Consider the following 72,089-nt stretch of genomic DNA (forward strand, 5'->3'; position numbering starts at 1 on the left):
AACACAAAAGACTTATGACCCTCCAAAATCTCTTCAAAATTTCAGGCAATTCCCTCTTCATCTCCTCTCCCTGGAAATTAACTACAAGCAGCAGTAGCAAATTGCATTGCAAACATGTCATTTGTGTTAAAAACCTATAACTATAATTCTGCTTTTGACCACCAAACGGTTAAAGTTTAGCTGCCAAGGGAATTTCAACTGGGGGCCAAACATCTGTTGGTGGGGGACCGCCCCCCCCCCCCTTAGCGACGCCACAGGTCCTGACTACAAGACCCTTCCCCCAGGAGCATTCCTGACAACACCGGAAGTCTGAGATAGGACATGTTTCGTCTCTGTTATGGCTGTTCAGTATCTTTGTGGACGGAGTGATGAGAAAAGTCTCACAAAAGGATTTCTGGCACGGTAATAACTTGTGAAGACAATGTGCAATATACTGATGTTTGTAGGCGACACAATACTGAGTGACAAGAAACTTCAGAAACTAGAAGAGTTTGAAATTTGACAAAGTAATCAGTAAATGTGGGCAAGAGTAAGGTTATGAGAGCGAATGGAGGAATGAGTGTTAATATGGACTGTGGACGAATAGAAACCCTCGATTCGAATATGTATTTGATAGTTGGCATGGCAGTTGATGGTATGATAAGAGCTGTCACAGAATAGGTACGGAAATTAAGTATAAAATTGAACATGAATGAAAGGACAAGGTTTGAAATTGCTGAGACAAACTGCTTGCAATATACAGTAGGCCTATAGATTGGGGAGAACTGGCTAGGTAAGAAATGCGATGTAGAAATAGTTATAAAAATGTTGTGCATGTGAAATGTGGTTCATAGCATTTTGAGATAGTCTCTGCATGTGTAATGGAGGGATGATGATAGGTTAGTGGAAAGAATGTATAATTCAGAAGTGTTAAGGAAAGGACAGGAAGACCTCGGAAAGGTTAGATAGAAAGTGTGAAAAAAGTTATTGGAAACGAAGGTCCTGAAGTCGCTAATCCGGGAAGTACAAGAATCAGTTGGAGACAGGCGATTGGTGAAGTGAGTTAAGGATGTGTTCAACATGCTGCTTATGTACCTTCTGAGGTGTTTGAAGATAATATTGTAGACACTTTATTACGCAGGGCGTTCATCTATAATTCAGAAGTTAAAGTAAGAACGTGTTAGTGACCATTGTGTTTTGTTTTTTACCTGTAACACCCCTGTTGGTGATTATATATATATGATTATATATATATATATATATATATATATATATATATATATATATATATATATATACATACATACACATACATTGCTATTGTTTTTATCCAAGTGCAACGGCAACGGTAAAAGAAACCATTGTGTTGCGCACTAAATTATGAATGGAAGTCAGTCGTATTGAGTCCTACGCTTTTAATACCAATTCGAATTCAGACAAGTTGCTTTAGAACTAGGATGGGACTTGCGGAATGTCTAGTTTGTCGAACTTTCATTTTGGTGATGTACCGTCAGTTTATAAAAATTAAAATTTTCAAAGAAACTTAAAATTCAAGATTATTAGGCATGAGATCGCGTAAATGTTGAGTGAGGATTGTAACCAAAATATGCAAAATGCTTAGGTGCCAACAGATATATTTTGCACAGCACATTTACCCTGTGCCGTATACTAGTCTACTGTAATGCTTCTGGTAAGAGATCCGTATAATTACATCAATGAATGATTTGTGGATTTTTTTTTATTAATAAAGAGCATGAGTGTATAGCGTCATCGTGTCCAACTGTTTTCGGCTAGAAGAGAGTCATATTGAACGCAGCCCTGAATCATCTGGCTGTGATAGTGACGTAATAAAAAGTGACGTTCATTCCAGCTAACAATCAAAGTGTCAGTCTGTGCAAAGTAACCCAGATCACAGGAGCGTAAAGTCCCAAATCTTTGTGTTCTAACTAGGATCATGGCAAATTATGGTCGAAGTGGTGGATATGCCCTAAATCCAAGCAAACCAGCCTTTTCGATGCTCGACGACGACGATATGGCGTCAGGTGAGATGATTAACAGTTGTTAAACTCTTAATAGATGCATAGATTGTGAACCAAGGCCAATTTGTCTCAGCCTTGTGGGGTCCGAGATTGTTTACAAGACTGTGTAAAAGATTATTTTTTTTTTACAAATATCCTCTCATTTAGGGTTCTTTATTTAAGGTTGATATACGTATTTAGCCAATAGGTAGCCTATTTATTAATTTGGGCCATATGCCTTTCATAGGCTGTCAAGATTAGGATGGAAGAGCTTCTGAAACTTATCTCTTAAAATTGACTAGAGAGGCCCCATTGCAGCCTATGATCCTTCTCTGAGGTAGAAAGATCTAGATCCGTGAACTTGTGAAACCATATTTCAATGAACTCAGGCATGGTCCCTAACACCTAAGTGATATAGTCTAGCCTGTTACTGATGTATACCCACACACAAAGGGTGGATATGATTTTCAGACTGCTCAATCTGTTATGTGAGATTTGTTTTTTACTCTTGAATGGGGCAAACCATAGTAATTTCTGCCACTGGTATTTATGTGTCCATTGTAAAATTTTACAATTTGCCATAACTAAAGTCATTTAAATTGGTTATTTGTTAGTTTTTGATGTGTGTTTAACCATTTTTACATTCTTTTCCATCAGCTCATTTTTCATCCACCACTTACTGTATAATAGGTTAGTTGGGGCAAACCATAACATGGACATCCTAATTTAACTGCCACTAACTCAATAGCTACTAACTTAACATGATTTGGGATGCTGGGATCCCCCACTCTCTTCACCTGACCTGACTTGACCTAACCTAGAGCTTCATGAATCAGAGTGAAATAAAGGATGCAGCGTAACCTAACTTAATCTAGGATGCTAAATCCCTAACAGGCTGAACCCTTCCAATTTCTCATGTCTAGGGCACTGTAAAGCATATGGCAGCTGTGTAAACAAAGATAACTCCTTTTTACATAAAATTCTTTTACGTTACCAGACAATATCAGTATTTGTCACAGTTCTGTATGGCATTTGATGACGTATCTGTGAGGTGCAAGAGACCAGTGAGTTAGCCTAAAACATTTCTGCTAAAAATGAGTATAAAAATAATTAAAGACATCATAAACTCCCAGATCCACATTTCAGAACTGATTTCAATTATGATGTTGTGTTAAATGCTGCAATGGCTGGATTACTGGGAAGGGATAAAAGTGAGGATCAGGGAAAGTGAAAGTTTTCTCCCATTCCTGGATACTTATTTCTCAATTAGGAGGTGCACTATTTTCTTTGGATTGAGGTGGCAATTATGGTTGTCTGCACCATTTTACAATCCTTCATTCAGTGGCTGGATAGGAGCATTAGGTAGTCCATTTCATCAGCCTTTGAATGAAAAATATAATGAGAGACCTTGATGTGCTATTAATTTATTGAGCAGGAATATATAGAGTAATATGGAATAATCTTAATTTTCAGTGTTAAGAATACAGTAGTTATGATAGATAAGTGATATTCCAATTTATAATAATTTGAGATGGAAAGTAGCTTGTAGGTGTTAAGTATAAGAAGTATTTGATAAAACTTATAGGCGGTTTTCTTCATTGATGGATGGAACAATATAAAAGGTTCTTAGTGCTTCATTGTAAAGGAATGGTCCCATGGGCATCCAGAAATAACTAAATTCTGAATTGGCATTCAAGATGCATTGATTAGAACCTGATCAAAGCCATATGGGTAGCAATGGCCAAACAGCTTACTGGAAGCCTCGTTAAGAAAATACAAAATACATCATGCAAAATTGGTCTTGGGATTTTTGAGACTCTAGTAATTACTAAGTAACTATGGAATTTGTCTAGGTTTAGGCCTATGTTAATACTTAGCAGTATACTGTACAATATTTTGGCTATACCATATATGTGATTAGAGGAATTTTTTTAATTTTGTTGAAATTTTCCAGTTTGAAGATTGATTTATTTCAGAAATATTGTTAAAAATTAATTTAATAATTCAGTTTCATTGTGCTTTTTTGTTCAGTTTTAAAGTTTTTTCTTTAAAGTACATATACAGTATTTTCTGATTACTGTGGGATGTATCCAGTACAAGAGCTGTAGTTCTGTTGTGTTCTTCCCTCAGACTGTATAAATAGTAGTCTTAATGAAACAAGTTACAGTTTTATTAGAGAATTAATACCAGACTTTGAAGTGGTCACCATTATACAAACTGAGATTACAGTATCACTGAAGATGCTCTTGTAATAGTATGAAGAGTCAATACCAAAGTACAGTATTATCACATGATAATAAAAGTATGCTCTAATTTTGCTTTGCAGGCAATCATGAGAACTTACAGAAGAAATTTTATTAGGTGACTTAAGTAGTAATTATGTCATATTTAAAGTAAAATTTTGGTGTCAGTAGTTTGTGTATTTTAGACAGTAATTTTAAGCTGTTTGATTTACTAAAAGCATCTCCACTGATTATCATTGGCTGTCAATTGATGTATTTTTTATTAATCAGAGCAGTATCTTCTTTGGAGACTCAAGGAGAGTTGCCAATTACTACTACAGTAGTGCATTGAAATTATCTTAAAAACTGAGAGCCATGGTATGACTTAGTATCCACAAGTTTTTTCTTGTTTAATCATACACATTATTTTCTTTTACTTTACACTGGATGTGTGATAGACTTAGCATTAATTTCACTATGTTAATGGTTTACTGTATAGCTGTGTAAGGAGTTTGTATTAAATTTGAAACTCCATGTTAACTGGATTTTAATTTATTGTAGAGTTCCTGAACACATCAAGTGCAACTTATTTGGCAGCTGACAAGCTACCTCCAGGGCCTGAACAACGGGCTGCTCAGGAAGCTGAAATAAGACGGCAAGAGTTACTGCAGCAGATGAGACAGGTTAGTTATTAGTGACTGGCTTACTTGACACTCTTACTTTTAAGGTGCTGAAATGGTCTATAATGATCCCAGCAGACATGTTTGTTAATGTTCTTGTAATATCCTTTTTTACTCAAGTAGCAAAAGGAAAATCATGCAGTGTATAAATCTTTTAACCTGTACAAAAATGCCTTGCCAGTAGTCATTCTGTAGATATAAGAATTCTGGAATCCTTGTATCAGAAAGGGACCCTCTAGGAAGAGGCCCTCACTAAATCACAAAGTTCTCTTCATTATTCTAGTTCTTTTATGATAAAATGTTGTTGACACCTCGAGGGAGAGTTGCTCACTAAATAACAAAGTTTCCGTCACTTTCCTTCACTATTTCTAAACTGTGTTTTCCATAGGTAAACTGATTTTGTATTAATGAATATGTATCGTTATGATGTGCTGTTCATCAGTAGGTTTTGGAGGTCCGAAGCTTGTCCAGAGCCTCCCTAATGAGTCAGAACAGTAGGAAGGCATACATTAACAGGTTATCTTGAGACTGAATTAGTGTGCCTTATCTGCCAGGCTGCTGGGTCAAGCAACAGACTGACAGCTTGCATTTTAGATCCATTACAAACATGACCACTAAGGGCATACCCTTTTGTCACCAAAGAGGCCTGAAGGTCTTTGGGTACTGTGATTGTTCTGATGGGAGAACTATTTCTTTCTACTGAGGCTGTTTGCGAATATTGTGCCTTCTTGGTATGAACCTGAGTAAAATGTCAGTGTTGATGTCTTCTGCCTGAATGAATATTTCTATTTTGAGATGGCACAGCCTCCCCTATCAATTTTGATGGCTTCTGCCTAAGTGAATATTTCAACTGTTGAGATGGCACAGCCTCCTCTATCTTGTGCCCTGTCATTGAGTTGTCACTCCTCACACTACTGTTTTGCTTTTGATGAACCGAACAAAGGCTCAGGAATACAGCCTTTTACTGAAAGATGATGCGCTTCCTCTTATCTTATAGAAACTTGAGTTCCTGACACCTGTTATCCTAGTGATTGTCCTAAGTTTTGTTTGTGGTGTCTAAATAATAAATATTCAAATCTCTGGAGAGGGAGAGATGTTATTGGAATGCCAATAAAGTGGTCATTGAATCCTGCCATCATCAGAACTTTTCAAGGATGTCTGAATCAGCAGCTGATAAATCATCCAGCTGAGAAACTGATGACCAGGGGTTTCATTAGTCGCAGAGACTGCTCTTTGCAGTTATTGTGGAGAGTGAGTACCTCCTGAGAGAGATGAGGTGTGCAGTCAAAGATTGCCACATCTGGCATATGACAGTCTGAATCAAGGAACGCAATTAATGTATCCTGCCCTTGGTTGGGCAAACCAGAACTTTTACCATGTTGATGTTCATGCCCAGGTACATGGGTCTTGTTGATAGTGTTAGATCCAACTTCTCCCACTTGATAAGTAGACCTAACTGCTGGTAGAATGAGGTGGTTCAGGTGTTTACTGTACACATCTCTTGTGCCATCACTTCTATCACCAACCAATTATCCAAGCAGCTTTTAAGTCTTCTGCTAATCCTTGCTTATGTATGCTTATGCTGCTGCTGCTGGTGTGAGAGTTCTAGTAGAACTTGGGAAGCAGTGGATAGGCTGAAACAAAGGACTTTGAATTAAAGTACTTTCCTCACTCAGATAAATTAAAGGTATTTCAGCAGCAGCACCAATATGCAGTAAATGTGCTTCACTGTTGAACGTTTCAGTTCCAGAGGTCCTTTATTCCTCACACTGTTGGACTGAGGAACATCTCCCTGAGGATGTCGTATGATTGGAGCCTCCAAAGTTCAAGCAAAAATGAAATGCATTACTGTACTACCCTAATACAAATCTCTTTTATTTTAATGATTTCCTTACATTTTTATGTATTTATTTATTAATTTGTTAATTTATGTTTTTGTAAAGACTGATCTCCTCTTTCTGTATTTCCTATTACCTTCTGTTACTTCTTTCAAATGAACACCATATTCTTTGGAAGCTTGAACTTCAAGTCAGTGGCAGCTGTAGGTTTGTTTCATTTGAATAGGGTTCATCTTCTAAATAGTAATAATTTCCTGGACATTGGGAGTGAAGGATGCATCCTTGACATTTATGGATGCCAGGAGGTCCCTTTCAATTGTGGAACCATGATCCAGGGCCACACCCTGAGAGGAGTTTAAGAAAATTAATCAACAGGTGTAAATTGACAATCGTCACCATCCTTTTGTTTTCTTTAAAACTAACAAAGGTGACTGACTGTAAAACTTTGAGTTATCCAGAACCTCCTGTATTACCTGCTTCTCCAGCATTTACCTTGCCTCATTGTCCAAAGCCTGGAACCACACAGAGCACCAACTGTAGGCATCACATTCTATCGGAAGTAATGGAATGGGGGCTTTTGGCTCCAGAAAAGAGAGGTCTGCAGTCATTTCTGATGATTATTTCCCCTTCTAGGTGTATCCACTGTCACAAGGATTTTTTGAGATAAGCTGGTACAGTTAACCCCTGGTATTCATGGGGGATAGGGACCACAAACACCTGCAAATAGCTAAAATCTGCAAATATTCAACATCCCCTTCTAAAAATGCATATGACTGGCTATTTAAATAGTTCAAAAGCCAGACCCCCTCTAAAAATTTTTATAACTGCTTATTTTAATAGTTCAGACACCAAATGTATACCTAAAATATCATCCTACAAAGAATATATCTTAAACTATCATCTAAAACCATTTAATATCATTTCAAAGTCATATTACAACATTTCCGATAAAAATATATGGCTTACAGCTAAGTGTGAAAACTATCCATGTGACCCCTATTTGTACATCCATTATCTCTCATACAGTATTGAAGCTGTCCCATTTCCTTTGTACAGTACAAGGGGAGACCCTGGGAAGTTAATTACTGTATATTGTACTTTAATATTTAATAAGCATTAAAAAAAAAAACATTTTATTGATAGTTTGCTGTGTTTACATTACTATTAATTTTTGAAAATTAGCAAATCATTATTTATCACAAAAAATGTATTTAGTCACAAAAATAGCATGAAAATACAGTAATTGGTGAACATTTCTTGAAGAAAAATCCGTGAATTACCTAATTTTTCAAGAATGATCTGGTGATAAGTTCCACAGGAAAATCCACGAAGTCCTGAACTGCGAATAGGTGGTGGTCGACCAACTTGCAGGAAAGTCATAGGGAAATAGCATTTCTCTCCTTGCTGTAGTTTTCTTGGTTTGGGGTAGAAAGGAAAGATTTACCTGTTGTTCTGGGCATTGTCTGCTGCCTGTCCTGGTACTGAGATTGGACTGGCTGCTGGTTTTTCCATGAAGGATTGTGATGCGTATCCACCTTTGACGAAGCTCCCATCTAGATTTCACATAAGCCAACCTTTCATGGTCTAGTCATGTTTTCTATCAAGTTCCTAGAACAGCTTTTCTATAGTAGGAACAGGAATGGGTCCAAAAAGTCTGACACTTCAAAAATGGAGAATCAAACTATGTGTATAGTATATTGAATAAGATTTGTAGATCAAATATAATGAAACTATATATGAAAGATTGTACATACATTAGTCTAGTACAATCTGTATTGCTTAGCTGATGCATGAAATGGTATGACAGTGAAGCTACAGAATGTCAAAAAGATTTTTGGCAATTTGAGGAAAAGCTTTAAGAATATTTTGGATCAAATGTCTGAGTAGAGTGAAAAATGATACTGTAAAGGAGATTACGAAAGTTCCATATATAGATAAGATAATGATGAAGGGGACATGGATACTGCTTGGACATATCCTTTGCACCACCCGAAAGAAAATGCAGTAGTACATGATATATCAGCTGGTCCCCTCTGTGTAGTTGGAAGACTCAGACTTACTTGGATGAGAATAAGAAGATGGGAGCTGTAGTTAATTGGGGTTATGTGAAAGAGAAAACATAAAGACACGTTGATGGAAGAATTTCACAGTGGCTCTTTGCATCCCATGACATTATAGGTAATGGTGATGATTCATAGTGAGTGATGTGGATTATAACCTCTAAGACTTGGATATACTGGAAACATTCCAGTGGGTATACAAAGATGTGTACTCTATACAAACATTGCTTTAGAGTTTATACAGTTGCAGAAGAGCTGTAACATTACCTTCCACTAAGTAGCCATAAAAGACTAGTAAAATACAGGTTTTTCAAAAATGTATTGTATATACAAAATTATAGGGCTACCCTCCTTATAGTTTCTTCAATTGGTTTAATTCACATGTTTCAGTTCAGCAAGGCAGTGAAAGGGTAAGGTGATGTGGTTATCAAGGACCCCCAGTCACTGACTGGATATTTAGTCTGTCACACAGGACTGGATGAGCATTAAGTAAAATAAGTGGTTCATATTTTGAAACATGATTATTTTAAGAAACATGATTATTTTAATTCAGTTTTGTATTTTAGATCATATTTTATTTGCTGAAAACTAGCCATGTTATTGCATCTGCTGCAGATATTCTTCATATGAGTATTTCACATTTTATTTTGCTGTGAGATGTATCAGAAAGGAAGAATTTATAACCAAACAACTGACAAGAAATGTTTATTAGAGCTGACTGGAAAAGTAGAGAAAGACTGTACAGATTATTTCTTGTCATTCATGTTCTGATATACACCACTGAAAATTTTGATGCAATTTTATTACTATATATAAGTATAATTTCATTAGTCTTTGATCACTCTCTGGTTGAAGTTTACGAATATTTTAATACTTATTGCCATTTTGTACCGGAGTAATTATCTTTATCATTTCCAAATGTCTCTGATATCACTATCATGATCTTTACTAAATAAAGTTAGAAGTCAAATTGCAAGAAAATTCAGTTGTCATTCTGTAAATTCAGTGTACTGTAACTGAAACATAGAAAAACTACTTTCTATTGTATCTGTTACTGTAGTTAATTGTAATTTGTTTTGGCCAGTGTAATTCAGGCTAGGCTAAAAGTTATTTACAGTAGAAGAACTTGACTTCCAAGATGGAATATGGGATTAGTATAAGCTAGGACAAATAGAAGAAGAAGCCAGTAACAAAGATTTACCATATATTTCCACATATAAGATGACCTTTAAATCATAAAATTCACCCCTAAAAATTGGGGGTCATCTTATACTACCATTCTAAAGATCAAACCTTAAATTCTAAGTGATGTTTATCAGTAGGCTAGCCTCGGCCTTGGTGCAATAACCACCGACATACATGAAAAGATTCACATTGTGAAATAAGGTGATATTAAAGGTAGTAAAACCATTTTTACCTTATATATTATCGGCATTTCTTCATATTAAGTAGCCTATTCAAGGAATAATTTCATATTGATGAAATCAACTGTTATCTATGCGAGGCCAGCCAGCTGACAAAATGTAAATATCGAGTTATGGCTGCACTCACAGCAACCTTTAACTTTCGGTAACGTAGTGTAATTACAGTAGTAATAACATTTACGATAACATAATATTAATTTTTCATTAAAAATTCGGGCTGCTTGTAACTGTTTAGAACAGTTCAGTCATACGAACGATAATTGTTATACTATATATATTATCATATTCTTGTTAGGGGTTGCTTATGATTGGCGATGAAACGTAAACAAAACAATGGTTTCCCTGTTAAGCGATGTGTGTAGGAAAAACATGATATAGAATTGACTTTGTAGTGACACTGTCATTTTGTTTGCCATATATACTCGTTAATGCGCGATCTTAAGCATCGTGCGACCCCCAAATTTTCACCCATAAAAAATTATTTTATCATGTATCTCGTGTATCATGCGAGTTCCTTTTTTGAGAGACCAGATTACTATGGACTAACCTCTTTAACTCCATCTCTTTATCCCATCTTTTAGTTAAATAAGTAAAAAAAGTAAAAGCGAATGATACTTTTATCATTAGTTACGTTATACTTGTTGAGTAAATGAGTACAGCCATGAACAACCTAACAAGGCACAACTGTTTTGCTTTGAACACAGTCTAGGCCATAACTATGAACAACCAAATTGGATAACAACAGTTGTTTTACTTGCATTTCAACCATCGTACGATAGTAAACAATTACTTTAGTTTTGTTACAAATGACCTTAAGTAGAATGGGACTGATATACATTTTACATTACAGTATACCCTTATTCCCCATGCTGCTAAATGTATCTAGCTGAAGCTGAGAAAACAGTGTCCAAGTGCTAATGACTATAAATTATCGTGCATTGGCAACATGGATGAAACTCCTAAACTTAGATATGCCATCAAATTCGACCGTAAACAATATTGGAGAGAAAAGTGTTTTAATCAAAACTACGGGGCATGAAAGAACACATTTTAGAACACATTTTACTGTTGTTTTAACATGTATGGCAAATGGGACGAAACCTTCCCCCATGGTTATCTTTAAACGGAAATTGAATTGATGCCGAAACAAAAATTCCCAAAAACCTAAACAATGCAAATGCCGCATGATCGTTATGTTTGCATTTTATAATACAATTAGTAATATGCGAATATATACAGTATTACTGGATACAGTGAAGTAAAGCATAACTTGTCAAAAGATCCATGGAAAAGATATACAGGCAGTCCCCAGTTTATGACGGGGTGTTCCGTTCCTATGCTGGGTCATAAGCCGAAAATCGTTGTAAACCGAAAAAGCGTCAAAAATCATAAAAAATCCAAAGAAAACCTTACTTTTAATGCTCTGGGTGTATTGAAAATGATGTAAACTGCATTTTTATTGAGTTTTTCATAAAAAAAACCCTCCAAATTTTTATTATTCTGTCATTTTGGAGCCATGGTTCTTCTATCAGATCAGCGTACGACAGCGTCGTAACCCTGGAATATGCATCATAAACTTGGAAATAATTTCTGATGAATATATTTGAAAAGCGTTGTAACCTCGGAACGTCATAAGCCTGGAACCATCGTAACCAGGGGACTGTCTGTATATTCGTTTGTTTGTATTTTATAATACGATTCTAATAGGTGAATATTACACACGCTAATTTTATATTTAGTGTATGATGTGACCCCCTTAAAATTAGCTTCAAAATTAGGTCTTCAAAAGTCACATGATACGCGAATATATACTGTATTTTGAATTTCTAAGGATACAATAAGTAAAACAGCATTTGTAATAACATCATCTTTACATAACAGGATTTCATAAGATACCTGTTGTTGCAAATGCTGGCCTACTAGCCTATACACAGATGGTTTTGTAATTTAGCAGTTATCTTATACTACAGATATGAGATAAATTCATGAAAATTTGTCAATTTTATACCTCGTTTTATCTAAAGGTCGTCTTATACATGAAAATATGATATGTACAGTATAGTTATTTTTCATTAATAAAAGTAAAATTATTATTATGAATACATTTCAGATTGAAAATCGCACGCTAGAATCTTCAAAACGAAGTGTTGGGTTGCTGCACGAATCTGAAAAAATTGGCATCGAGACAGCAGAGGTATTGTAATATGTAACATTTAATATTGTTTCATCAAATCTTCCAGTATCTCTTGCATATGTTTCTGTTGGCTTTAGATTAAGTAACAAATTGAAAGCTACGTTAGTAGCAAATACATCTCATGTAAAGCAAAAAAATATTAGTGATGTGTTTTGTGATCAGTTGCACTTCATGAATCAGCAGTTTTGTATGAAAACTAAAAATAATATTAGGAGGTTAGCATTGCACACCTTTAACTTTAATGACAGATCAGGCAGAAGGTTATGAAGAGGATATGTACATGACAATTGAAAGACTGCTTCTCATGAAAAAGTAAAGTACAACTTCTCTCCACTTTGGTCAATTTTCTTTCTTGTCAATGTTTTTAATAGTGTATTTTAGATTGGCTGTTTCTGTTTGTGGGTCTTATTCCAACATTTGTGAAATGTTGTCTCATGTCTTTCTTGTTTTATTTTTCTTTCCCTCTGAGATTGCATATCATTACATTCTGGTTGCCAGATTTTATGAGTTTGCTAAGCTGCTCCCTTTCTTCTTCATTAATTATTTCTTTTTGTAGGTACTGTTATTGTTACAGTATTATGTAGGTTCTTTTGCATGAGTATTTTGCTATGAGTTTGGCCAGCTATTTAAGTAGTAGCAGAGATGTGTTTTGGTGGAGCATATGCTGACTTTGTTTCCTATATCTGATATAATTCATGTCTGAACTAAACTCTCCTGCTCTCTCTTCCTTATCCAGCCCTCAAGTTTTTTTTTCCTTAAATTTTTTCTTGCTCCTTCAGCTTCCTCTCCCAAGGCAGATATAGGTTTGAAAGTTATGTACTTCTCTCTTGAAGACCTTTTGGGAGTTGATGGATCACTTCTGTACTTTCTCATCACTGTACTATTACAGCTGTTTCTCTGCCTATTTCCCTGCTGTCAACTCGATTTCAGCCTCCTGCCTCTGCCTGCTTTTGTTTCTGTGTCAGCTGTGTTTAAGGCTTTCACATATGGTTGGTTTGGCAACATGATGCTCATCTTTTTACTTGTGTCTATTGGCCATACAGGAGGGCTTGTTAGTGTATTACATGGGCTTTCATTTGTTCAAACTATCCTCAACTGTGATGCTCATCTTTTTACTTGTGTCTATTGGCGATACAGGAGGCCTTGTTAGGGTATTACCTGGACCCTCATCTGTTCAGACTATTCTCAACTTTAAACCTCCAATTAACAGCACCAACTTACACCTTTATGATAGTGATAATCTGTCTCTATGTCATCCTGTGTATCTACTTGGGATTTCCAGGCATTGGTGCTACCTTGTTTTAACTTTTGCTGGTTGGTGACATGATGACTTGCATTCACCCAAAGCTTGCTTATGTCATTACCATTGCTTCCATTGCACACAAGTGAAATCCACAAGATAACCTGCAAGATTATAATTACACTTCATCTTCAGTATGGTGAAGCTTGTTTTTATCCAAGTTAATGTGTTATACTTTTTCCATCTCATAATTTTGTCAGGTTTTCATGAAATTTTACAGGAAGGTACCGTTTGGCCCCCAATTTTTTTAAGCAAATGATTATGACCTTGACCCTCTTTCAAGGTTATGGTTGCAAATATAAGTAAAATTGTCAAATTCCCTTACATGGATTTTGCCCTAAATGTGATTTAAAACAACATTGTAATAGTATGTTTTTGTCTGCCAATTTTCAGTGGTATGTGAATACAGGGTCATCTCCGAAATGGGAGTTTACTGTTAAATACCAATACCCTGCACATTTTTGGACAAATGGTAAAACTGGAAGGTATGCTGTTTGTGTCATACGATAATTGTTCACTCCTGTACTGAGCTGGAACGAATATAAGATTTGATTTGACATGGTTCTTCAAAGGGTTACCAGAATTGTAAAAGTGACATGTACCTTGGATGATTTAAGGCTGATTTTCTCTTATCTCTGATTGACTAACACAGATGATATGATATAGTAGAATAACTCAAATATTGACCCATTCTGCTAGATTCTACTATCATATTTGACTATTGATGTCATTTAAAGTTTATGGTGCACTTATCTTGAAAAAATTTTTTGAGAGTTCTTGAAAATTTGTATTGATAAGCTAATATCAGATGGATATCTATAATGTTACATGACAGTGTACTGCCTTGTAAAAAAAAATGCTGAATTCTCACCTACAGTATGGTTACTTTAAAAGCTATGTAGTAATTGTTTTGTTTCACAATGGTAAATATTAAGACAAAGTGATTGATACATGGTCGTTATATGTAATGAAAGTAATTTAACTGTCATCACCATTAGACGGGTTCACACCACAGCCACTTAGGCCAGTGCAACAGGGTGGCTCAGGTGAGCAGTGCGACATTATTAATATTATTTTTTTTCTTTTCTTTTTGTCTATCACAGTCATCCTATTCGACTGGGTGGTTTTTATAGTGTGGGGTTCTGGGTTGCATCCTGCCTCCTTAGGAGTCCATCACTTTTCTCACTATGTGTGCTGTTTCTAGTAGCACACACTTCTGCATGAGTCCTGGAGCTACTTTGACATCTAGTTTTTCCAGATTCCTTCTCAGGGATCTTGGGATCGTGCCTAGTGTTCTTATGATTATGGGTACAATATCCAGTGGCACATCCCATATCCTTCATATTTCGATTTTCAGGTCTGGATACTTAGCAGTTTTTTCTCTTTCTTTCTCATCTACTCTGGTGTCCCATGGTATTGCGACATCAATGAATGGTACTTTCTTCTTGATTTTGTCAATCAGCATCATGGCTGGTCTATTGGCACATATCACCTTATCTGTTCTGATACCATAGTCCCAGAGATCTTGATCTTTGCCTGTTCATTTTCTATCACTCCCTCAGGTTGGTGTTCGTACCACTTATTACTGCAAGCTAACTGGTGTTTCTTGTACAGGCTCCAGTGGAGGGCTTTTGCTGCTGAATCATGCCTCTTTTTGTAATGATTCTGTGCAAGCACCGGACACTAGCTTGCTATGTGGTTATGGTCTTGTCTTTCACATTGCACTTCCTGCATATGGGTGAGATGTTATTTCAATCTTTTGTTCTTTGAACACATCTGGTTCTTGGGGCCTGATCTTGTGCCGCTTTTAGCATTCCTTCTGTTTCCTTCTTGAGTTCTCCCCTCTGTAGCCATTACCATGTTTCATTGTTGGCCAGTTCTTTAGTCTGTCTCGTACTGTTCGTGCATTGGTTTGTTGTGCCATTCTTCTGTTCTGTTTTTCATTCTCCTGTCTCTGTATATTTCTGGGTCTTCGTCTACTTTTATCAGTCTCTCTTCCCATGCGCTCTTTAGCCACTCATCTTCACTGGTTTTCAGACATTGCCCCAGTGCTCTGCTCTTGATGTTGATGCAGTCCTCTATGCTTAGTAGTCCACCACTTCCTTTTGTGTTATATATAGTCTGTCTGTATTTGCTCTTGGGTGTAGTGCTTTGTGTATTGTCACGTGTTTCCTAGTTTTCGGGTCTACGCTGCGGAGTTCAGCCTTTGTTCACTCTACTACTCCTGGGCTGTATCTGATTACTGGTAATGCCATGTGTTTATGGCTTTCATCATGAGTTTTGACTTTAGTATCACCTTAAGTCTATGCATATATTCTTTCCTGACCGTGTCCATCTCTTGGTGTTTTATATCCTCTCCCATTAGTCCCAGGTATTTGTATCCTGTCTCATCTATGTGTTTGATGCTATTCCCGTCTGGTAGCTTTATTCCTTCAGTCCTTGTTACTTTGCCTTTTTGTATGTTGACCAAACTCTATCCTGGTGTCCCCAGATACAATCCGTACAGCCTGGATTAGGGCATCTATTTCCTTGATGCTCTTATCATACAGCTTGATGTTGCCCATGAACATCAAGCTGTATTATTATTATTATTATATTATTATTATTATTGTTATTATTATTATTATTATTGTTATTATTATTATTATTATTATTATTATTATTATTATTATTATTATTATTATTATTATTGAGTAATAAAAATCCACAATTATATAGTAAATATATTATTATTATTATTATTATTATTATTATTATTATTATTATTATTATTATTATTATTATTATTATTATTATTATAACTTGATTCCTATGGAACAAGGTTAAAAGTTAATGACTTGTAGATCAAGCTTCCACAGTACAGAATGCCCATGTGTGATAGATGAGAAAACATAGGAAAAAATATATGGCAAAGGAAAGTTTACAAGCAAATAAAAATTTTCATATAGAAACAGCAATTAAGGTAAGGCTGCAGTGCTTGTTCTCCTCTTAAACCTAAGATCATTTGCTAATGAGAACACATGAGCCAAGTCAGTCTCATGGTTTAGCATTGAAATTTTCATAGATAGCAAAAGATGCATTGGTGTTGAGGATAATGCAATGCATTTTATTAACAGACAATAAAATGTATATGTCACTATCTTTTTCAGTTGTGTCCTTTCTAAGATTAGTAGATATTTTTACAAGCTTACCAGACTAATTCAGGTACGCAGAACACAAATTATGAGCACTGCTAAGAACGTGAAGGACATTTTGAAAAGGTGTGACTTCAAAATGCTGGTGCTGTTTTGTAATGAAACCTCAACTTTAATTGCAAATGAGTATTCTGAACATCATTACACCATATTTTGATTATGAGTTGTATTCTATATTATTAACATAGTAGTTATTTTTAACTTGTCTCTGCAGGAACTGGTTAAACAACGAGAACAGCTGACAAACACAGAAACACGTTTAGATGATATAAATAGTTCATTGAAGGATACACAAAAGAATATTAATGGTATTAAGGTAATGTAGCATTTTTGTTCTTAGTTGCTGTGGCATTTTTATCTAAACTTAATATTTCTTTTTGAGTAATATAAAACTTTTTACTTTTGTTAGATGTAAGTGATAGGAATGATTACAATTTTGTGTCTTTTTGAGGCAAGGCAAACATTCTCAAGTTTTACATATCTAACTGGAAAGAGTACTTGTGTGAAATATAGTATTGTTTTTATATTAGTTACTTACCAAGTAATTACATAGCTATTAGTTTCTATTAACCGGCAGCTAGGATTTTGAAATTCGCGGTAGCGCTACTTTTGTTTTGGCCAGGTGAGTGACCCTGCCCACTTTTGGGGTAAGAGAGGAACGAGCTTAGCAAACGATCTCTGTATGTTTCTGTCAGCTGATGGCTGTGGTTACAGTGACTGGCAGCAGCAGTTTTTTTTAATTTCTCTTCTCTTTTCGTCTTGGAATCATTGGTGAAGTATTCCCTTTATGGTAGCCTTTTTTGGCACAATTAGGTAGTGTCAGGTTTTCACAGGAGACCAGTATTACCAATTTTGAGAATTTTTTGACTGGTGGCTTGTCAACAGTGTCCGATTCGGGCTCTCAAAGTTTTAGATATTGCAGTAAAGGCTGCAGTACGCGACTGACTAAAGCCTGCTATGAGCCTCATACTCTTTGTACATCTTGGAGGGGTCAAATATGTTCCCCTGATTTGACTTGTGAGGAATGTGTTTTCTGGGATCCTAAAATGTGGAAGACTTTGAGTAGTCATTTGACCAAATTAGACAGGGACAAAAAGAGGAAAGCAGCAGCTAGAGCTAGTAGCAAGAAGACTTTAGCTAGTCAGGTGTTTGCATAATCAGTTTCTGATAATTCTGATTCTTTGTCTATTGTTCCACCCGATCCCCCAACTCTGTCTGTACCAATCACTTCGTACCCTGGCTCCCTTACTCCTGATCCCAGCCTCATTACCAGCCTTGAACCTAGAATTAACCTTAAGTTTGGATTACTAGTTAATATAATGGAGGATATTGGTGTTCTGTTAAAGTCCTGATGGACAAGGTGAACGTGAAATGTGATGGTGAAGTGTTAGTAGAGGAGGTGGCTGTCTGTCCTGCCAGTTCTCCTAGGCCAAGGTCCCTAGCAAACTCCCCTAAACCTGAGAGGAGCCAAACTGGCAGCCCAAAGGAGGTTGGTGGGATCTGCCCACAGGCAGTTGCCCCTCAGTCGTGCCTGTTGCCAAGTCCCAGGTTACGATAGAGTGCTGCTGGAAAGGCTTCTCTATGGAAGTGGATCGTCTTTCATCTAGTGTTTCCAGTAGTGACTCTATTCCTAGGCACCAATGGCATTTTCAAGATGAATCTCGCCCCCTGAAGAGGCGTGCCCCAGGTATTTCTCAGCCTCTTGCAGTTCCTGTTAGGAAGGTTAAAGAAACTTCTCCAGGACATCTGCCTTCCTGTAGCTTTTGGGACAGTCCGGAACGTTTCTCCCAGGATCATCCAGAGTTAGTGGGACAAGTTCTGCCTACTAAGTGCGCTACTGCTCGTAAGCACTCTTCTGCACTGAGGACATCATCTTCTTCTAAGAGCCCATCTTTAGTTTCAGAGGATTTGCCTAGGCATATAGTGATATTGGAGCACTCACCAGTGCCCATGCTCCCAGCTCCTGTTCCTGTAGTTCCTGAACAATCAGCTTTACCTGAACCTTCTTTGGCATCTGAGAAGCAGTCTTTGGCACCAATGCACCCAGTGGCACCAGAACTTCTTTACCAGTAGAACATGCTGCTCCTTCTTGTGTGGCTCTTTCCAAGCGCCCTTTGTCTTCTGTGTGACCATCATCTCCTGAGCACCCCTTAGCCGAGTTCCCCTTGGCTCCTGAGTGGCCGCTGGTGCCCATGCGCCTGTCCGCTCCCAAGCGCTCATTGGCTCCCGAGCGCCCATTGGCGCCTGTTCACCATTTGCTGCAAGATATTCTGTTGCCGCTCAAGTCTTATTTCCGCTTCTGAGCGCCCGATTTTGTCTGTTTCTTCAGCAGCACCCATGTCTTCTTCCGTGCTGCCTACTCCTGCTCCAGCAGTTGCAGTTTTGCTCCCAGTTATGTCTTTTTCTTCATCTTCTGCAGCATGACAGGCTCCCTCTGTTGTGGATCTTTCTTGTCAGTCGATCCAACACAAATTGGATAACATCCTGGGTTTAATTCAGAAAGCACCATCAACCCCCCAGCCCATTGTGGAATTGTCGCCAATTTCTCCTGAGGAAGAGGAAGAAGTGGCTTTCAAAAAACAATCTCATTTTCCTTAAAGTATGCCTTATTCTCAGATTTTGCTGGTTTCTTTTCCAGACCTCTTTCTCCTGCAGCTCCAGCTATCTCAAAATGATTAAACTTAATGGACAATCAGACGACTTCTTTGGGGCTACCTAAAATTGTGCTGTCCTCCTCAGCTAAGAAAGCTCTCCGTGAAGTGGAATGCTGGCTCTCAAGCAAGAGGGAGCAGAGAAGAGCCTCTTTTAGTTGTCCTCTGTCTAGATTGTTGCAGAGAAGATACTTTTCTTATGTGACCGGAGAGGCCCCATCCATGGGAGCTTCTGTCTCCTCCCAGGGAGACTTCTCCAGGTTAACTGACTCCTCCAGACGGTCGGTGTTCAATTCAGCTAAGATTTTGTTCTCGTCCGCGGAATTGGACCACCTTATCAAAAACTTGTTTGAGGTCTTAGAAGTTCTGAGCTTTCTCGACTGGACAGTAGGATCTTTTGCCCACAAATTAAAGGATTGCCCTCATATTCTGGAAGGCTTCTCTTCTGATTTTTTGGGTGTCATCTCATGCCTAGGTAAAGGTATTAGTGACCTGTTGTGTTTGAATTGTTATTTTGGGAATTCTCAAGGAAAGGGAGTTTTGGTGTTGAGATACGAGGAACAAGGGAGTTACACCTTCCCAGAAGTCTGTCGTGGTTTCTCTTTCTCTCCTCTTGACAAGAAGCACCTATTTCCTCAGGCGACTGTGCTGCAGATTGCTTCAGGACCTTCTCCCACAATCAGTGAGGCAACCTAGAGAGTCTCTGGCCTTCAACTCTAGGACAGTTTCTCCAGTTCAACCTCAGCCCTTTCGGGGTAGAGGCAGACAAGGAGGCTTCCCCTGACCTTGCGGAAACGCCTGTTTCACCCCTCAGGCAATCAAGAAGTCCTCTGATAAACCACTTGCACATAAGTGAGGATCTAGTCCTCCTCACACCTGTAGAGGCAAGACTCTTCCACTTTTGGGAGCATTGGGAAGCGAGAAGAGCAGAGAGTTGGATTGTAGAAGTCCTGAGAGAGGGTTTTTTAAACATCTGACTTACCTGGTAGTTATATATATAGCTTAAGTCCCTGACGCGCGGCAGAATTTCAAAACTCGCGGCAATCGCCGATGGGTAGTCAGGTGTACCACTAGTGCGCCCTCTACCCAGGTACCTTGAACCATTCCAACTGTTCCTCAGATCTTCCCTGCCGTCATACCGGTTGCATCGTTAAGAATTTTGCTCGTTTGGCCCGTGATTTTCACAGAGTTTTGGTGAAGTACACTTTGGCTTTGGCTTTCGCTCGTTTTTGGATTTGATTTGGATTTTCTGGATTTGTTAGATATTGTTGATTTTGACCTTTTGTCTTTTGGATTTTTCTTTACGATTTTTTCACTTTCCAAGATGTCTGACTCTGCTTGAGTGTGAGAATGTGTGTGAGGGTGTAAAACCCGACTTGCTAAAGCCTCGTTGGATCCCCACTCATTTGTGTAAAATGCAGAGGGAAAAGGTGTAAGTTAAAGGATAGATGTGATGAATGTTTTGGTTTATCAGAAAGAGAGTGGATGGATTACTACCGATATGTTTCTAAGCTTGAAAGGGATAGGATCAGAAGAGCCGGGAGTAGTAAATCTCGCTCTTTTTAGAGATAGTCAGGAATTGAAGATTCTCCTCATATCAATCCTATTATTCATTCCCCAGTAGTGGTAGTCCCAGAACCCCCACTGATACTGATAAGGGAACCAACCCTCAAGGACATGATGACGGCCATTCAAACCCTTGGACAAAAGGTAGAATCCCTCGCAAGAGACAGAGAGGATTTATGGTCGAATGTCAGAGATCTGAAACATTCAAGTGCTAATGAGAAAAATAAGAGTGCAAGTGTTGTGGAGGGTGCGGTTGCTCGGTCCTGTCGTGCTCCTAGTCCTAGACCTCTTCCAAGCTCACCAACCCCTGTGAGAAGGAATGTCGACAGACGAAGGGAGGCGAGAGGCTTTAGCTACCGAGCAGTCGTCCCCTCGAGCGTACCTGTTGACGCTTCCCAGGACGCTCACCCTCGCCATAGGAAAGGCGAGGTTAAAGTGTTTTCATCCTCGTCGGAGGACGCTGTTACTAGAAGGGACTGGCGCCCATACGACTTTATCGAGACCCCTCAAAGGAAACTTCCCCCTGTGGAGGGCGTGGATTTGACACTTCCTACTCCGGGATGTAGTCACTGGAGCAGCCCAGAGCGTTCCCTCTTAGTTCTGACAATTGCTCTCCAGTGAAAAGCAGACGTATGTTGTCGAAGACGGCGGGCTTTTCCGTCTCTGCTTCCCGCTGATGACGAAATAAGACCGAGGCGCCGCCCGAAACTTCATTTCCAACAATCGCATTGATGAAAATGAATTAGTAGTTGATATTGCGGCTCCCCATGTCGATCCCCAGCAACAGGTAGCTCCGCAGATCAGTCTAATTCAGGACATGCAACGGAAACTCTCTTCCCTGATGCAAGTCTTTCAGCCTGCAGATAAGACGGATGCAGCGTTTGTCCACCGATGGCTACACGGGCCTGAGCCTGAAACTTTTTGACCGATGTCGCACAGGCGCCAGCTCTTGACTTCAAAGCTGCTGGGCGGGACAGCTAACGTGAAAATGTTTCGCCTATTCAAGAAACCTCAATCATTTTACGTCAGCCTGAGGAAGCTTTTGACAGATGTCGCACAGGGCCAGTTCTCAAGCGACCTTAAGGTTGGACGGAACAATGATTATCAGAAGTCTGGACGCCAGGACGCCGAGTAGCTCAAGAGGATGGGCGCCAGGGCGCCAGGCGTCAAGATCTTGGTCGCCAGGACGCCAGAGCGTCAAGAATCTGGACGCCAGGACGCCAGGCGTCACGCGAAGACACCAGCTCACGAGACTGGACACCAGGACGCCGGCGCCAAGGTGATACTTTGAAAGAAGTCGCTTCTTTGGTTTTGGCCAATCAGAAGAAGAGATTGATGATATCCTCAGTCTCCTGTGGATCTGATTGAACAAGTTTCGGAAGAAGAAGATAGTAAAGGCCTTCAACTTTCATCAGACTTCAAAAACTTATGAAACTTTTTTGCGGACTTTTTCCTGAAAACTTTATTCGGCTGCTCCTCGTTCCCCACCTTCAGAATTTACTCTTGGGAAGGCGCCTAAGGAGTCAGCTATCTTTATGAAGATGGTTTTGTCCCCGTTCCTCCCAAGAGAGCTTCTCAAAATGATGAATGAATGGATGCTTTCAAAGAAAGAACAAGGAAAGACAGCTTTTGCTTTTCCTCCAGCCAAACTAGCTTCAAGATCTAGCATTTGGTATCAAACTGGAGAATCGTTTGGCCTTATCTTCCCGAGGGGAGACTTTCGAATCTTGTTGATTCATCTCGCCGAGTGGCCATGGGGAAAACTAAAGTTTTGTTGGTCAACATCAGAGTTGGACCACCTCCTCAAAGGAATTTTTAGGGCCTTTGAGGTCTTTAACTTTCTGACTGGACCCTGGGAGCGTTAGGGAAGAAAGATGGGATTATTCAGCACGACCGGACAAAGAAGAATTTGTACATCTTATGTCATGTATGGATAAAGGAATCAGAGATGGTGCCAGCGAATTAGCGGCGCTTTTCTCAGCAGGAATCTTGAAGAAAAGGACCCATCTTTGCTCTTTCCTAGCTAATGGGGTCACATCCAGTCAAAAGTCGGAATTAATTTACGCCCTTTTTCTTCTCACCTCTTTCCTCAAGACTTGGTTAAAGAGATTTCTCCTCCTTAGCTCAGAAAACCACACAAGATCTTATATCACCAAGACAGCAAAGAAAGTCTTACCAACGACTTTCATGACTAAAAAAGAGTAAGGCTGAGGCTTCTGTGCTTCAGGGATCTCAGCCTTTTCGTGGTCGGCCCTCAGGTAGAGGTTCCTCGAGGGCTGGTAGAAGATATGCAGCAAGGAGTGCCTCTAGACAGGGAAGAAACAGGACTTGACGTTCCCCTCCTTCAGGCATCAGTAGGTGCCAGGCTGTTAAACTTCTGGCAGGTATGGGAGAGAAGAGGAGCGGATCCTTGGTCCATTCAACTACTCAAGGATGGATACAAAATCCCTTTCCTAAGAAAGCCCCTTTGGCAGACAAACCAATAGATCTGTCTCCCAGATACAGAGACGAGTCCAAGGCACAGGCGATTCGACAGCAGTTTTCTCTGTTATTGCAGAAAACAGGCAATAGAGAAAATACAAAATCTGGATTCCCCAGGATTCTACAACCGTTTTTCCTGGTTCCCAAGAGCTCGGGGTTGGAGACCAGTACTAGATGTGAGTGCCCTCAACGTGTTTGTACAAAAGACGAAGTTTTCCATGGAAACAACAAAATCAGTGTTAGCAGCAGTCAGACAACACGACTGGATGGTTTCCTTGGACCTTCAGGACGATATCTCCACATTCCTATCCACCCGGCTTCAAGAAATACCTGAGATTCGTTCTTCAGGGAACAGGTATTCCAGTTTCGGCCTCTTTGTTTCGGCCTAAACACGGCTCCCCAAATATTCACCAGACTGATGTCGAATGTAGCGGGAATGCTGCACACGAGAGGCATCAGGGCCTCTCTGTATCTGGACGACTGGCTTCTCAGAGCTCCTTCCTTCAATCGCTGTCTGGAGGATCTTCAAACGACAGTCTGTTTATCAGAGGAACTAGGACTTCTGGTAAACAGGCAGAAGTCACATCTGACCCCATCTCAAGAGATCCTGTATCTAGGGATGAGGATTCAGTCAGGATTTTCGGGTTTTTTCCGTCACCATCAAGGATGGAACAGACCTTAGTAAAATTAAAGGACTTTCTGGGGAAACGGATGTGCTCGGTGAGGAATGGATGAGCCTGCTGGGGACCCTTTCCTCGCTAGAACAGTTTGTTTCCTTAGGAAGACTAAACCTTCGCCCACTCCAATTCCACCTCAATCGGTATTGGGCAGAGAAGACAGGAACTAGAGAAAGAGTGTATCCCCATTTCAGAGGCGATGAAACAGTGCCTTCAGTGGTGGAACGACCCAGTCAAGCTTCAGGAGGGCCTTTCATTAAAACAGAAGAACCCAGACCTAGTGTTGTTCTCCGACGCGTCGGACTCGGGGTGGGGAGCAACATTGGGAAAGTTGGAAGTATCAGGATTCTGGACCAGAGAGCAAGAGAAGCTCCACATAAATCAAAAGGAGCTGACTGCAATATTTTTAGCCTCAAAGAGTTACAACACTCAGTCCAAGACAAGAGTGGTGCAGGTCAACTCCGACAACACGACAGCGTTGGCCTACATCAACAAACAAGGAGGAACTCACTCCAGGTCACTGTACGAAACGTCGAGGCAACTCCTTATCTGGGGCAAGGAGAAAAATGTGACATTGTAACACGTTTTCATTCAGGGGGAAAGAAATGTGAGGGCAGACAGTCTGAGCAGGAAAGGTCAAGTCCTGGCAACAGAATGGACTCTTCACCAAGATGTCTGCAGAGAATTGTGGCGGATTTGGGGTCGTCCATGCATAGACCTCTTCGCCACAGCTCAAACGAAGAGGATGGAGACGTACTGCTCTCCTGTGCCAGATCCCAAGGCAATGCACATAGATGGGTTCCTTTTAAATTGGTCCAACCTGGACGTGTACGCCGTTTCCCCCTTCAAGATCATAAACAGAGTCATTCAGAAGTTCGTGTCCCACGAGAGGGACCAGGATGACTCTAGTGGTCCCCCTTTGGCCAACAAGAGAATGGTTCACAGAGGTACTGGAATGGATGGTGGACACGCCGAGAAGTCTGCCCCTAAGGCCAGATCTACTCAAACAACCCCACTTGGAAAGGTATCACCAAAACCTCCAAGCTCTACAGCTAACTGCCTTCAGACTATCGAAAAACTCACAAGAGCTAGAGGATTTTCGAAGGAGGCAGCTAGAGCGATACACAAGCTAGGAGGTCATCTACCATCAGGGTATACCAATCCAAGTGGGATATTTTTAGAGGTTGGTGCAAAAACAACTCTGTGTCCTCTTCCAGTACCTCTGTGACCCAGATAGCGGATTTTCTTCTTTACCTTAAGAGGAGACTTAAGTTTTCAGTTTCTACTATTAAGGGATACAGGAGCATGTTGGCAGCGGTCTTCAGACACAGAAACTTGGACTTGTCTTGCCAATAAGGATCTCCAAGACCTTATCAGATCATTCGAGACCGTTAAAGAGAAAAGTCAGGATCTCACCAGCGTGGAACCTAGATGTGGTCCTAAAGTTTCTCATGTCCGATAGGTTCGAACCTTTGCAAGACATTTCATTGAAAGATCTCACAATGAAAACTCTATTTTTGGTTTGTTTGGCGACAGCAAAAAGAGTCAGTGAAGTCATGCCTTCAATAAAACCGTCGGTTTTAGGACAAGGCAAAGCAATTTGCTTCTACAATTGGGTTTTTTAGCTAAGAATGAACGGCCTTCACAACCATGGCCCAAGTCCTTCGAGATTATGAATCTGGCAGAGATCACAGGTGAGGAGTTAGAGAGAGTCCTCTGTCCAGTAAGAGCTCTGAGAGTACTACCTGGAAAGGACTAAGAATTTGAGGGCGGGTCAGAGCGCTTTGGTGTTCAGTTAAGAAGCCCTCTCTACAAATGTCAAAGAATGCGTTATCCTTTTTCATTAGACAGTTGATAAGGGAAGCACATTCAGAATGTAATGAAGCGGACCTTAAGCTTCTAAAGGTTAAACCCATGAGGTCAGAGCGGTTGCAACCTCTGTAGCCTTTAGACAGAATAGGTCCCTACAAAGTATCATGGACTCTACCTTCTGGAGAAGCAAGTCAGTGTTTGCCTCACACTACTTGAAACAAGTACAAACGCTTTATGAGAGACTGCTATACACTGGGACCGTTTATAGCAGCTAATTCAGTAGTGGGAGAGGGGACTACCCTGCAATCCCATAAACCAATGCCCTTGATTCTTGCCTTGGAATAGTTGTAATTTTATGGTTGTTTGTGGAGATTGGACATAATCTTAGCGCAATCATTGATTTTAGTCAGGTAATCAGTTTGTTCCTTGGCAGCGCCCGGAACAAGGGTATTATAGGTTGTCTGTCACATAGAGGTTGGTATACCGGTTGGCAGCTCCTAGAGGTCTTCAGCCCCCTGAGTGGATCGCTGGACCTCTTAAGGAAAGCAGACATAATGAGGGGGAGTTCATTGAAGTCAGCTTCCTTAAACCAGGTAAGAACCTTGAGTTGGTTTATTAATTTTTAAGCAAAATTCCAAAGATGTTGGCTGTCTCTGACCCCTCCACCAAAGGTGTCAATCAGCTATATATATAACTACCAGGTAAGTCAGATGTTTAAAAATGATATTTTCATAATAAAATAAATTTTTGAACATACTTACCTGGTAGTTATATATGATTAAATTCCCACCCTCCTCCCCTCTAGAGACTAGGGGCATGGAAGATCTGAGGAACAGTTGGAATGGTTCAAGGTACCTGGGTAGAGGGCGCACTAGTGGTACACCTGACTACCCATCGGCGATTGCCGCGAGTTTTGAAATTCTGCTGCCGTGACGTCAGGGACTTAAGCTATATATATAACTACCAGGTAAGTATGTTAAAAAAATTTATTTTATTATGAAAATATCATATTTGATCCCATTTCTGAAGAAACCTCCCTTAACCAACAAGCCCGTCTTCTTGACGGCCTACTCGGCAGGCTCCAAGAGGTTTTCAGCCCCCTCCCAAGAAGTGTCAGCGCTCCTTGATGAAGAAGCAGTCGAACTAGTCGAGGACACCTCCTCTCCGGGGTTCTACAATCGGCTGTTTGTAGTCCCCAAAGCCATGGGGGGCTGGAGGCGGGTTCTGGATGTGAGTGCCCTGAACTTGTACATGCTGAAAACACAATTCAAAATGGAGATGTCCCAGTCCATCCTTGCATCCATCCTTGCATCCATTCGTCTGGAAGATTAGATGATCTCAATAGACGTGAAAGACACCTACTTCCATGTCTCAATTCCTCAGGACTAGAGGAGGTTTTTAAGGTTCTTGTTCCAGCACAAAGTGTACCAGTTCAGAGCCCTTTGCTTCGGCCTGTCGACAGCCCCGCAGCTATTCACACGTGTACTAGCCCTAATAGTGAAATGGTTACGCGTGATGTGGGAGAACATTTTGCTGTATCTCGATGATTGGCTTTTTCGCTCCCAGTTGAAGGAAAAATGTGCGGAGGACCTTCACAAGAACCTCCTTCTTGCCCAGGATTTGGGCCTCTTGATAAACTTCCCAAAGTCTCAACTGACTCCTTCCCAGGAGATAGCTTATTTGGGGATAAGGATAAACATGGATTTTTCGGGCTTTTCCCTCCCCCCAAAGGATAGACTTGTGCCTTCCGAAAGTAAACATATTTCTCGCCCTTCAGTCCTGTTCTGCAAACAGCTGGATGAACCTGTTGGGACTCTTGTCCATTGAACAGTTCGTGTCCCTGGGAAGGCTGCACATGAGAACCTTACAGTTCTTTCTGAAAATCAGCTGGAACAGAAAGAATTACCCGGATTCTTTTGTTTTTCCGATAACGAAGGAAATAAAAGAGAATCTTGTTTGGTGGAATTCAAGAGACAAGCTCTCTAAAGGAAAAACACTCTCCCTCTGAACCCCGACCTAGTGTTTTATTCAGACACATCACACCTAGGTTGGGGAGCCCTCCTGGGAGACAAGGAAGTTTCAGGCCTTTGGACTTAAGGACAGAGGAAATGGCACATCATTGTGAAAGAATTGACGGCAATTCACTGGAAATTGCAAGCATTTGCATTGGAGGTGTCCGGAAAGACAGTGACTGTCCACTCGGACAACACCACGGCACTGTCCTGTATCAAAAAACAAAGGGAAACTCATTCGTTTACCCTTTGCCAAGCAGCAAGAGCCCTGCTCATCTGGGCGGATCACAATCAAACCCAGATCTTAACCAGGTTTATTTGGGAAATTCAACGTATTAGCGGATGAACTCAGCTGTCGAAAGCAAGTTCTCCCCACGGAATGGACTCTCGACCCTCTTTTATGCCTAGAGTTGTGGAAACTGTGGGAAGGCTGGTTCTAGATCTGTTTGCGACCACAAAGAACCATTGTCTCCCTGTGTATTGTTCGCTAGCACCAGATCCGCAAGCATGGGCGACGGACGCAACGCTTTTAGGTTGGTCGAACATGAACCTTCATGCCTCTCCCCCTTTCAAGATGGTGAGAGAAGTAATAAACAAGTTCCGAAATCATTGGAATGTAAAGATGACTGTAGTAGCCCCATTCTGGCCAGCATAGGAATGGTTCCCGGACTTGCTGGAACTTCTCACAGATTTTCCAAGGCTGTTGCCTCAAAAACCGCAAACTACTCAAACAACCACATTTTAGATGGTTCCATCAAGGACTGTCCACTCTGGCTCTGACCGCATTCACTCTGTCTACAGATTGGTTCGAGCGAAAGGATTTTCAAAGGCTGTTGCAGACGCTATTGCTCGTTGTAGATGACATTTCTTGAACAAAGTTTATCAAGCCAAGTGGACAGTCTTCCATGACTGGTGCAGGAGACACAACATCTTGTCTTCTAAGACATCTGTAGCAGAAATCTGTCTACCTCAGCCATTAAAGGGCAATGTTGAGCTCTGTATTTAGGCATAAGGGTTTAGATCTCTCCGCTAATAAAGATCTTTCTGATCTCATCAAGTTGTTTGACATGACCAAACAGAAAGAAGATAAGCTAGTAGCCTGGATTTTAGATGTGGTTCTGAGGTGGCTGTTACAAACACGTTTTGAACCCCTGTGATCTATCTCTTTGAGGGACCTAACTAGGAAGACTCTGTTCCTTGTAGCGTTAGCGACTGCCAAGCGGGTAAGTGAGCTACATGCTTTTGATAAAAAGATTAGATTCTCTCAGGGTAATGCAATTTGCTCATTTACCCTAGGATTCTTAGCTAAGAATGAGACCTCTTCCAATCCCTGGCCTCACTCATTCATTATGAAAAGTTTAGTAGATATTGTAGGTCCGGAGGACGTAGAGAGAACTCTTTGCCCTGTAAGGGGATTGAAATACTATTTACTTAGAATAGAAAAGATCCGTGGGCCTTTGAGCAACCTTTGGTGCTCAGTAAAGAATCCCTCTCACCCTCTTTCAAAAAATGTCTTGGTATTTTTTATGAAGGATCTCATTCTAGAGGCGCACTCCCAAATTGAGGAGGATGTGTTGGCCGTAGTGAAAATTAAAGCGTATGAAGTGAGGGCGGTTGCCACGTCCCTGGCTTTTAGGCGTAATTTGTCTATTACCTCTACTGTACAAACAACGTTTTGGAATTGCAAATCGGTGTTTACAGCTCAATATTTGCGTGAAATTGAAACTGTCTATGAAAATTGCAGTACCTTGGGTCCTATTTTGGTTGCTGGTATGGTGCTGGGAGGAGTGTAGGAAGTCTTCCTTCATCATTCCTATTTTGTTGCCTTGATTCATGGTGTCGAGTTGTAGGGTAGCCTGGGGGTACTTTGCATTTGGAGTGCTCACCAGGTTTTTTGTCTATTAATGGTTGGGTAATGGTATTTTTTAATGTTTGGCTGTAGGCAATTGTGTTTTTTATTCTCTGGTTTTGGTTTTTAGTACTGTGCCCAGGGCAGGGGCAACTTTGTTCATTCTTTGTGTGCAATCGGACACTTCTTTGCAACAAAGAATCCCACTTATGTAGTAGGCGACTCCTGGCTACACCGCCATGCCGCCATATGTTGAGATGTGTGCCATCCAGAGGCAGTACTTTCCTGTAGCAGCTCTCTCAACAGGTAAGGAACCAAGAAGCATTTTTGCTAATGCTAGCAATTCTGTTTCTTTTACATTAAAATTTTAATGTATAAGGTAGATAGTCCATGCATCCCACTTCCTACAATGTTGGATTCAGCTCTGTAATTACTTGGTAAGTGGCTTATATAAAAATGACATTTTTATAATAAAATAAAGTTTTATATACACTTACCAAGTAATTACATAATCAAATAATCAAAGCCCTCCCTCCTCCCCTTGCATGGTTAGGAAGGCATAAACATATCGAGATCGTTTGCTAAGCTTGTTCCTCTCTTACCCCAAAAGTGGGCAGGGTCACTCGCCTAGCTAAAACAGAAGTAGCGCTGCTGCGAATTTCAAAATTCTAGCTGCCGGTTAATAAAAGCTAATAGCCGTTATTACTTGGTAAGTATATATAAAACTTTCTTTTATTATAAAAATGTAATTTTTAGCAGCTTTAAAAATAAAAAAGTTAAGAAATAAGGTTCACATTATTCCTTCTTGGATGAAAAATATTTTGAAAAATTTATGGTTAGTAGCTTTGCTTTAAAGTGTTGACATTATAGAAGGATGGTTGTGTTGTGTTGAATGATTTACTTTGGATGTCATCTTAACCCCTGTACAATACCAGTATGCTACTGTAACCCACTGCAAAGAACCTTCACTATTGACTAAAGTGCTTTCTTAAAAAGACCTTGTCTTTTCAAGTAAAAAAGTAATTAACATGCAAAGTAATTTATTTTAGTATAAAATAGGGTTTGGGCATTTAAATTTTTTTTTGCTCCTCAGAGATCCTTTATGTTGATTCAAATATCAACGTCATTCTTGGATTGGTTCCAAGTGTAGTTGTTGAAGTATTTAGCCAATCATTTAATTATATCTTTGGTACTTTGGTGTGATATTGTTTGGATAATTCTTGGTTAATAGATTTTGTAGCTGAATAACTTGACCACTGTAGCTTCTAATGCTCTAGTCTATAACAAAATTATTTTTCTTCTAATTAGAGTGTATTCAGTAGCCTAAAAACTTGGTGGTCAGCACCTAAGCAGTCTCCTGGAAAAGATGACAAGCCTGAAGTAACCTCCCCAACATCCCCGACTGAACGACTGCCTCCAAGTGTCGCTAGTAATCCTCATTTGGGATCTGCCTATGAGAGAAGTCAAGCTGTAATTGCATCACAGAAGTCTGCACCACATCCCTGTAAGTTTAACATGTAACTGGTATTGAATGGAGTAAGACTTACAAATACTGGCTAGCATTTCACCCATCAAGGCAAGATAGTAAGTTTAGGGTACAACTACTGGTTGTATTGAAGAACAGCTATGTATGTTGGAATTTTTCAGTCTTAGATTCATTAGTTTCGTTGAAATATTTGTATCATATGGGAATAAGTAATTGTGTTTTTACCACAAACATTTTCACACACAATGTGCACACACTTTTCCACTTTTAAACTTCAGTAATACAGTAATAGTCAGGTTTTGATAGCTAACAGAATCCAGGGATTGTGAAACCTAGCTAATTTCTGAACCCTCAAAGATTACCACTGGGTATAACCATACACATTTTTTCTTTTCTGTACTTGAAATGTTGATAAGTCTCAAGCATATACTATATATTATTAAGAGTTATAATCAGGTTTTATTGTAGGTAGTTGTAACTCTCACTAATGTATAGTACATATGCTTAAGACTCGTCTGCCTTTCAAGTAGGTTTCACAATCCCTGGGTTCTGTTAGCTATCAAACCTGACTATAGCATGACCTTTGTATTACTGAAGTTTAAAAGGATTCTGTTAGCTGTTAAAGGATTGCACACAAATCTTGAAATGCAACTATTCAATGAGAAATTTAAGAATGATGGATGAGCCTCTTAATTAATCCTATCTTGTCAAGTTAGTCAGAGGATTAAACACCTACATTAGTTTGTTTGTCCATTTGTGTTTAATTTTTTTGTATTTTTCCACATATAATTTTTAAGATAGAAGCATTTCATATGACAAACACATTTGTTTACATTTTTCTCAGAAAGTATCCAAAATTCAAGGATGGTGTCTGAGTCGGTGGGGAGTGGTTGTGGGTATAGACATTTAGGAAGAATGATTGAAAATGCCTTTAGTTCATTTTTGGATGACAAATGAGTCTTTTAGTGAAAGAAAAATGTTTTAACAAAAAGTTGCAATAGATGACAGACTATTATGGACAGGTACAAACAGAATGGAAAAGGTAGTCAAGAGCAAGTGTAAGAAAAAAAAAATGGATGTACTATAATGAAAATTCAGTTGATATTATTTTATTATTATTACTTCACATCTTGATTGGATCTAAATATGTCATGTAATGCACACTGTCACTGGTACTTCCCTATAGTAACGTACAAGAGTAATCCATAAGTATTTTTAGAAAAGTCATTATTGTTATGAAGTAGTATGAGACCACATATTTCAATATTTAGACTATCAAGACCCACCCAAAGACTAAAAAATCTTAGCATTTCTCTCAATTTCGGAAAGTGACATACTAAGTGCAAAAGACAGAAAGCAATGCAGCATGCGCTGAAGGGATGCTGTAAAGAACATTTTGTACCATGCAAAGTATGCCGTGCAATGCACGCTGTCAAGCTCTTCCTTGGGCAAGTCGGTAGAGTTGTGTGGCCTTGCACTCGTTAGGCCCGAGTTCGACTCCCCGGCCGGCTAATGAAGAGTTAGAGGAATTTATTTCTGGTGATAGAAATTCATTTCTCGCTATAATGTGGTTCAGATTCCACAGTAAGCTGTAGGTCCCGTTGCTAAGTAACCAGTTGGTTCTTAGCCACGTTAAATAAGCCTAATCCTTTGGGCCAGCCCTAGGAGAGCTGTTAATCAGCTCGGTGGTCTGGTAAAACTAAGGTATACTTTTTTTTTTTTTAATGCACGCTGTCACTGGTACTTGCATATGGCACCATACAGGAGTAAACCATAACAAGTGTTTTTGGAAAAGTCATTAAACCATTACAGGTATTTTGGGAAAAGTCATTATTGTTATGAAGTAATATGGGACCACTTATTTCTATATTTAGACTATCTAGACTCACCTTAATGATTTTTACTATTTTTAAGACTGAAAATTAGAGTGGGGGCAAGTCAAAGATGCTAGACAACAAGGTGGGAAGCAGATAAAAGGAACAAAAATTAAATGTAAAAAAGAGAAAAACTATTAAAGCTGGGGCCTTAAGGGATTCTGCAAACAACAGTGAGTACAGTCTACAGTGTTCTGCACAAGGCACATGATGAGAGAAACCCTGAAACTGAGATGAAAAATTGTACTGGTTCTTATGGAAAGGTTAGATGATTATATGGATCTTAGACTAAAAGATAAAAAGAGATGCTGTCTAAAGAAAATGCAGTCCTGTGTCATAAAAGAGTATTTTTGAGAGTTGAACTCGAAAGATGTAAGAATGAAAGGGGTCTGTGTAAATTTGAGAAGGCTAGTGGGAGTGACAGAAGCAGTTGTAAGGGCAATAAGAGGCTGAAAAATGGAAAAGTGTTAAGGGTTGAGATTCTGCAGTGCAGCAGGTATGGTATGACTGAGCAACTGACTAAGGTGTACAATGCTTGTTTGGTTGAAGGAAGGGTTCCAAGGAATTGAGTGATGAGCAGTTGTTTTGTTGTATGAGGAGGAAAGTTTTACAGGTTATTATAAGAATTAAAGGGATATAACATTTATTGTACAGTACCTGGAAAGGTTTTCCATTTTTTTCTTTCCTGTCACTATAAGCTTTGTTTTGCATATGTTGAATTTCAGTCTATCCTCTGCGTTCCATTTTTCTACCTTTTAAACATTTTCATCACTTCTCATGTTGTGCAGTTAGCACTAGGCTATTGCAGATTCTTGGAAATATCCACATACAATTTTTTTTCTTAAATTAGTGTATCAATAATTCACTTTTTCGCTGAGAAGAAACACTTCATGCTTTCTCTTTGGCTTAAAAACACTGCCATCAGCACTACTCTTATGCTTTGGGGCTATTATTGCACAAATAAGGACTTTCTTGTACAATTATGCTGATGAACCATAACATTTGTTAGGTGTATTGAAGCTTATGAATGTACAACTTCAGTTTCTTCTTGGCTACAGTATACTGCAGACGAGTGAAACTGAATGTCAGGATGATAGTTAAGGGGAGACAATATGAGTAACCTCAGATGTAGGTTAAATTGTGGGAACTGAAAGCTGCAATAACTCCTAAAATACTTTCATTATACTGTATATCATTTATTCATTACTGTGTAATGTGTCACTGGATTTAAAATTTTCTGTTGTTCAGTTTAGACCCTCCTTATATATTACTGCATTTCTAGTATATTTAAAACTTGTTTACCTATGTAATATTTTTGTTTTATTTCTGTCAGCACTACGTCTAAAGGGCCTTGAAGAAGAGGAAGATGACGTAGAGATTAGAAATATGGATGACTTTCGAACCAATGCAAGAAGAGTTAATGCACAGCTTGATTCTGATTTAGGTAAGCTCGTAAAAATTTGTAATTTCTGGAAAAAGTTTACAATAGAGTAGAATGAATAATTTAAAGTCACCATTGTGAAAAATTGTTGTTCTTATGGAGATACACACCATTGCCTTAAAATTATATCAAGAATATCCATCAGCGCAAGCTGGAATGGCCATTGAACTGGTAGTTAAGGGGGGGTAAGTAGGATAATTACCCTACTCACCTACTGAAAGTAGCCACTTTTCCTTTAGCCATCAACCAGTGAGGACATGCTTCCTGCTGTCTCCCTATGTGCCCATTGAACTGAATATCTTCCACCCGTGTTTTCTTTGCTGTTACTTTGGATTCTTCTTGTACCATGTACCCACTTAGACAGGAGGATGGTACCCTCCCTATCCTCCCTGAGGCTCACACTGGGATGGATCCACATAGTGAGGTGCCAGTTTACTATCCGGTAATCATTGTACCTCAGGTAGGACTCTCTGAACGGGAGTGAGTTTTTTTGTCCCTATGTCCTATTCCTGTGAGTAATGATGGGAAGTTATTTTTCATTATTTTGGGGATGTTTTGTCTTACACCCTAGCTTCATGTGTCAAGTGAGTACAGTTGTACTGTGGGCAAGGCTGGTAGTACGGTACGGTATGGAATGTTTTTCCGCATTGCACCTGGCTAAAAATATCGCAATTAATTTCGCATCGTACCTTCAATTATTTTTTCTGTACCGCATTAGATGGGTGAAAATAACGTACCATAATTCTGTACTATGAGTAAACTCAATCAACAGTTAAATCCCCTCTTTATGAAAATTTCAATGTTAGCAGGTGTAAATTAGCAAAGGGACTTTATATATACTATATATTCAGTTGTCGTAATAATATTAATAATAATAATAAATTATTATGAGGCAATATGGGATTATATGGCTGATGCTGTAAACTTTGTAACGTGTTACTTCAAGGATTAAACGCAGACATAAACATATTAATTAAGGAATTCCAAACACACACACGCACGCATGGTATGTTACAAACTAAAATGTTAAGTACCTTAGTGATCTCCTTATGCAAAATCACTGAAGCAGCCAAATATGCGTTAGTAATTGCTTAGTGATATATCCAAGCCTAAGGTACGGTATGGTACGGAATTTTGCCCATTTTTTCCGTACCTGAATTGTACCATACCGTACTTTGGTAAAATTATCGTACCGTAACTCCGTACCATACCACACCGTACTGCACTCTGTACCGTACCGTACCATAATGCCAGCCTTGACTGTGGGCGAGTCCCCTTTAGAGGAGTCGAAACTCATCAGGTACTTACAAAGTCCAAAATGTGAAGGGTTTTCCTGGATACCTCCTCCAAAGCTAGCTAATGATAAGAAAATGAGCCAGTGTGAGAGGTCAGAGAAAAACATTCGAACCTCCCATTAGGAACTGAAAAGTCTTGAGTCTCTGCTCCACACTCAAGGACAGAGAGAGAGAGAGAGAGAGACCCCATCCCTCCAAGACCGGACGGGGTGCTAGACAAATCTTCCTTGCTACTCTATGCAGAGATTATGCTGGGCTAGTAAAGCATTTTGGCTATGGTTTGAGGGAGCAGTTTACCTTTCATTGGAGAGGAATAACACCATTGATGGCAGAAACACAAGTCCCATAGGAGCAATCAAGTATGTATAACCCCACCAAGTGTGGAAATCTAAGGTCTTTAACTGAACACTGACTTACAACCGAGCCCAATTCATACAACATAGCTTGCCAGGAGACAGTCTCTGCAAAAGTGAATAAGGAGACCGTGACCTTCTGAATTGGCATACTGGCCAGAGGGAGATCTCTGTTCATGAATCAGCAGCACTGGATGCCATTTGACTACCAACCACAAGGAGTAGCCCAGGTCAGTTTAAAAAGTTGAGTGATCAGCATTGTTGATCACCCAAAGAGAATAAGGTTAAATAGGGGGAAGTGTATTATTTTTATTGTTATATTAATATTATTGTTATTTATTTTATTTTTCTATTTTTTTAGTCTATCACAGTCATCCTATTCGATTGGGTGGTTTTTATAGTGTGGGGTTCTGGGTTGCATCCTGCCTCCTTAGGAGTCCATCACTTTTCTCACTGTGTGTGCTGTTTCTAGTAGCACACTTTTCTGCATGAGTCCTGGAGCTACTTCGACATCTAGTATTTCCAGATTCCTTCTCAGGGATCTTGGGATCATGCCTAGTGTTCCTATGATTATGGTTACAGTTTCCACTGGTATATTCCATATCCTTCTTATATGGATTTTCAGGTCTTGATACTTATAAATTTTTTCTCTTTCTTTCTTATCTACTCTGGTGTCCCATGGTATTGTGACATCAATGAGTGATATTTTCTTCTTGATTTTGTCAATCAACGTCACGTCTGGTCTGTTGGCAAGTATCACCCTATCTGCTCTGATACCACAGTCCCAAAGGATCTTTGCCTGATCGTTTTCTGTCACTCCCTCAGGTTGGTGTTTGTACCACATTACTTCAAGCTAGCTGGTGTTTTTTGCACAGGCTCCAGTGGAGGGCTTTTGCTACTGAATTATGCCTCTTTTTGTACTGGTTCTGTGCAAGTGCCAGACATTCTCTTGCTATATGGTTTATGCTCTCATCTTTCATATTGCACTTCCTGCATATGGGTGAGATGTTATTTCGAGCTATTGTTCTTTGAACATATCTGGTTCTTGGGGCCTGATCTTGTGCCGCTGTTAGCATTCCTTCTGTTTCCTTCTTGAGTTCTTCCCTCTGTAGCCATTGCCATATTTCACTGTTGGCCAGTTCTTTAGTCTGTCTCATGTACTGTCCGTGCATTGGTTTGTTGTGCCATTCTTCTGTTCTGTTTTTTATTCTCCTGTCTCTGTGTATTTCTGGGTCTTCATCTACTTTTATCAGTCTTTCTTCGCATGCACTCCTTAGCCACTTGCCTTCACTGGTTTTCAGATATTGCCCCAGTGCTCTGCTTTCGATGTTGATGCAGTCCTTTATGCTTAGTAGCCCTCTCCCCTCTTCCTTTTGTGTTATGTATAGCCTGTCTGTATTTGCTCTTGGGTGTAGTGCTTTGTGTATTGTCATGTGTTTCTTAGTTTTCTGGTCCATCCTGCGGAGTTCAGCCTTCGTCCACTCCACTACTCTTGCTCTGTATCTGATTACTGGTACTACCCATGTGTTTATGGCTTTCATCATGTTTCCAGCGTTGAGTTTTGACTTGAGCATCGCCTGAAGTCTCTGCATACTGTATATTCTTTCCTGATCGTGTCCTTCATCTCTTGGTATTTTATATCCTCTCCTTCTATTATTCCCAGGTATTTGTATCCTGTCTCATCTATGTGTTTGATGCTATTCCCATCTGGTAGCTTTATTCCTTCAGTCCTTGTTACTTTGCCTTTTTGTATGGTGACCAAGGTGCATTTTTCTATTCCAAACTCCATCCTGATGTCCCCAGATACAATCCTTACAGTCAGGATTAGGGTATCTATTTCCTTAATGCTCTTACCATACAGTTTGATGTCATCCATGAACATCAGATGGTTAATTCTGTTGCCTCCTATCTTGAGTTGGTACCCAGCATCCATCTTCTGCAGTACTTTTGTCATAGGAATCATGGTTACTATGAAGAGCAGTGGGGACAGTGACTTGCCTTGAAAGATCCCTCTCCTGATGTTAACCTCTGCTAGTCTTATTCCAGAGCTTGTAAGAACTGTATTCCAGTTGCACATTGTATTTTTAAGGAAGCTGATGGTGTTTTCCTCTGCCCCATATATTTTCAGGCATTCTATTAGCCATGTGTGCGGTATCATGTTGAAGGCTTTCTTGTAGTCAATCCATGCCATGCTTAGGTTGGTTCTCACTCTTACTATTCTTCATTACCATTTTGTCTATTAGGAGCTGGTCTTTTGTGCCCTTACACTTCCTTCTGCAGCCTTTTTGTTGGTGGGGGATGGTGTTTGTATCCTCTAGGTAGTTGTATAATCTTTCGCTGATGATACCTGTTAGTAACTTCCACATTATTGTTCTTGTTTTTCTGTGCTAAGGATGTTCTCCCTGTGGTCATCCATTTGGGTGCGTGGTGGTTTGTGATACAATGCTGGAGTTGTTCTGCTATTCTTGGGTGTAGGGCGAAGTTTTTGAGCCAGTACCCATGGACTTCATCAGGACCTGGGGCTTTCCGGTTGGGCATTTTCTTTAGTTGGTGTCTGACTGTGTCTGTCATGATTTTGATGAATATTTGTTTTATTCTCCCCATTGCTTCTGCCTTGATTTCCTGGAGCCATGTTGCATGTTTGTTGTGTGATACCGGATTGCTCCATATGTTTTCCCAGAGTCTCTTACGTGGTTCGGCTTCAGGAATTTCCTGGTGGTTGTCTTCCCCTCTTAGTTGGCTGTATAGTCTTTTCTGGTTGGTTCCAAAGTGTTTGTTGTGTTGGTATCCTTTATTCCTGTTCATGTACTGTTGGATCTTATGTGCTTTGGCTTTAAGCTTCTGTTTTATATCTTCTATTGTGTTGCTTAGTCCCTTCTCCTGTACTTTATATTTCTCATTAAGTTCCTCTCTTGTTTTCTTGCTTCTGAGCCTCTTCTCTGCCATCTCTTTCCGTTTACTCAAGTCAGATCTCATCACCATGATTTGTTTTTCCAGGCACCTTTTCCAAGGCAGTTGCTGTTTTGGTTTCTGTTGGGTTGTTTGTGATGGTGGTGTTTGTGTTTGCATCCCCATGAGTTCTACTATTAGTCTTGCTCCTGCATATGCCAGGTTATTTGTTTCTGTGATACTGGTGGTGTGGATTAGTCTCATTATTTCATTAACTTCAATTGTTTTTTCCCTTAGTTTCTTTGTGTTTTGGGCTTTCATGGAGGGGATCTTTGTTCTCTCTGTATCTGGCTTCATCCATTGTCTGATCTTTTCCACATATTCCGACCTCTCTGTTACACCTTCAGTGTTTCCTCGTGTGTCGTTGTTTGGTAGTTCATCATTCCTGTCGTTTTATTATTATTATTATTATTATTATTATTATTATTATTATTATTATTATTCTGAACACTAAACCGGCCCTATTTTTCACTGGCTCCACAAAACCAACCCTATTTTTCATTGGCTCCCAAACGGAGTTGTCAATCCTGCACTCAGCATAAAAGCCAGCATCGCACACAAAAGGAGTCATTCCAACACAGGCTTTCACTGGAATTGGACCTCAGAAGATGTTCCTAGGAGGAACGAAACGTCAGGATGAAAATCAGAAATGGCAGCAGAAGCAGCAGAGGAATTGAGACAACTTACCTTCAGCCTTCCAAAAAAAGAAAAGGACACCATCAGAAGAACAAGAAAGGAGTATTTTAAACTGAACAGCATTGTAGCAGCAATCAGGTTCAGTAAAATATATTATTATTATTATTATTATTATTATTATTAAAACGATGAACCTTATTCAAATGGAACGAGCTCAAAGAAGTAACAGCACGTAAAAGGAAATACAAAAAGAAGAGACCAGTTATTAGAAAAGAAGAAATAATTTAACAAATAGATAAGTAAATAGATAAAAATGTAATTAAAATACAAGGCAAATTGTTATAGGATAGCAATGCATTGCATCTGTGCTTGAACTTTTGAGGTTCCAAGTGTACAACATCCTGAGGGGGACTGTTCGTCAGTCCAATGGTGTGAGGAATAAAGGGGCCTCTGGAATTGAGAAACTCAACAGCGAGGCACATTTACTTCATATTGGTGCTGCTGTTCAGCAAATCTGGTCACTCTCAGCAGGAAAAGAGGATCAGGGATCACTGATGAATTTGAAAGATCTCTGTTAAAATACATCTTGCAAAAAATTAACAAACATGAGACCATCCATTGATGGTCCGTCACCACTGATAATATAATGACAGGAACCTACCACCATGAACCACTCTGTCTAAAAGAGATAAGTCTCTGGCAAAAGCAGACATCCACACCAGAGAGCAGTACAGTATTCAAGCAAAGGAAGAACAAATGACCTAAAACAGGTAACATTGATTTTACCACTAATATAAATATATGAGGCCTTATGTACGACCTAACTTCCATGCAGCATTTGCTGACACTTTCATTAGATGTTTTTCAGAATAAGATGTGAGTCAAAAGTTACAAAAAGTATAGCTAAAGCTTCAGAATCATTCAGCGGAGTCCCATCCACCCAAAGGGGAGTGGATCTAAATAAATTTGACTAAATCTAGAACTATCATAGATTGCATATGTAATCCTGTATGTTTATTAATACAGTACTGTATATAGTACTGTACTGCCAAGGACTGTATGCTGTTTAGGTATGTTTATGTAAGTCATTAGAGCATTTTTATAGACCATCTAGGCTTCAGCATTTGTGTATCATCTACAGTGATAGGTTCCATCACCATTTACTATATTTTCCAATATTTTAATTTCACCAGCTTGGTTATAAGGTTTTATTATGATTATCTGTAGTATCAATGTTATTTGCCCTAATAATGTATCAGTATATAAATTTATGTTCCATAGTGTATGGATGTTATGTACTGTACTTTTATTTATCTTTTTCTTTTTTTTTTTTCTTGCAGATGACATGGCTGTTGGTTTGTCACGCTTAAAAGGCCTAGCTCAAGGTTTAACAAATGAGTTGGAAGACCAGAATACTATGTTAGAGCGCATCATGGACAAGACTGAGAAGGCTGATTTAACTATTGGTTCACAAAATACCCAGATAAAAAAGATCCTTAAACGATGAGACTCAACTTTAGGAAAAATAGTGTTATGTTACATTTTATTAGAAATTTTATTTCTGTTTCTAAACAAATTTAAAAGTTTATGATCTGTCATTTACAAGCATAAAGTAATGTACATGAAACAATTAGCTTCTGGAACCTAAGATTTGAGTTTTTAAGGTTGAAATTATATTTGCAACAAGAATTAGAAATTTAATGCTATGCTATTTACCTAGGCATCTTCTCAAGGACACAACTTAGATGCCAAGATGTAGAATATATTTTATGGTGGATGAATCAATCCTGGTAAACAGTTTGAAAAAAGTGCCTTTGCTCCCAGAATAAATTGGTCATATTTACTTTGGTTGAATTTTTTCTTATGTAGGGTTTTATGAAAAATGTTTAATTGTAAAGGTGTATCTTTTTGTTGTTTCAGAACAAGAATGAAGAATAATTAGAGTTGCGAAAGTCTGGACCTACTTACCTTTTATAAAATGCTCAATCTACAGCTATAGTTAAGTATAAAAGACTTCCTTGATAAAGTAATTTCTATATCAACCAATATATTATTGTGCAGGTATGCATGTTTTGGGGGTTAATTATTAACCATTGTAGGTGCAGCCATTACACAACTCAACAAACTCAGAAACTTAAGATGTGAATGACAGGATTGCCAAGTTAACTTTATAAGAAGCTTATTGACACTGGTCATGGCAGTATTATGTGTAGCAAAATACTTTCCTGTGAATGCAATTTCGTGTTAAGCAGGTTTCTTTGGTTACTCCACATTTGTGAATGCTGCCATCAGAAGAAAGAAGCCCAAAGGCCATCCAGTCTCAAAGCAAGCTTCCACGAAATAAGAATGCCTATGCTTATCTGAAAATCAAAAAGCACTGAGGAAAATGCAATTAGTTGAAGAAACAAATAAGTAATGTATTTAGATGTTAAAGGTTTTTTTTGCGGTATCCTTATAGCGCCAGCTGCGTTGCTCTCTGGTTTATACTTTACATCCTTTCCTTTTGGTTTCTACCCTTGAAGCTATCCAACTAATGGCTTACTCATGGTTGATACAGACAAATAATAATTATATATTCATTGTAACAAAAGGTACCCACTTTAAAAGCTGGTGGTACAATTCAGTTTTATGAAAAATCTCATAATCTAATGTAAAGTCATAATGCTTTAGGTGAGATTTTACCATATGCAGTATAAACTTTGTATGTAACAAATGCCCTGTATGCTTCAAGTGAAGAGCAGTGTATTGTAATTTACTGGTTAGTTGTTCTTTTCATGAATTTTTTTTTATCAAAATAAAAAGCTGTATATCACCTGTTGGTTCCCATCTACATTTGGCAAGGTTTCCAGTTATGGTACGTGTAATGCAATTTACTGAAAGTATGTCATGGTTTCAAGCAAGATGACTTTCATTGTCATACTGTCTTGACAACTCCTATCAGAATTCACTGATATTTCCTCTGACATGAAAGCAGTCTTGGTGTTATTCTGGTGTTTAAGGACTTACTGCTGCTAGAGACTACAAATGAATGTTTGCCCATGTTCAGCTGGTCAAGCACTTACCATCCTCAACTCAAGTTACGCTTGAATCAGCCTGTCACCACTATCAACTCCTTTGAAATTTGTTTTCCCAGAAGAGTAAGGGCTTGCTTGCTTGCTGTTTTTATTAATAAAACTTTTATATATGTCCCATCCTCCCTAGAATTGTGAACTACCTATCCTTTTTAACAACCATGAATAGCTAGTAATTTTCCTTCTCACAAGTCACAGAGGTTGAGATAGGGCATAATGCAATGAAGATAAAGAATTTGTTGAGGTTCAAGATTTCACAGACTATGACACTTGCCCTTTTTATCTGGAGATCTGCTACTGGTTCAGAAACCCCCTAGCAGTAGACCAAGAGTTGATTGTAACTTGCTTTCAGCAGAGAGGTATTTGGTCCTCTTGCTGTTGAGGATGACAGCTCATATTTTTTGAAACGCAGTTGAAGACATGTCCTTTTTCGTTGTTTTTCCTGCCTTAAGCTAGTTCGAAAGTTCTGTTGCTGATCAAGAATCTGGCTCTGTCTTCAGGACATTAGTACATTTCCCCCCCTCCAAAGCTGTGATAAACTTCACCAGGTCCATGGAATTAAATATATAAAAAATTTTAACCCTAGGGGAATCCACGTTTCTCTTGCCACATACTTGTCCAGAAAAGATGCCCATCAATCCTCTGGAAGGATATATTGAGTAGAAATTATCAAATATGTTTTTTGTCCCTGTTGGTAGTTTTGTTACAAGTAACCCAGGCTATATGGCAGATGTGCCTAGAAACACGTGTGAGATGAAACTGGTTTTTATGGATGGTATTCAAAAGAATTACAGTAGTTGAAAAATTTTTTGTACTAAGTATGCAGGATTTAGGTGTTTCAAACTTTGTCAGTGACCAGGCAAAACTTATCATTAATAATATTACATTTGTTACAATGAGTGTTAGTAACTAATTTCTCAGGAATGGTACCAAAGACTATCAGGCAGTTAAAAAAAAACATCTGACTGCCTGTTAACCACTAATACAGTATTTTGATAGAGACTCCTTTGAAAATTGGATTAAAAAAATGAGGGTGTAATCAAGCTCATCAAATTTTCTTATGAGCCTTTTTGTAAGAGCAGAAGTCAAGTAGTTCATGGACCCTATTATCCAGTAAGGATCTTTCTCTTGACCAACATGCCACTGAAAATTTACCAAATTTAGGGAAAAGACCAAGCTGACAGCAAGATCGGTCACCTGTCCCCTGTGTCTTTCCTCTTTAGGAGGAGGATCCAACCCTTTGTAGTTATCTTTATAGGTCAGTGGTAGTTTTTCATGGGTATATTTGGAAAAGGCCTTGGCTGCCAGTGTTGTCAAGGGAAATTCTTTTCAAGAAGTGTTCCTTAGAATTAAGAAATCCTTTCAGTAGCTCTACCACCACATCTGACCTTTGAGTAAAATAGATGTGTATGAGAGATTGCCTTATTATGATTTATGTGTATCCGTTCCCAGTTTCCTAAGTGGTAGGTATGAATGTATTTTGAACTGGAGCTAGAGCTAGTGGAATATGATTTACCTAGTTTCCATAAGTGTGTCTCAAAAAAGGAATTTATGTTGTTGGCTCATTTTTTTTGTGTGTGTGTTAGTTGGGTCAGTGCAGGGTTTCACAAAAAATTGTGTAGGACATCATAAGAATTTTACCAAAGAAAATCTTGTATCTGGCAACAAATGATAAAATTTTGGGAGAGAGAGAATAATTGCAGTGTTATGGGAAACAAGTGGTTAGGCATTGGATAGATAGGAATATAGCTTTAGGAGAAAAGGTACCTTTATGGGGTTGGGTTGCTCAGCTTTGGCAGAGGTTTGTAGTTTCTAAATGCTCGTTTCTATCATAAGTATTTCAATCCATAAGCTGTTGGTAGCCAGCCCCCGGCTCCCACTCCTTCAAATCATCAGGACTAGCAAATTTTGCAGGAGAAATCCATTTCTGTCAACATGTGAGTTGGCGTGGTGGGTAATTTGATTAATGAGCTGATTTGGAAATAATGTCCCCAGAAGTAGTTATACCTTTTTTATTATTATGAAATAGCATAAAGAGACACTTTACCTCTCTAGACACTCAAAGGGCTCACCTTTTCCTGGAGTGTGTACTTTGTTGTTTTGCTTGTGACAATAAAAAAAATCAGCATTATTTAAACTACCTCCACTGGCATTTGATTAGCATCTGTTGGTCGTCCTGTTATGATTATTCTTCCAGTCTGAAACTAGCAGAGTAAGCATGATGTTTTAAAACTCAGTTATTGGCAATATAAGCGCTTGGCGTTTGGTCTATATACTATATTATATTCTATTCTGATCTTTTTGGGTTATATGTAGCTTTATGTATTAAAAAGGTTAATTCTCTCAGTTCTTGTAAGAGAGTAAGATCTACTTGACAAGAGATCAGGTCAAATTCTGGCTTCCTAAGTGGTCAGCATTTAATGTGAATGGATATGTTGTCCAAGTCTCCCAAATCTAAGAAACCGCTCCCTCTTTGAAAGATGCACACATGACAGGCAGTTACATATGCTGTCAGTACCTTGCTACTTTAATAGCCAACATCCTTGAGATTAGGAAGATGAACTGTCACAAAGGTCTTTTCCACCTTCATAGATGAGATTTCCATAATTGAAAAGGTAAGGAAGTGCTCTAATTGCCCACCCCCTACTACAGTTGTCAAATGGCATTATTATGGGTGTCTGTCTTGTAATTGTGCCAGCCTTCTTTTTGCGATCATGTCTATGCAAGATTGGTATTAATGTGCAGAAGATAAAAATTTGTTACTTTAAGGTATTTGTAAATTAAATTAGCCCAAGGAATACACTCGAGTACAGAATCAATTGCTTCTTGGTGTCAGTCGTAACTGAGTAATTTTGATCAGATTTCTTAGAACTAGTGTAATGTAAGGTGTAATTCATTTGGGATGAAGTGCTTTCTTTTTTGTAATTCTGGCATAAGAGCATACAACTGGCCAACCCCAGGCCAGTTGCTGTGCCTACTTGTACCAACTCTATTTTATATCACATGGATATTATTGGTATCATTAATTCCTTGTTTTCAGTTGTTTTTCACTTTCATAGTGGGTACATTGTCTCCAGATATAACCCCATTATTCAATACCACATAAGTTGAAGTAGCTGATACAGTGTCCTATAATATCTATGCAATTGGTGCTTAAGTAGTATATGTTAATGTTTTGGGCATTCTCATTCTAGTTTTGAGTTATAATACCATATTCCTTATACAATTTATCTTATGATAAGATTGTCTTGTTATCATATCAGAACTGTAATTTAGGGCTTTCCTTTTCACTTCTAATGCCATAATGTGACTTTAAGGCACTTTGCCTTTATAAATACAGTACTGGTTTATATTAAATGCCTTGAATAGGACTTGAAAAGTTCTGAAAAGGCATGCTTTGCATTACACCAGCCAGCACCTGGTGATTACTTGTGATTACCTGGTTCAGGAAAGTTTCTCTTGGAATTTAAGTGGTTGTAACATTAAAATTGACTTCTAGCACTTTTGGCTGTAAATCAAAATAAATTTCCAAGCTTGGTCTCGTAACTTTTCATTTAATTGTGTGGTCAGTCATATCATTAGGTAGTAAGTATTTTAGTATTTTAACTGGAGTGCTTACTTCCCTTGGTACTTGATTTACTGTTGAAAATTAACCTTTTGTATTCTTTCTTCATTTATTAGTGTTCAGCAAATTAAAAGTTGTATAGAAGAATTGATCCTGAATGTACAGAAAATATTGATTTTGAGTAGATCTCACTAAGAGTGGGAAAATCAGACTGAAATCTGAAAGAATTGAGATGGGTTGGATGTGAAATGAGAAGGGGAGAGGAAAAGTTAGAGTAATATGAATGGATGTGGCTGAACAGGGATGAGCAAGAAGGCCAATAAAAAAAAATGGAGACTGTCTTAGAAGAAGACCTATACCAGGTGGGAATTCAGGCAGAAAGTGTGTGAAATAGAGAGTGGAGAGAATTCCTTACGTGTTTCAACATTTTAAAGGAAACATAACTTGAAAACAGTGTGATAATGCTAAAACACCTTTTTGTTGAGAAATATTTGGTTTCACTGTAATAGCTGTCATGTCATACTTATCCAAATGTTTGTGTATGAGTAGTAAATGCTTTATTGTGAATGCTTTCACATTGTGATAAAGAGGTTAGATTGGGTATTCTGTGCCTGCAGATTTAGAATTTAATGTTCCCTCCTAACTCTGTAATGGTTATAATTTTGAAGAATGATAGAAGAAAATCACACTTGCAATGGAGCTTCAAAAGGTCATTTAAGCATATGCTAGAAAATACCATTTGAATTTATTGTTAAACCTGATATAATACTGCATACATGTAATGTCACTATGACTAAGAAGGCTTGAAAAAGTAAGCTTTTTGGTGTATTGTAAAAGCCCAACTTGCTGCTGTTACGAACATGATGCATAACTGAAAAGTTGCTTTCCTTCTTCATGCCTGTGTCTGGGTTCTGAATCTTGAGAGTTATATTTGCTATATAAAGGTTATTTTCCCCCTCTGTATTTTTTGTTGACCTAAACTTGTTTTATCAAGATCTTAAGACATATTACTTAACACTTCCTTAGATTGGCATTGATACAGTTATTGTTTTAAGAGGTTAGCTCAAGTGGTTAGCTCAAGTGTGACACTTATGGTAGTGAATGACTGCTCATAACAAGAGTTCCCTGTTTGCTATTCAGTCTTCAATCTTTGTTTAAAAATTGTTGCATCTGTAGCCATGTCACCCAACAAAACGTACCAATTTTCCTTACCTAACAATGTTTCTGTTTTCATTGCAGAGTTATATGTAATATAATCAATCATTGAAAGTATGAAAGCTGCCATCACAGAAATTGGGAAATTTTCAGTGACTAGAAGTGCTGCAGAAACCCTTCAAAATTGTAATCCAAAAAATATTCATATGCAGCATATTAGATTTTACTTGAAAAATTATATGAAGATACTGTGAATGTAGAAATATATTGGATTCCTACTCATGTAAGCAATAAGTGAATGAAGAAGATGATAAAACTATCAAAGCTGCAACTATTGTGTCAAGATTGAGTAGCTATTCATATTAATGATTATTTTTAAATGTCCAAAACCAGTTATAATCAACAAATGACAAAATATAGTATGTGGAAAAATGAACCTGATAGTATTAAAGTATAACAGAACAAACCCAATGCTGGAATATGGAATTTATCATATCCAAAAGAACACTCCATGGATATTTGATGAATGGCCTACATGAACAATCCTTGGATGTCAGGAATGCAAAGCAACACTTACAGTTAAAACTTTTTTTATTGAATGTCCAAAACATAATGACAACAAATGACAAGTGTTGGAAACAAAACAAATGTCAGAATCACTGTCATTTGCAATGAACAGTATTATAAAATGTTTTAAAAACCTTTAAGATAAAACTAAATTTTACTATTACAGTAATAAAGACAAATCCTTTTGGGTAATCACTGTGAAAGCTAACTAAATTGGTTCAGTGGTCTGGTTAAACTACTTAAGAATCATTACCGTGATAATGATGACAAGAAATCACATTTTATCAAGTTGGATTATCACTTATGTTGAGATATTTACCCTGATGTTCAGTACTTCAGGTGGAACTCGATACCATCACCCTATATATATATATATATATATATATATATATATATATATATATATATATATATATATATATATATATATATATATATATATATATATATATATATATATATATCAAAAAAGTTCCAGGAAAAATTCAATATACTCTTTATTTAAGGAAATTCAAACATTTTTCTACATATCTACCATCTAACTCTATACACTTTTCAAGGCGCTGTTTCCACCTCTGCAACCCTTCTTTGTAGAAATTTGGGGCCTTTCTATTAAACCATGTTGAAACTGCATGTTTAGCAGCATCCAAAGATTCAAACCGGACTCCTCTTAAGTGTTCCTTGAGTTTTGGGAACGAAAAAATCTGAAGGAGCAAGATCAGGACTATAAGGAGGATGTGGAAGAGTTTCCCACCTAAATTTCCGTAGGACTTCTCTTGCAACCCTTGATGAATGTGCTGGAGCGTTATCATGATGGAACAAAATTCTGCGGTGCAACTTTCCTCAACGTTTTTAGCCAATGCAGTCTTCAGTTTTTTGCAAAACACCTTTGTAGTAGTTCCCGGTGATTGTTTTTTTTTGTCCTTCAAGGAAATCAATCAAAATCACTCCTTTGGAGTCCCAAAACACTGTTGCCATAACCTTCTGGGCAGATCTCGCCACTTTGAACTTCACTGCTGCAGCTGAACCTCTTGGTAACCATTGCTTTGATTGAATTTTACTTTCTGGGTCATATTGATGGATCCAAGTTTCATCTCCAGTACCAATCCGGTCAAAAACTCTGATTCATTTGATTCAATCTTCATTAAAACTGCAAGAGAAAGTTCAGCTCTTTGATGCAGTTGGTCTTCGCGCAACGCTTTTAGGACCCAACGTGCTGAAAGTTTACTCAAACCAAGATTTTCATTTAAAATTGAAAATGCGGAACCATGGGAGATCCCAGTTTCATTAGCTATCATATCGATAGTAATCCGACGATCTTCATCCACTAGATTCTGCACCAAAGCCACAATTCTTTCATTTTTGCAGTCGATGGTCTTCCCTCTCTTGGGTTGTCTTTGAGGTCCTCCTGACCATCCTTAAATCGCTTTATCCAATCATAAACAACTGATTTAGATGGAGAAGAATCTCCATAAACTTGTTGCAAAGCTTCAATAATTTTTCCTGGTTTCCAATCAAGCTTGGTCAGGAACTTGATGTTAGCTCTCATCTCAAAATTTTTATTTTCCATGGGTTCAAGAAGTTACTTTTCTGAAGCAGATGTTAACACCACGGTAGCAAGAGGATGACTGAGGTAACAAGTCTATATGGATCACTACATCACAGATAATTGTTTACCAAGTATTTGGGTTTTTCATTCCTATGTAAATACATCATTCAACAATTTTTCCTGGAACTTTTGACTTACCCTCGTATATATATATATATATATATATATATATATATATATATATATATATATATATATATATATATATATATATATATATTGCATCAAGTTATGATGCTGAAAGTGCCATCAACTGTGCTAACAGCAAGAATAAGCATCAAGTTACAGCACCAAACATCAAGTTATGGCACCGTAAGTGCCATTAAAGCGCTGATAATGGCGAAACACAACTTATGGCATAAATCAACTTACAGTGCAGTGCTGGAACGGATCCCCAGCCATAAGTTGAGGACATACTATATATCTATAATTATATATATACATATATGTATATAAAAATTTTCTAAATCGCATAGACACCATACCCCAATCTTTCAAATGAGAGGCCAAGGCATTGCCAGTTCACCCACACAGGTCATAAAAGAAGTTGGAACCAGAATACTTAGGTTCCAACTTCTTTTTATTCCTTGTGTGGGTGAATTAACAACACCCTGGCCTCTCATCTGAAAAAGACTGAGGTTTGGCTCTGATGTGAGTCAGAAATTTACTTCTATGAAGCATGCTTTCATGTTCCTTATATATATATATATATATATATATATATATATATATATATATATATATATATATATATATATATATATATATATATATATATATATATATATATATATATATACACAGTATATTATATATATTATATATATACATGTATATATACATATGTATCAACTGTACTGATTCCTAGTACTATAGTCAGGCAGAAAGATATCTTGTATGAACTAAGAAATCAGAGTTAAAAGAATACCTTACAAAAGAAACTGATTCATGACAAAAAAACAAATAGGTAGTTGACAGAAACAAAAACGTCTGAAATTGGAAGGAAATCCAAGGAACAAATGTTAGTATAAGAGAGAATGGCATACTGCACTATGTTCAATGACTGCATCCTCCTCAAACCCAGGAAGATGAACAACAGTCTGAGAATCGTGACGCCATGTCCTTGAGCTTTAATGAGAAGACAAAAGATTTCATGCTGAGAATTGTAAAGATAAATTTTATAGAATAAAACACACCAGTAAGAATTAAAATACGGTACTTTAGGAAAATTAGAGAAATGAGACCTCATATTCCTGAACCCATGCATTGCAGTTCAGACCATGTAGTCAATTCGATCATACTAATAAAAGAAAAGTCATAGTAAGGAGTTTTAACAAACCCAGATACATAAAATGTAGATTTGAACATGATGAGTCAGTTATATAGTTACAACACCAAACTGAGACTAGAAGTGAGTAAAGCTTGCTTGTGTGCAAGAGAAGCTTAAAAGAGTCTGCTCGATGGCAAAGCCCCAGACCGTCAAATGGCGGAAGCTCAACAGCCAGACTTTGAAAACCCAAATCACCAAATAGTGGGATTTGGACTCTAAACAGCGAAAGCCCAGTCCCAGACCGTCAAAAAGCAAAAGCCCAGATCACCAAAGGGCAGACACTCAGACCGCCAAAGGGCAGACACTCAGACTGCCAGACGACAGAAGCCCAGACTGTCAAAGAGAGGATGCCCAGAACATCAAAGGGTGGATGCACAGACATCCAAAGAACGGAAACCCAGACCGCCAAAGGGCAGGAGCCCAAATCACAGAAGAGTGGAAACCCTGACAAAGAATGGAAACCCAAACTACCATAGGGCGGAAACCCTGACTGCCAGAGAATGGAAACCCAGAACACAATAGGGCATAAACCCTGACTGCCCAAGAGCAGAACCCAGACTGCCAAAGGATGGAAGCCCTGATTGCCAAAGAGCATAAATCCAGACTACTGAAGGGCAGGGACCCTGACCGCCAAAGAGCAGAAACCCAGGCCACCAAAGGATAGAAACCCTGACCACTAAAGACCAAAAGCCCAGATAGGTAAAGGGCATAAACATAGACCACCAAAGGGTGGAAGCCCTGATCGCCAAAAGGCAGAAAACTAGTTTGCCAAAGAGCCAGAAACTAGACCACCAAAGACCAGCAACCTAGACTGCAAAAGGGTGGAAACCCAGATCACCAAATGACGGAAACCCAGAATCCAAGGGCGGAAATACGGACTATCAACGGATGGAAACCCAGACTTCCAAAATGCAGAATCCTTCCACCACAACCCAGACCACCAGATGATGGAAACTCTGACTGCCACGACGGAAACCAGGACCACCTAAGGGCGGAAATCCTGACCACCACAGGGCAGAGACCCTAACCACCATTGGACAGAAACCCTGACTGCTACAGGGCGGAAATCCTGAAGGCCACATGGAGTAAAGCTGGACGGCCATAGGGCAGAAATCTGACCACCCGGATGGAAACCCTGACCACCTTAGGGAGGAAATCTTGACCTCCATAGGGCAGCAAACCTAACTGCCACAGGGCAGAAAATTGGAACGCCACAATGCAGAAACCCTGACCGCCAAAGGGCGACAACCCTAACCACCACAGGGCGGAAATCCTGACCGCCAAAGGGCGTAAACTCTGAGCGCCACAGGGTGGAAACCCTGACCAACACAGAGCGGAAACCCTGACCACCACAAAGCGGAAACTCTGATCGCCACAGGGCGAAAACCCTAACCGCCAAAGGGCGGAAACCCTGGCTGTCACAGGGCGGAAACCCTGACTGCCATAGAGCAGTGACCCTAACCATCAAAGGGTGGAAATCTATTAAAACGAGAATCTGGTTCTATTACAATCAAGGATACGGACTTAACTGAAAAATCAAGTCACTTTATCCAATAGCGACCATATATAAGACACAAAATAGTAAATCTCTCTCAAATCTATACTTTAAGCCACATTCAACAGTAGTAAATTAATAAAATCCATAAACAAGGAGGCAATCTGCCAGTTCTCAGAGAGAGAGAGAGAGAGAGAGAGAGAGAGAGAGAGAGAGAGAGAGAGAGAGAGAGAGAGAGAGAGAGAGAGAGAGAGAATGTTCGTTATTGGTCTGCAAAACCTTTGCTGACTGAATTTTGATCGTTCTTCATAGTCAGGAAAAAGGAAAATCTCACTCATTGCTTTAGGAAAATACTTGCTTTTTTTTTTAATGAATGGCAGTAATGATCTGTTTGGGCATAACAAATAAAAAAACTATCAGGTTATAAAATTACCATCATTGCAATATTTTGGAATCACGTCAACCCAAGAAAGTGAGAACAATGCCTGCTTATGATTATCCTTATAAAGCCAATAAAATGTTGCCTCGTATACTAAAACAACAGTGCTTATCATCTGCACAGAAACTTGTTCCCGAGTAAAAAAAGAAAAAAAAAAGACAGAGAGAAAAGAAAAACCTGTAGAAAGTGGAACGTGGCGTGAATTATTTGTGTTAGAATGACACATGTTCTGGGTTACAAGTATTCTTGTAACTTCAGTTATTAATAAGTCTGTCATAAACAAGTGTTTAAAGAGTTCAGAACAGAATATAGATGTAAAAACTCATTTCATGAAATAAGTTTTAGTGTCTCAGCTACGACTTCCTGTAAATCTCGTTTACTGAATTAACCCTTCAAGGATTTATTATTTCTTGATCACTATCACTGCTTGAGGCTTCTTGAAAACATGCCCCATTTGTACATTAAAAAGTGTCTCTGTGAGGTCATCTTAATTTACTATTCCTAAAATGCCCATCAGCATCACCATCGCGTGATTATTGTTTGCAGTTCTCAGTGATTCAACATGCCCACTATCTGGGGATATGCAAATCCACATCATTCACATTCCCTGAGCGAAAACTTACAAGATGAAGATAATGTTTATTAAGCTTCTCCCATTTACGCTTGTCAGTTAGCGTGATGTTGCTGTGTAAAAGAATGCAAAAAGGTATTTTAAATATAAAGACGAACGGAAATATTAGAAACTATGCTTAAATCACTCCCTTTGAATTTTTCGTTCGCTTCCCACCTGGGTGACTTCCACCTGTGCTGCCACAAGTAGTTTGATTTTCATGGAAAATCGTATGTGAAACATTTAAGAGATTAGTGCTCCTTTTCAATAATAAGGTTATTATAGCTATTCAAGTGTACTGACATAAATAACATTATTTAGTACGTTATGCGCTCTCCTTACATATTTACACTTTAACTAGAAAATAAGAGAAACTCTTTGATTCAACAAAAGTCAGCATACGTAAACAGCTCAATTTCAGAGAACAAATAAAAGTGAAGGGTCAAAATAAAACAAAGAACAAACAGATGAGTCAAGATGTGGTGAATATCATAAACCAGAATTCCTTTATGCACTGTCCACTAAACCCTCCTGACACTAGCCCCCTGTTTGTTGGTGGGGGACATCAGAGGACTGTGTAAGCCTACATACCATTTCAGTATATAGATTTATAATTGCTTAACTAATTAGCGAGTTTTTCTCGTATTTTACCCACTTTTCTTGCATTCTTACACTGGTAAGTCTGATCTTTGTGTACACCTTGCAGGGCACTGAATAATATACTGGTTACTCCTAGGAAAACAATTCAGTTAAGACTCAACCTTCATCCATTTTGCATCCCTTTTCGGGAATATAAATTGGTCAAGATTTCTAGTACTGTATTAGAAACAAAAGAATATAATAAAAGAAGTATGAAAATTCTCTGTTGACCAGATATGCAATATGCAATATGCAATCCTTTACAACAAATTAAATAAAAAACATATTGTTTGTTGAAAACACCACTAAAACCGTCTGGTAATTAAAACTGGGACGTTGTAAAGAAGAGCAACCCCAGAGTACCTGAGGGTTGTTTATCTTAACAAGCTAATATTTGGGGTGGCTGATGTTAACAAGCTCATTCTGATACTGGTGGTGCATCTGTTTGTTGTCGGCCAAATGGAATGTCCCTTCGCCGTGTTCAGTACTGGGGGGTGGCTGATGTTAACAAGTTCATTCTGAGGATAGCCAATCTTTACATGGGTACTCTGGGGTTGCGGATCTTTACAACGTCTTAAAACTGTACATAACATCATTGCCAATGTAACTCAACAAAAGGGTAATATGAATATGTGCAACGTACAATGGTAATGGCAGGTGAAAAAAAGTTGAGCATTGCTTGTAGACGATCAAACTCATAATTCGTATTAGGCTAGTTGTATGAGTTAAGTATCAAGATGGAGTTTCACTGCAACGTTGAGGTTCATGGTTGCTCATTGTTATTCCGCTCTATGCATTATTTTGTGGATATAAATTTTTGTTCCTTGGCTATTTTCCCCTGAAATTTCTTTTACCGAGTGCGAATGCAAATGGTGTCCTTATTTAAACCTTTCTAAAAATTATTTCGAAAATAAACGGAGCATTATTTAAAGTTGAACGACCCATATCGATCCTAAATTCCTAATGGTGACAATTGGACAGATTTAGGTTGTATTTCCAGGACTTGTTGAATCCACTGCGATCAAGTCACGAGTTTAGAACAATTTAGCTGTGAATTCTTAAGAATCTAAGCTATATTTAGTTTGAAATTAAGTAATATTTGTTCGGTATCTGATATCTAGAGCATTTTTATAGTTAATATCAAGAAACCAGAAATACTATGGTAGTACATGTCCTTATTATAAACGTCATCACTGAAGAGGAAATGCAGGAGACTTCCCTGACAGAACGTGAATAACATTTACAAATATCGTGGCTAAAATAAGGTTCCAAGAGTGCTGTCATACTCTTAATGCTATAAATTTTGAGTGAAAATGATAAAACAAGTAGGTATAGAATTTTCTGTGGAAAATTTTCCCTTCTAGTTGTGCACCGTAGGCTACAATCTAGTCAATAATTTTTCGCTACTTGATTTTTCTATCACTCGAACATCCAGCCAATCCAACATCAACTCTAAGAAGAAGAGTGTCCAAGTTCCCAAAGACCCTAACAGCTGATTGTTATTGTTGCCTTTAGCTGTTGCCGACTCCATATGCTTATGTCTGCCGAAATGAGCTACCCTGCGAAATTTGCCGGAAAAGTTGCTTTGATCACAGGTATTTAAGTATTTTAGCATACTAGAGGTAATTATATTCGTTATAAATAAAAGGAATTTAGTCTTAAATTACATGTCATTTCGTAAATATATAGCCGACGATGTCTAAATAGGCTAGGGGCTTAGTCCACCGTATTGTAGGTAGTCTCACCCACTCTTAGGTTGGGCATAGAACGTAATTATGAATCCGATGCATCCAAGAGTTATATTGAAAACCTGTTATTGTGTGTTCGTGCTACCCCTAGGTAGACTTGTCAGAAGACTAAGCCATGTCTGGTGTTTTCTTTTTTATCCATTCTTTAGTAAGGGGAGGGCAGCAGGGGACTGGTTAAGTGGAGCACTTGGTTATTATCCATCCATGGAAGCAGGAAAGGTAGAAAAATCTGACACTATCCAAGTTTGTGGTTCAACTTTATGAACCAAACTCAGGTACCGGCCCTTATCAGCCTCTTGCATTGCATGCCAGTCCTTCCCTGCACATACACTTGACTGGGAAGCTGTAATTTTCAGGTGGTGATTGACCATCTTTCAAGGTGAACCATCTTTCAAGTCTTTTGAAAATCTTAGGCACAGACTGTGTGGGATGTGGCAGAGATTTATATCCTCATGCACCGATTTGTTCAGAATAGGCTAGTGCCCATCTTATTTAATGAAACAGAACCTTTCACCTAAGGAATGAATTATTAAGTAGTTTGACTGTTTGTATTCCCATAGGAGCATATGCTAAATTTTGAAGATAATTTATATTTTTCTTAGGTAAAAAAAGCCTAAGTATATGTATTTAATCCCACCTCAACTATGTATATAGTTCCTAGTGTCAAAAGAAAAAGATATTGGCTGTAGACCCAGAGCAGGCAATTAGTGATCCTCCCCCCCCCTCCACCTCACTGCCTGGCTCCAGTTAACCGACTTTCAACTGCCGTTTCCAGCCCATGCTGAGAATACTTCTGTATAAAAGGCTCAGTATATTATTATTAATTTTATTCAGAAGATGAACCCTGTTTGTTTGGAACAAGCCCACAGGGGCCTTTGACTTGAAATTCAGGCTTCCAATGAATATGGTGTTCATAAGAAAGAAGTAACAGGCAGAAGGGGAATACAGTAAGAAGAGATCACACATTAAAAAAAAAAGAAATTAGCAAAAATAATAAATAAACAAGTAAAAATGCAAGGAGAATTTTATTAAGGTAGCAGTGCATTGCATCTTCGCTTAAATTTTTTAGGTTTCAGTTGCATGACTTCCTCAGGGGGTCTGTTCCACGGTCCAACAGAGTGAGGAATAAAAGACATCTGGAACTGAGAACTTTGAACAAGGCACATTTACTGCATATTGGTGCTGCTGTTCATGAAAAGAGGATCAGGGATCAATTGTGAATGTGAAAGATTTCTGTAAAATATGCATGAAAAACTGACAAACACAAGACCATCCATAGATGGTTCAAGTCCTAACTGCTAGTATTAGGAAATAGGAACCTACCCCCATGAACCACTCTATCTAAATGAGATAAATAGCTGGAAGAGGCTGACATCCATACTGAAGAACAGTATTCTAGTAAAAGAAGGTCAGATGGCCTAAAACAGGTTGCACTGATTCTATCACTGTTATAAATATGTGAGGCCTTATATACAGTACCTAACTTTTGTGCAGCATTTACTGATACTTTCATTAGATGTTCCTCAAAAGTAAGATGCAAGTCAGAAGTTACACCAAGAATAGTTAAAGCTTCAGATTCATTTAGCGGAGTCCCATCCACCTGAAGGGGAAGATGGGGTGGAAAATCTGTATGAGATCTACTTATCAATAGTGTTTTCATTTTATTGGAGTTTAGCCTCATACCCCACCAATTATACTATTCACTAATCCAGTCCATGTCATGACTGAGAGTAAGGGGAGCTCCATTTCTCATAAGTGGAGGCTTTACTATGCCCACAAGTGTTACATTGTTGGCATACTGAACAATGTGCTTTCCAGGCCAACAACCATATCATGTGTATAGGCCAATACTAAAAATAACAGTGGACCAAGAACACTGCTCTGTGGAACTCCAGACGCAATAGGTCTAGGTTTGCTGAAGATCCCATCAACGGCAAGTTGCTGCTGCCTACCTGTAAGGAAATCTTGAAGTAAACTTAAAAAATATCCACCCACTCCAAGGTTCTGAAGTGTATAAATACTGTAAGTACCTTGTGATATATTGAATCGAAAGCAGCACTAAAATCTTTTTGAAGTTCTACATTCAAAACCCTTACCAAGGTTCTCTTGCAAATGGCATGTAAAATCTAAAAGAGCATTGCAAGTACCTAACTGCTTCCTACATGCATATTAACTATCAGTTAACAATCCTTCAGATTCCACATATAACCAGATAAATACAGGTTACTTTAAAATTATTCTTAGATAGGCAGCTTAAATTCAAAATATGCGGTAGCAGTTCAATTGGTTAGTGTAGATGACTCGTCCCACCCACTAACGGGAACACCAGGAACGACTTAGCAGACAACCTCATTCTGTTTCTGCCATGCCCAATGTAAATATCAGGTGTCTGCAGCAGCTTTGTTCATTATTTGCTGGTTGTATAACCAGAATTTGGTGAAGTATTGTTGCTGATTTCAAGTAGCCTTCAAGCTTATAGCTTTCAGATCAGTTTTTTATCATTTTGTTATTATTGAGATCTGATTCAAGTTCGTAATTTTTTCATTACTGTAGCGAAGTTGAAATCAGGATTAATCATTTTCTTTTCACATTTGTCCTTTGCAGAGAAATGAAAAAGTGTAAGGGCAGGAATATAGTAAGGAGAGATTTTGTGCCTAATGTTTTGGTGGATGAGCTTTAGGAGAGAAGGTGTTCTCGTGTGCTCCCAGCACCAGCTCACCTGGCACCAGTTACAGAGCACCCAACTCCTGCTCTCATGCACCAGGCACCAGCGCCTGAACGCCTGGTGCCAACTCTCCCCACATCCATTTTTTCTGTCCTGCTAGTAGCCCTCTTACTTTTTATCCACTTGCTCCCACGCCTGACTCCCTCGCTTCTTTCCCAAGCCATTGCCAGTCTTGTGTCTAGGTCAACAGAAAATAAACCTTGTAACAGTGAAGTGTGGTGCAGTGGAGGAGGTGATTATCCGGCCCACCGGTTCTCCTAGACCTAAGTCACTGTCAGACCCCTAAACCTGGGAGGAGGCATACTGAAAATCCAATGGAGGCTGGTGGGAAGTCCCCCAGGTAGTTGCCCCCTTGGTTGAATCTGTTACGCATTCCCATGTATCGACAGACAGCCACTGAAAAGGGGTCTTGATGGATGTGTAGTGGAGGAGGTGGATATTTGGCCCGTTGGATCTCTTAGACCTAAAGTCCCTGCCATACTCCCCTAAACCTGGGAGGAGACATACTGGTGGTCCAAGGGAGTCCGAGGGGGTTTGCTCCCAGGTAATTGGCCCCCTCAGTCGAACCTGTAGTACATTCCCAGATATTGGCAGACAACCACTGGAAAGGCTTCTTGATGGATGTGTATTGTTAGACAGCCACCGGAAAGGCATCTTGAGGGATGTGTACTGTTATCATCACTTGTCAATTGACTTCTTCCAGAGTGCCTGGCACCATCCTACTAGTGTCTGATGCCAGTTCCCATTCTCTCGGTGCCTGTTCCCGAACACCCAACACCAGTTCCCTGGTGTTCGGCTCTCCTCAATACGCAACACCAGCCTACAGATCATCCATCACCTGCTCTCGTGCACCCGGCACTAGCCTACTAGTGTCTGGCGCCAGTTCCCTTTTAGTACTTGGCGCCCGTCTTTGCTAAGAACACTCTGTTGTTCTCTCTTGAGTGCCAGTCTCCGATTGAATGCCTGACTCCAGCTTTCAAGTGGCCGGCTCCAGTCCCCAATCACCAGTCGCTAATTCTTCAGTGTCAGACTCCCACCTCTGAGCGCCATACAGACCGCTCGCAAGCATTTTGGCTCTCTTCAGTTTGTTCCACCTTCGCCTAGAGTTCAAGGCGAGCCGATGTTGCTCCCTTTTTAGCAACAATTAGTGTCTTGGAGTCCTTTGCAGACAGGGACTTTTGTGTCCCAAATTTATGAGCATGTTGAAGGAAGCTCCCACCTCTGGCGTTTTCTTCGTCCTCCAAGAAGTCTCTCAGGGAGTTGGGGGTTTGGTTGGACTTTCCTCCCTTTGGTGCTTCGACGGAACTAAACCTCCTTGTCAAAGATCTTGTCAAGATTTTTGAAGTAAAAGGTTTTTATATACGTAACTTACCAGATAATGACATAGCTACTTTACACGGCATCTCAAAATTCAAAATTTGCGGTAGTGCTCTTTTGGTTTGGGTGTAGTTATACTGCCCCGCCCACTTTCGGGGAAGGATAGGTACAACACAACTAAAGAGCTCAATTTGTTTCTGCTGGTCAGTGACTGAACACTTGGTCATTGGCAGCTCTGAATTTTTTTTTTTTTCACCGGATGGTTGCTGTTGTTCTTCATTTGGTGAAGTACTCTGTTCATTTTGGTAACATGCTACTGTTAATTAGCTTAGCTAATTCAAGACTCTTTTTTGTGACTTTCCTGATTTTGACTATTTTTGATTGGACTAATCATGTCAGATTCTAGCCTTCCTAGCGTCAGGTACTGTAGTAAAGGCTGTAAGAATAGGTTGACTTCAGGCCAGATATGACAATCACACTGTTTGTAGTTTGTGTAGGGACCAAGTTTGCTCTCCTGAACTTTGCTGTGACAAATGTAAAGACTGGGATAAGGGGAAGTGGAAGACTGACTGCATATTTAGAAAAGTTACAGCTTTACAGACTTAGGAAAGCTACTGCTAGGGCTGAAGCGAAGGCTTCCACTTGTCAGATTTTGTCTCCGGGGGTTGATGGGGCTGATTTACCTGTACCTGCAACACCTGTGACCGCTTTTTCCCCTATCTCAAGTCCTCCGACTTTCCGTGTAACTCTGATCCCCAGCTCTCGTTCCTCTGATCCCAACGCCATTGCCAGCCTAGAAGCACATGTTGATAAGAAATTTGATTTATTAGTGAACACCATTTCCCAGATTGGGAACTGAATGCGTGTCCTCATGGACAGATTTAACAGTGCTAGTACAGTGTCAGGTGCAGTGTTAGTGGAGGGGGCTACTACTCATCCCACCAATGCTCCTAGACCAAGGTCCCTGCTAAACTCCCCTTGCTCACCTGGGAGGAAGCAAACTAGCAGTCCAAGGGATGTCAGTGGGGTTTGCCCACGAGTAGTCGCTGCCTCATCCGAGCCTATTGTCTGCTAATCCCAGGACTCGGAGGATCGCCGTTGGAAAGGCATCTGCTTGGACGTGCATTAATTATCTTCCAGTGACTTGGACTCTAATGGGGCTCAAAAGCACAGTCGACGCTTTGCTAATGTTTTGAGCCATTAAAAAAGTCTGGTGCTCCGATGGATGAAGATGTTCCCCCGGCTCATAAGCGAGCGTTGAAAATGGTGTCAAGTTCTTGGGGAGCCTAGGAGGGTACGATGTACCTGGAGTGCCCACTAGTTAATTATGTCATGGGTAGTGGTCTTGTTTTTATTTTGAATCACTGTTTAATTATGGTATAGGTGACTTAGTTGTTCTGTTTTTTATTGCTGTTGTGGTACTGTGCCCAGGGCAGGGGCAACTATTTATAACTAAAACTTTTCCCTTTGGGTACACCTTCGTTATAAAGCTTAACCTTATACTTCGTCAGCAATTGGAGTACTCCTTTTAGCTCTCTTGTGTCCCAATTATCAGAGGCGCTTCTGGCCATGCTGCCACCTCGCTACAGGTGAGATGAGCGCCACCAGAGGCAGTATCTACCTGCTCAGCTCTCTCATCAGGTAAGGAACAACTAATTATCTTATTGATTTTAAAGTAAGATTTTGTCCATGATTCCCCTCCTCCTTTCAGTGTGGAATCAGCTAAGTAATTACTGGGTAAGTTACATATATAAAAATGACATTTTTATAATAAAAATAAAGTTTGTTCACGAGACTTACCTGTCAGATATATATATAGCTGTATTCTCTGATAGTCCGACAGAATTTCAAAACTTCGACACACGCAGTGGGAGATCAGGTGGTTAGTACCCATTCCCACCGCTGGGAGAAGGTCTTCGGTATCAGGAACCATTCCATTTTTTTCTATTCAGATTTTCTCTGTCGCGGTCCAACTGTAAACACCTGTTTTCAGTACCTCCGTGTTTGGATTTCGTAAACTTGGTTGTCACTTAAGTATTTGTTTGACTTTTGGTTTTTTTGACTTGGACTTGTGGCTAGGCATACGCTATTGTGGACTGTTTTGGATTTTGCTTTGTTTTTACTTGGATTAAGATGTCTGAATCTAGTTCTGCTAGTTATAGAGTTTGTTGTGTGCAAGACTGTAAGGTGAGAAAACCGAAAGTTTTGCATACCTTTGTAGATCCCCTGAAGTAGGTTCACTTCACGTGGTGAGGGTTTGGGCCCTGGCTTTTTCTTCTTCGTTCTTTAAGAATAAGAGCCCGGCCCTGACGGATCACCTACAAACCTTTCGATTTAAATGGCGTGGATATTTTTCACTTTTTGATACAAATTTCTTGGACCTGGTAAATAGGAAAAGGTATCATAGCTGGGATTGGGTTTATATCCGAAGCTAAATAGTGAGAACTGTGGCAGGACCATCAACTGCCCGATAATGTTCGGACCTGAGTTTTTCAGGCGGAACTATTCTACGGACTGGACCACGGATTCCAGGGGTCTAGTTCTGGGAATAGGACTCTCGGCATTCTGTCCGGTTTGCCCATAATGTGATTAGGGTGGGGATGATTGTATTCTAGTAATGCTCTCAGTCCTATCAAGCGGGTTGGCTTACACTTGAGCCACTCTAATCATGTTGTGCCATCCCCTTTGGGGTAGGGTAGGGATGCATGGACATTTGGGAGTCGGTTCTCACTTGTGCCATTAGTGGAGGAATGAACTCCATGAAAGGCTGATGATATCTTTTAAGGTTTTCAGGTTTTTTTTTTTTTTTTTTTTTCCTCCCTCAAATCTTTATGCAAAGTGAAAATAAAGATTTAAGTACCCCTGGGCCCTTTGATGGTAGTGACCGGCACAGATGACGACCGATGGAACCTCTTGTAACAACCTTTCTTTGGAAAAAACAATAAAGAATCCAAATATAATCACACTGGAACCTTATGCTCCAGTACACAACAAACAAAAAAAAAAGTAAATATCGTCTTGACCCAACCTTGACTCACTTTGACTCCCTCTTTGGGAATGGAAGTTGGTCAAGGTTTCTAACCATAGAAACAGAACAGCAAATATCAGCCCTAAAAGTTAGAAAACTTCTTATTAAAAAAGACACTCAACGACAGAAATGTCGTTTTAGACAAGATAAAAATGAAAGTGGCTTATAGAAGCCACAACAAAAAATCAGTCTGAGGACTATCTGTCAATAAAAAGTGTTGACAATATAAATGTAAAAGTAAAAAGCATGACACTATGAACAGCATTCAGGTACTATTGTACTTCCTGAAAATAATGACGAACCAGTTGACAAAATATACTGTTGGACTCTCTTAAAATGAGATATACCAAAATCCAAGACTGTGAGGTATATATAATACCAAGTAAACAAAATAATAAAGCATTAAGAATTGCAAAAATAAAATTTGAGGTCAAGAGTTACCTCAAAAAATAAAAATTTTAGGTCAAAATAGAGAATTGAGACCTTATGTTCCCAAACCGCTACAATGTCAAAATTGTAGTATGTATGGACACACAAAAAAAACTGTCATAATGAACCTGTATGTGCTTATTGTGGATCTAATAGAACATGCCACACAATGGAAATGTAGTGAACCCAAATGTGTAAACTGTGGACAGGATCATCATGCAAGGTCCAAGGAGTGTGTGTACTACATATACAATACAGAGTTGAAAATGTTGCAAGAACGAACAGGGATGTCTATCAGAGAGGCTAAATTGGAATTAAAAGTGAGAGGAATGCAAGATCCATCTAAGAAACATTCATATTCCTCAATAACAAGAGCAAAAAATGAAGCAAAAGTGGAAACAGATAGAAATAACAGAGCACAGAAAAGTAAATCTCAAGAAAAAATAATTTAGAAATAAAAAATAAAATTGTAAAAAATAAAGAAACAGGTACAAATGAGATGGATAATATTTTGTCCAATTCATTTGAAATATTAATGCAGATAGAAACACAGGAGGATGCTGCTACTAAAGTGACAGAAGAGGGTAGAGATAGACAGGAAATTAAAGATAAAAAAGGCCTTTGGAGAGAACACCACCCAAAACGAAGAAACCAACTATTATTAGAGAAACATCAGTTAAACCAAAGATAAAGGAGATGAAAAAGGAACAAAAACAAAAACAAGCTAAGAATATACCTTTATCTCCTAAAATAATAATAGAACCTATGAAGGCAAATGTCGAGAACACTGAAGAAAGTGAAAGAGAATCATACCATAGATGATAATGATTATGTCAAGGGAGAAGAGATTACTCCTTCTCCAATAATTGGAACAAGAGCAAATGAAAAGAGAAATACACATGATAATACTTGTGGATGTAATGATTGTTTCATTGAATTATGCAATAACAACAAAAGCATAACAAAAGATGGTTTAACAAACATTATAAGAAATTTTTATGAAATATAGAAAAAAGAAACCACAGATTTGAGTAACCATGAAAAGGGTGCATGTGCATTGAGCACTTAGTCTATTATAAGGAAAAACAGATGAATGTCGTGAGTAAATTGTTAGAAAAATTCCAAATTGATAATACAAAAAAGAGAGTAAAACCTGACCGCTATAAAAATATTTTCAATAGTTATATTATACAATGGAACGTAAATGGTCTACAGACCAGATTACACCTAGGAGAAATACAACGGTTATTAAAAGAATATGAACCAATGATATTATGTTTGCAACATGTCAACAAAACAATATTAACGATAGGTAAATATACCTTAGCATCTGCATCAAGAGAGGAAGAGGGAAATTTAGGTACTGCTATATATGTACATAACAAAGTATGTTATGACAAAGTACCTGTAAAATTTACTGATCTGCAAACGTCAGTATTAGAATACGAATAAAAAAACGATAATTATGTAATTCATAATTTGTACAATCAACCTAATAAAAATTATGACGTTGACAAAATCAAAGAATTACTTAATAATACTAAGGAACCAACGTTAATAGTAGGTGATTTTAATGCCCACAACCCAATGTGGGACTGTAATTGTACAGAATCAAATAGGCAGGAATTAAAATAGAGGAATTCATAGATTCATATGACATGTGCTGTATAAATGATGACGAAATCAGCACATATTTTTCTAAAACACATGGAACATATTCCTCAATTGACCTAACTCTATGTACAGCAGACATAGTAGACAGATTGGACTGGAATACAGTAGATGACTTGCATACAAGTGATCATTTCCCCATATTAATTTCTTTATTACAAAATAACCCCACCAAACATGCCCCTCGATATAACATTTATAAAGCAGATTGGGAACAATATGAATTCCACACCAGGAATATCCCACCATTTGAATATTTGAAAGACCATAATGAAACTAATGAATTTCTTGTTGATTTCATTACAAATGCTGCTGATAAAGCAATACCAAAATCCAAATCTCATCCGACAAAACACAAAGTCCCATGGTGGTCTGAAAAACTAACAGAATTAATAAAATAAAACACCAAATTGGAAGACGACTAAACAATTTGAATAGAAAATTCAGTAAATTAAACAAAAACGTTACCAATATTAGAAGGAACCTTACAAAAACTGACTATATTATTATTAGAAATTGATACATTAAAACCTCTGTATAATAAAATATCTGCAAAGTTTAAAAGAGAAGTAATACAAGGAAGAATCATTTCATGGAAAAAATATGTATCAGAGCTCTCTAAAAATACTCCCATACAAAAATATGGGAAAAATTCAGGAAAATAAATGGTACCCATGTTAAACCACCTAGACATGCCATAATAAAAGATGGGAAAAAAAATACTTGATCCTAAAGAAATTAGTAATGTAATAGGTGAAAATTTAGCAAAAAGTAAGTAGCAACAAAAATTTAGATGAGCATTTTCTGCACAAAGAAAAATAATATAGAATTAATAACAATAAATTTTGAAACAGTAGAAGATATATATTATAATAGGAAATTTAGTATGGAAGAGCTAGAATTTGCTCTGTTGAACAGCAATAAATCTGCCCCTGAGGTGACAATATTTGTTTTGAAATGATATGCCATTTAGCACCTTTGGCAAAGACATACTTGTTAGAGTTTTATAACCACTTATGGCTTAGAAATTTATTTCCTGATGAATGGCGTAAAGCTATAATTATTCCAATCCCCAAACCTGGAAAAGATCCCAGTAATGTAAGCAATTACAGACCAATTTCTTTAACAAGTTGTATGTGCAAATTACTAGAGAAAATGGTAAATGCTCGACTAACATGGCACATCTGAGAAAATAAAATTTTAACTCCCACTCAGTTTGGGTCACAGTGTAACAGGTCTACATTAGATTCTCTCTGTAACTTAGAAGACCATATACGCAGAGGTTTTGAACGAAAACAAATTACTGTAGCTGTCTTTTTGACATTGAAAAAGCATATGACACTACATGGAGGTATGCTATATTAAAAACTTTACAAAACAACAACATCTGTGGACATTTACCTAGGTTTATACAAAACTTTTGACAAATCGCAGTTTTCAGGTGAGAATTGATGATGTTCTGTCTAGAACATTTCCTCTAGAAAATGGTGTTCCACAGGGAAGCGTCCTTAGTGGCACACTGTTTACGTTAGCAATTAATGATATCAGTAAAATTTACCTACTGGTATTAAAAGTAACTTGTATATGGATGATTTTGCCATATATTATTCAGCATCTCGAATAAAACATGCAGAACGAATCATTAATAAAAGCATAGTAAAATAGATGAATGGGCTTTATCTGTAGGCTTTAAATTTTCCATAGATAAAACCCAAGCAATCATGTTTTATAAAAACAAAAAATGGAAAAAGGAGAAGAAATAGACTTAAAAATCAGAAACCATAGTATACCAATTGGCCAAACAGCAAAATTTTTAGGATTAGTATTTGATGCTCACATGAACTGGAAAGCCCACATAACATACATGAAATCAAAATGTAAAAGAGCATTAAACCTAATTAAAAACTGTTGAACACTACTTGGGGAGCCGATAGGCATACCCTTACTTTATTGTATAAAGCAACAGTGCTGTCTATCGTTGATTATGGAAGTGAAATATATGGCTCGGCATCATTTAACGCTGAAAACGGTAGACCCAATTCATAATGAGGGTCTTAGAATATGTTCAGGAGCTTTTCGATCATCACCAACATCTTCTTTACAAGTTGAATGTGGTGAACTACCTCTGTCTCTCCATAGAGAGCTAGTAACGATGAAGAGTGCTCTGAGAATTCAGACAAATGATTCTCCAACCAAAAAATTATTTGGATTAAGAGATGTGTTTATAAACAATCATCCACCTTCTTTCCCAATTAGGGCTAGAAGATTGTTTGAGTCACTAAATATGTATATACAATTGCCTGTAATGTTAAAATTGCCTCCTCCTTGGACAATGAATAAAATGAGAATTTGTACACACTTGAAATATTTATCAAAAAATAATTCTTATACTCCAGAATACCAAAGACAACATGCAGTAGAGCATATAATCCGAAAAGGTCCCATTACGCAATATACACTGACGGATCTAAATCACAATACGGAGTGGGATATGCTGCGGTATCCCAAAACAAAACGTATCAGTTCTCCTTCCCAGACAAAGCCTCTGTATTTACAGCTGAGTTATGTGCAATAGTATCGGCCATAAAAATAATTAGAGAAGTCTCATATAATAATTTTTGTAATTTATAGCGACTCCAGAAGTGCTATAGAAGCTATTCAAAGCTATAATCCCAAAAATAATATTGTACAACATATAAAGTTCTCAATCCATAAATTGTATAATAAGGGAAAAAATATTGAAATATGTTGGATCCCTGCCCATGTAGGGATTAAGGGAAATGAAGAGGCTGATAAAGCAGCTAAAGAAGCGGTCCACATGACAAGAACAAATGTAGACATCCCTATCAGTGACTATACAAAATATATAAAAACAGTCATTGTAAAAAAATGGCAAAATATATGGAACGAAGAACCTGAAAATAATAAATTAAAACAGATAAAATCCAGTGTTGGAAAATGGAATTCGTCATATCAAAGAGAGAGACAAGCACAAGTAATTCTGACACGTCTTGAATAGGCCATACTCGTTTGACACATGGACACTTAATGAACAGTCCATGTGGCCTCTTCCCAAATGCCCAGATTGCAATGTGCTGATAACAGTTAAGCATATACTGTGTGAATGTCCAAAATATAACGTGCAGCGACTATCAAATTTTGAAATAGACCGATAGAAGAAATTTTGTCAGAATCTTTCAACGTTCTCAATAGCACCCATTTTAATGTTCATGAGAAGCTGCAAATTAATTGGAAAAATATAAGAAAAAACAATCAATCAGTATAATGAATTTTAAAACAAGTAAATTTTATGATTTTACTTAATTTATTTTAAATTTTAATATACCTTTTTAGTGAGTATGTATGGAAGCATGAGTTTAAATGTATTTATTGTGTGAGTGTGTTCCAGTATGAAAGCGTATGCCTTTTACAGCTTTTAATTTCATTTTCATTTTCGTTTATCATCATTGACAAGTGACCTATTAGGTCCCAGTGCTAGGCTTCTAGCCTAGACTTGTCATTCCATCCTAATCCTTCGGGCCAGCCCTATGAGAGCTGATGGTCAGCTCAGTGGTCTGGTTAAACTATTTTAATAATAATAATAATAATTCGGTAGATCCTCACACTGTATGCTCGAGGTGTAGGGGGCATGTTTGTTTGTTTAATGATCGATGCAAGGAGTGTGAGACTTTGCCTGATGCTAGTTGGAAGACTTATGATTCCTATGTGCGGAAGTTAGAGCGTGATAGGATCAGGAGGTGTTCCTCCAGGAGTGTATCAGTGAGTAGACGTTGCTATTCCTAACCCTGTGGTATTGCCCTCGGGCCCCGAGGTTGTGTCTGCGGAAGGGGATGCCCTGTCTGTAATTATGTCTTCCATTCGTAACCTGGAAGCTAAAATGCTCGCTCTTCAAAGTGCAGTGATAGTGTTTGTGCCCCTAGTGTTGTGGAGGGGGCGTCAGATTGGCCGTATAATGCCTCTAGGCCTGGACCTCTGCCGGACTCCCAGGACTCAGGGAGTGGGCAAGTCGAAAGCCGCAAGAGGGTTACGCGGACCCCCCACCGATCTGGCGTCCCTTTGGCAGGACCTGTTGACGCTTCCCAGGCTGCCAAAGATCGTGCTCGTGTACGAATCCTTAAGGATTGCTTCTTGTCCCCCGAAGCTTCCTCCCCGCATCAGGGTTGGAGCTCTCGGAAGGACTCTCGCCCTTTGAAGAGAAGCTTCAGAGAAGGGGACGCTTCACGTCCCTTTTCTCGTGACGCTCTTCGCTCTTCTCCGGAGAGTTTTGACGCCCTCCCACCGCAGAAGAGGACCAGGACGTCATCGGACGATGACGCTTTTGAGCGCCCCAGTCGCTCCAGGGAGAGAGCTGTTGCTTCCCCTGCGAGAAGGAAGAAGGCGTCCCCTCGCCCCTCATCTTCTCACAGGATCAGCCCTTCTCCTGAGGAGGAATCTTCTGCTAGAAGCATGCAGCGCATGCAGTTGGCTTGGCCGTTTATTGCCCAGAAGGAGACAGATCCGTGTCGACGTCGGAAGGATTCCCGACTGCCGATCAAGAGGTCCAAGCCGTCCCCTTCTCCTTCTCCTCGTTCGTCTTCTTCTCATGCTTCGCCGCCCTCTAGAAGTCCTTTGGCTCAGCGCTTTACTGGTCTCAGCAGGGATCGCCAATTCCCTCTTTCTGACGCTCTCCATGCTGCTAGGCTTGACGCCCCTCGTTCTGGCGCTCTGCATTTTTCTTGCCATGACGCTTCTCATGCTGCTAAGCATGACGCGCTCCTCATGCTGCCCGGCAAGACGCTCCCTTGCTGCTCGACGCCTCCGTCAGGGCGCTTTTCGCTCCGTCAAGGCGCTTCTTGCCGAGATTTTCTGCCGAGCGACTCCTCTCGGACTTCTTCCAAGCAGAAGTCTTTTGCCAGTTGGACTGCAAGGGCTTAGACCTCCCGGAGTTTCTCCAATCTCTTCAGTTGCTCCGTTGAAGAAGGAGACCTGTCAAGTGCATCGGAATCTGCAGTTGAGGAACAGTCCTCGACTTCATCAGCTTCTTCCGATTACCAGGTCTTGACACGTCTGCTGAAGGACTTGTTTGGGGACAAGTTTCAACCCTCTGCTCCTCGCCCTCCTCCTTCGCAGTTAATCTCATCAAAATCACAGAAGACTTCAGGTTTTGTGAAGATGGCCACGTCTCTCTCTACGAAGAGGGCCTTTAAGAGAGTTCAGGAGTGGATGGACTCCAGGAAGGCCCAGTACAAGACTTCTTTCGCCCTGCCTCCGTCAAGATTGAGTGGGAAAGCGGGGATTTGGTACGAGACGGGAGAGGATGTTGGTTGGAGAGTTCCTTCCTCTTCCCAGCGAGACTTGGCCAGCCTTGTGGACGCTCCTAGGAGGTCTCTCCTTTCGTCAGCGAAGGTGTCCTGGACGTTGTCTGAAACTGATCACCATCTGAAAGGTCTCTTCAGAACAATGGAGGTTTTCAACTTTCTGGACTGGTGCCTGGGAGTCCTGGACTTGCAGGCTCGAAGCCCTGACTCCATTAGTCTGGGAGACTTATTCAGCGTCCTATCCTGCATGGACAAGGCTGTCAGGGATGGTTCCAAAGAACTGGCTGCCCATTTCTGTAATGGGGCTTTTAAAGAAGAGGGGCTTTACTGCAACTTCACGGCAAAGTCGGTCTCTCCTTCACAGAGGGCAGAGTTGTTGTTCGCCCCGATGTCTAGCCATCTTTTCCCCAGTCCTTAGTCAAGGATACTGGCAGCCACTTTGCAAGAGAAGGCTACTCAAGACCTCCTGGCCCAGTCTTCTAGACGTCCCAGCAGTCCCTTCGACTTCTTCCCTTGGGCAGGCTTCCAAGATACAGAAGCCCTTTCGTGGAGGAGCTTCTTGAGATCGTCCTCTCGAGGAAGAGGTCTCTCCAGAGGTAGAGCCCCTTCCAAACCTAGGGGCAAGAAGTGACTCTGTGGACCTCCAGACACCTGTTGGAGCCAGGCTTCTTTCCTTTGCAAGAGCCTGGAGAGAGAGAGGGACGGACAGCTGGTCCCTTGAAGTCATCGAAAAGGGATACAAGATCCCATTCCTCGACTTACCTCCGTTGTGCACGAAGCCCAAGGATCTGTCGCCCTCCTATCAGCAGGAGAAGCAGCAGATTCTTTTCGACCTGCTCGAGCAAATGCTCGAGAAGAGAGCTGTGGAACAGGTCTCAGATTTACAATCCCCGGGCTTCTACAACAGGTTGTTCCTGGTCCCGAAGCAGTCAGGAGGATGGAGACCAGTCCTGGACGTCAGCAGGTTGAACCATTTCGTTCTGAAAGAGAAGTTCAAAATGGAGACGTCCCAATCGGTTATAGGAGCCTTAAGACCAGACGACTGGATGGTTTCTCTGGATCTCCAGGACGCCTACTTTCACGTCCCTATACATCCTCTGTCAAGGAAGTACCTGAGGTTTGTCCTGCGGGGACAGGTATATCAATTCAGGGCTCTCTGCTTCAGGCTAAGCACAGCCCCTATGGTCTTCACGGTGTTAATGAGGAATGTGGCGAGATGGCTTCACCTTGCAGGGATAAGAGTCTCGCTTTATTTGGACGATTGGCTCATTCGAGCCTCGTCAAAGTCGAGGTGTCTGGAGGACCTTCACACGACGTTGGATTTGACGAAGTCCCTAGGACTTCTTGTGAATTTCGAAAAGTCCCATCTGACCCCGACTCAG

General features: G+C 39.2%; 2 protein-coding genes across 2 annotated transcripts in view; both read left to right on the forward strand.

The window, feature by feature from the left end:
• Positions 1-1,756: 1,756 nt before the first annotated feature.
• Snap29 (Synaptosomal-associated protein 29kDa) lies at positions 1,757-47,583 on the forward strand. Its single transcript, XM_067097781.1, has 7 exons — positions 1,757-2,021; positions 4,781-4,902; positions 12,332-12,415; positions 17,124-17,225; positions 31,266-31,461; positions 34,651-34,761; positions 41,332-47,583. The coding sequence occupies exons 1-7, from the start codon at positions 1,934-1,936 to the stop codon at positions 41,496-41,498; spliced, it is 870 nt and encodes a 289-aa protein (XP_066953882.1). The 5' UTR covers positions 1,757-1,933; the 3' UTR covers positions 41,499-47,583.
• Positions 47,584-55,910: 8,327 nt separating this feature from the next.
• LOC136834940 (3-oxoacyl-[acyl-carrier-protein] reductase FabG-like) overlaps positions 55,911-72,089 on the forward strand; it is a 106,302-nt gene continuing 90,123 nt past the window's right edge. The window contains exon 1 of the mRNA XM_067097796.1: positions 55,911-56,066. Within this exon, the coding sequence (XP_066953897.1) occupies positions 56,003-56,066 (64 nt within the window). The 5' untranslated portion in view covers positions 55,911-56,002. The remainder of the gene's footprint in view (positions 56,067-72,089) is intronic.

This window comes from Macrobrachium rosenbergii, chromosome 4 (genome assembly GCF_040412425.1).
Source record: "Macrobrachium rosenbergii isolate ZJJX-2024 chromosome 4, ASM4041242v1, whole genome shotgun sequence".
In the NCBI taxonomy this organism is placed as follows: domain Eukaryota; kingdom Metazoa; phylum Arthropoda; class Malacostraca; order Decapoda; family Palaemonidae; genus Macrobrachium; species Macrobrachium rosenbergii.

Bases quoted from the DNA above. Each gene is read 5' to 3' on its own strand.
- Snap29 (XM_067097781.1), top strand. From the start codon at position 1,934: ATGGCAAATTATGGTCGAAGTGGTGGATATGCCCTAAATCCAAGCAAA. The intron at 4,903-12,331 runs GTTAGTTATTAG...AATACATTTCAG, and splicing joins TACTGCAGCAGATGAGACAG to ATTGAAAATCGCACGCTAGA. The intron at 12,416-17,123 runs GTATTGTAATAT...TTGTCTCTGCAG, and splicing joins TTGGCATCGAGACAGCAGAG to GAACTGGTTAAACAACGAGA.